This window comes from Oncorhynchus keta, chromosome 21, assembly GCF_023373465.1.
Source record: "Oncorhynchus keta strain PuntledgeMale-10-30-2019 chromosome 21, Oket_V2, whole genome shotgun sequence".
Lineage (NCBI taxonomy): Eukaryota > Metazoa > Chordata > Actinopteri > Salmoniformes > Salmonidae > Oncorhynchus > Oncorhynchus keta.
Window position 1 is genome coordinate 2,668,555 of NC_068441.1, and position 60,438 is coordinate 2,728,992.

A 60,438-nucleotide genomic window follows, 5' to 3' on the forward strand; every position below is an offset into this window, starting at 1 on the left:
AGATAGCATCATGAAGAACAAGGAACACACCAGGCAGGTCCGAGATACTGTTGTGAAGAAGTTTAAAGCCGGATTTGGATACAAAAAGATTTCCCAAGCTTTAAACATCCCAAGGAGCACTGTGCAAGCGATAATATTGAAATGGAAGGAGTATCAGACCACTGCAAATCTACCAAGACCTGGCCGTCCCTCTAAACTTTCAGCTCATACAAGGAGAAGACTGATCAGAGATGCAGCCAAGAGGCCCATGATCACTCTGGATGAACTGCAGAGATCTACAGCTGAGGTGGGAGACTCTGTCCATAGGACAACAATCAGTCGTATATTGCACAAATCTGGCCTTTATGGAAGAGTGGCAAGAAGAAAGCCATTTCTTAAAGATATCCATAAAAAGTGTTGTTTAAAGTTTGCCACAAGCCACCTGGGAGACACTCCAAACATGTGGAAAAAGGTGCTCTGGTCAGATGAAACCAAAATGGAACTTTTTGGCAACAATGCAAAACGTTATGTTTGGCGTAAAAGCAACACAGCTCATCACCCTGAACACACCATCCTCACTGTCAAACATGGTGGTGGCAGCATCATGGTTTGGGCCTGCTTTTCTTCAGCAGGGACAGGGGAGATGGTTACAATTGATGGGAAGATGGATGGAGCCAAATACAGGACCATTCTGGAAGAACCTGATGGAGTCTGCAAAAGACCTGAGACTGGGACGGAGATTTGTCTTCCAACAAGACAATGATCCAAAACATAAAGCCAAATCTACAATGGAATGGTTAAAAAATAAACATATCCAGGTGTTAGAATGTCAAAGTCCAGACCTGAATCCAATCGAGAATCTGTGGAAAGAACTGAAAACTGCTGTTCAAATGCTCTCCATCCAACCTCTCGAGCTGTTTTGCAAGGAGGAATGGGAAAAATTTTCAGTCTCTCGATGTGAAAAATTGATAGAGACATACCCCAAGCAACTTACAGCTGTAATCGCAGCAAAGGTGGCGCTACAAAGTATTAACTTAAGGGGGCTGAATAATTTTCACGCCCAATTTTTCAGTTTTTGATTTGTTAAAAAAGTTTGAAATATCCAATAAATGTCTTTCCACTTCATGATTGTGTCCCACTTGTTGTTGATGCTTCACAAAAAAAATACAGTTTTATATCTTTATGTTTGAAGCCTGAAATGTGACAAAAGGTCGCAAAGTTCAAGGGGGCCGAATACTTTCGCAAGGCACTGTATATCCTACTATACCCATCTAACATGTGATTTAGCTTTACAGACCAAATAGTCTTGTAGGCCAAAGTAAGTCATGACTCTTGCATTCAACATGTGACTCACAGGGACCTACACATAATAAACCATACAGCACCTTCAGAAAGTTCTCAGACCTCTGACTTTTTCCACATTTTGTTAAGTTTCAGACTTATTCTAAAATTGATTAAATTGTTGTTTTTTCTCATCAGTCTACACACAATATCCCAATGACAAAGCAAAAAAAATATATATATTAGCAAATGTATAAAAAAAACGAAATGTCACATTTACATAAGTAAAATCAAATCCAATCAAATGTTATTTGTCACATGCGGCGAATACAACCTTACAGTGAAATGCTTACTTACATGCCATTAACCAACCATGCAGTTTTAAGAAAATACCTAAAAAAGTAAGAAATAAAATCAACAAATAATTAAAGAGCAGCAGTAACATAACAAGAGCAAGGCAACAGTAAAAACAGGGGGTACCGGTAAAGAGTCAATGTGCCGGGGCACTGGTTAGTTGAGGTAAATGAGATAATATGTCTGGATTACCATTTGATTAGATGTTCAGGAGTCTTATGGCTTGGGGGTAGAAGCTGTTTGTAAGCCTAATGGACTTAACTTGGCATTCTAGTACCGCAGAGAGAACAGTCGGTAGTAGAGAGAACAGTCTATGACTAGGGTGGCTGGAGTCTTTAACAATTTTTAGGGCCTTCCTCTGACACCGCTTGGTATAGAGGTCCTGGATGGCAGGAAGCTTGGCCCCGGTGATGTACTGGGTCGTACGCACTACACTCTATAGTGCCTTGCAGTCAGAGGCTGAGCAGTTGCCATACCGGGGAGTGATGCAACCAGTCAGGATGCTGTTGATGGTGCAGCTGTAGAACCTTTTGAGGATCTGAGGACCCATGTCAAATCTTTTCTTTTCTCTCCTGAGGGGAATAGGTTTTGTCGTGCCCTCTTCTCAACTATCTTGGTGTGCTTGGACCATGTTAGTTTGTTGGTGATGTGCATGCCAAGGAACTTGAAACTCTCAATCTGCTCCACTACAGCCCCTTTGATGACAATGGGGGCCTGCTCAGTCCTCCTTTCCTGTAGTCCACAATTGTCTTGATAACATTAAGGGAGAGGTAGTTGACCTTGCACCACACTGTCAGGTCTCTGACCTCCTCCCTATAGGCTGTCTTGTTGTTGTCGGTGATCAGGCCTACCACTGTTGTGTCATCGGCAAACTTAATGATTGTGTTGAAGTCGTGCCTGGCTGTGCAGTCATGAGTGAACAGGGAATGCAGGAGGGGACTGAGCAATGACCCCTGAGGGGCCCCGTGTTGAGGATCAGCATGGCGGATGTGTTGTTACCTACCCTTACCACCTGGGGCGGCCTGTCAGGAAGTCCAGGATCTAGTTGCAGAGGGAGGTGTTTAGTCCCAGGGTCCTAAGCTTAGTGATGAGCTTTGAGGGCACTATAGTGTTGAATGCTGCACTGTTGTCAATGAATAGCATTCTCACGTAGGTGTTCATTTTGCCCAGGTGGGAAAGGGCAGTGTGGAATGCAATAGAGATTGCATAATCTGTGGATCTGTTGGGGCGGTATGCAAATTAGAGTGGGTCTAGGGTTTCTGCGATAATGGTGTTGATGTGAGCCATGACCAGCCTTTCAAAGCATTTCATGGCTGCAGACGTGAGTGCTACGGGTCGGTAGTAATTTAGGCAGGTTACCTTAGTGTTCTTGGGCACAGGGACTATGGTGGTCTGATTGAAACATGTTGGAATTACAGTCTGACAGGGAGAGGTTGAAAATGTCAGTGAAGACAATTGCCAGTTCATCACCGCATGCTCGGAGTACATGTCCTGGTAATCCATCTGGCCTTGCGGCCTTGTGAATGTTTACCTGTTTAACGGTTTTACTCACTTCGGCTGTCGGAGAGCGTGATCACACAGTTGTCTGGGACAGCTGATGCTCTCATACATGTTTCAAGGTTAATTGCCTCAAAGCGAGCATACAAGTTATTTAGCTCTTCTGGTATACTCGTGTCACTGGGCAGCTCTCGGCTGTGCTTCTCTTTGTAGTCTGTAATGGTTTGCAAGCCCTGCCACATCCGACAAGTGTTGGAGCGGGTATAGTACAATTTGATCTTAGTCCTGTACTGATGCTTTGCCTGTTTGATGGCTTGTCGGAGGGCATAGCAGGATTTCTTATAAGCTTCCGGGTTAGAGTCCCGCTCCTTGAAAGTGGCAGCTCTACCCTTTAACTCAGTGAGGATGTTGCCTGTAATCAATGGCTTCTGGTTGGGGTATGTACGTACAGTCACTGTGGGGAAGACATCATCAATGCACATTGATGAAGCCACTTTACTCAGTACTTTGTTGAAAACCTTTAGCTGCAATTACAGCCTCGAGTCTTCTTGAGTATGACGCTACAAGCCTGGCACAGCTGTATTTGGGGAGTTTCTCCAATTATTCTCTGCAGATCTTCTCAAGCTCTGTCAGGTTGTATGGGGAGCATTGCTGCATAGCTATTTTCAGGTATTTCCAGATTTGTTAGATCTGGTTCAAGTCTGGGCTCTGGCTGGGCCACTCAAGGACATTCAGAGACTTGTCCCGAAGCCACTCCTGCGTTGTCTTGGCTGTGTGCTTAGGGTTGTTGTCATGTCGGAAAGTGAACCGTCACCCCAGTCTGAGGTCCTGAGTGCCTGGAGCAGGTTTTCATCAAGGATCTTTCTGTACTTTGCTCAGTTCATCTTTCCCTCGATCCTGACTAGTCTCTCAGTCCCTGCCTCTGAAAAACAGGTTTCCTCCAGACGTGATGCTTGGCATTCAGGCCAAAGAGTTCAATATTTTTTTCATCAAACCAGAGAATCTTGTTTCTCACGGTCCGAGAGTCATTAGGTGACTTTTGGCAAACTCCAAGCGGGCTGTCATGTGCCTTTTACTGAGGGTTGGCTTCATTCGGCCACTCTACCATAAACGCCTGATTGCTGGAGTGCTGCAGAGATGGTTGTTCTTCTGGAAGGTTCTCCCATCTCCAAAAAGGATCTCTAGAGCTCCGTCAGAGTGACCAACAGATTCTTGCTCACCTCCCTGACCAAGGCCCTTTTCCCCCAATTGCTCAGTTTGGCCGGGCGGCCAGCTCCAGAAAGAGTCTTGGTGGTTTCAAACTTCTTCCATTTAAGAATGATGGAGGACACTGTGTTCTTGGGGACCTTCAATGCTGCAGAAATGTTTTGGTACCCAAGGACAATTCCTTCGACCTCATGGTTTGGTTTTTGCTCTGACATGCACTGTCAACTAGGACCTTTTATTGACAGGTGTGTGCCTTTCCAAATAATGTCCAATCAATTGAATTTGCCACATGTGGACTCCAATCAAGTTATAGAAACATCTCAAGGATGTCTTAATAGAAATTACGGATTGCCTCATATCCGCACGTTGTTCCCTTATGCCACAGTTTGTACATCTCAATTGTCTGTAGAAACCACATTTGTTTAAGTAAGTCAGCCATGTCAGCAATGTTTTTTATAAAAGCAGTACTTTTTTTTATTTAACTGCCGATAAAAAGGACCTAAGCCACTAAGTCTACTGCACCTGTCCTGAGTGGTTGGTTATGGTAGTTATTTACAACTTTGAGGCACAGATGAGGATTTTGTTCTTGTTAAGGTCTGTGGAACAAGGAACAAATTCTTATTTACAATGACTGTCTAGGAACAGTGGGTTAACTGCCTTGTTCAGGGGCAGAATGACATATTTTTACCTTGTCAGCTCGGGGATTCGATCTAGCAACCTTTCGGTTACTGCCCCAATGCTCGAACCACTAGGGTACTTGCCGCCCCAAATGAAGCTGAAGGAACTGTTTTAATGTGAGACAAGGCTCTGCTGATAGCCAGGTGTAGCAATGATAAGGTGTTGGGACTGCTGTTGGGACTCTACTGTTGGGACTGATTTATGTAGGTCCTAACAGTCTGTTGTCACTGTTATAGTGCAATTAATGTGTTGTGTTGTGTAGTGGCTTTTCTGGCATGCATCCTTCAATTATTATTTTTTTGTTTCCCCATCAAAATGTACAGTACATGCTAAAATCGCCACTGATTACCAGTGAGAATTTCCTACACTGGACAACTTGTTACAGATTTTCGTAATTCATTGATAATAATCTGTCAATTTGTTTCATGTTGTTATAATAAGATATAAGGGTGACCATAAGGGTGATCAAACTTTAAAAGTTTCTTCAAGTGCAGTCCCAAAAACCATCAAGCGCTATGATGAAACTGGCATGAGTGAGGCCAGCCACAGGAAAGGAAGACCCAGAGTTACCTCTGCTGTAGAGGACAAGTTCATTAGAGTTACCAGCCTGAGAAATTGCAGCCCAAATAAATGCTTTACAGAGTTCAAGAAATAGACACATTTCAACATCAACTGTTCAGAGGTGACTGCTTGAGTCAGGCCTTCATGGTCGAATTGCTTCAAAGAAACCACTACTAAAGGACGCCAATAAGAAGAAGAGACTTGCTTGGGCCAAGAAACACAAGCAATGGACATTAGACTGGTGGAAATCTGTCCTTTGGTCTGATGAGTCCAAATTTGAGATTTTTGGTTCCAACTGTCGTGTCTTTGTGAGACACAGAGTAGGTGAACGGATGATCTCTGCATGTGTGGTTCCCACCATGAAGCATGGAGGAGGAGGTGTGATGGTGTGGGGGTGCTTTGCTGGTGACACTGTCTGTGATTTATTTGGAATTCAATGTATACTTAACCAGCATGGCTACCACAGCATTTTGCAGAGATACGCCATCCCATTTGGTTTGCACTTAGTGGGACTATTTGTTTTTCGACCGGACAATGACTCAACACACCTCCAGGCTGTGTAAGGGCTTTTTGACCAAGAAGGAGAGTGATAGAGTGCTGCATCAGATGACGTGGCCTCCGCAATCACCCAACCTCAATCCAATCGAGATGGTTTGGGATGATTTGAACCGCAGAGTGAAGGAAAACAGCCAACAAGGTTTCAGCATATGTGGGAACTCCTTAAAGACTGTTGGAAAAGCATTCCATGTGAAGCTGGTTGAGAGAATGCCAATAGTTTGCTAAGCTGTCATCAAGGCAAAGGGTGGTTACTTTGAAGAAACTTTGAAGATTTGTTTAACACTTTTTTGGTTACTACATGATTCCATTTGTGTTATTTCATAGTTTTGATGTCTTCACTAAAATTATACAATGTAGAAAATAGTAAAAATAGAGAAAAACCCTTGAATGAGTGGGTGTCCAAACTCTTGACTGGTACTGTAGGTTTATCCTTTATCATCATTGGTGTCTTGACGGTGTGAGGGAAAATGTTGTTGCCTAAAGAGATTGCCTTGAATTGTACACAGCATCTCCTCTCACTCTATCTTGGTTCATGCAGGTGACTCTGACCTCCTCCTCAGACCAATTGGCAGTACCCCCAGAACATTGCTCTGGGATCCAAAAGGAGTATCTCCGTTTCAAGGTCCTAAGTTTGAGAGAAGAAGCCTCGTCAGTTAAATCTAATCAAATCAAATTTTATCTGCCACATGCGCTGAACACAACAGTGAAATTCTTACTTAGAAGCCCTTAAGCAACAATGCTGTTAAGAAAAATATCACCAAAAAAAAGTAACAAATAATTCAATACCATCAGTAAAATAACAATAGCAAGGCTATATCAAGGGGGTACTGGTACAGAGTCAATGTGCGGCGGGGGGGCACAGGTTAGTTGAGGTAATGGAGGTAATATGTACATGTAGGTAGAGTTATTAAAGTGACTGTGCAAAGATAACAGAGAGAGGCAGCAGAGTAAAGGGGGGGCAATGCAAATAGTCTGGGTAGCCATTTGATTAGATGTTCAGGAGTCTTATGGCTTGGGGATAGAAGCTATTTAGAAGCCTCTTGGACCTAGACTTGGCGCTCCAGTCCCGTTTGCCGTGCAGTAATTAATAATGTAAATCATGCTTGTATGACTTGTTTGTGTAGCGGTATACAAGGATTGAAAGGCCCTTTTGAGAGTTGTCATCAAGCTTGGATTGAGTTTGTGAACCTCTCTGGCCGTGTTAATAAAGATTGATCATATACATTGAGTTTGAGTCCTTAGCGGGAATTTGTACGACAACGGATTTGTCTAAAATCGTGTTCCATAAAAACATTATTTTTATGTTCCTACGTTTATGGGAGTGTAAGTCGTCATTATAACACTATTTTCTGTATGTTTGTTTATTCCATGTGTAACTCTGTGTTGTTGTTTGTGTCGCACTGCTTTGCTTTATCTTGGCCAGGTCGCAGTTGTAAATGAGAACTTGTTCTCAACTAGCCTACCTGGTTAAATAAAGGTAAAATAAAAAATACAATAAAAACTAAAACATACAGTATATTAAGCATTAATCAGTTAAATTTGAACTTGAACCCTGGATCGAGCTGTCAGGGAGTTTTTTGTATAGAGATCTAAGAAATGCAGTGCAACTATGTACATAACATTTTGTGTCTTGTGTTACTGGGTGAAGACAGTTTTCATGGGGACACAAATCCAAAACAATAAATGTGATTGCAAAATTGAATGCTTCTAAATGAAAGAGTCAACTTACCTTAATACTTAAACCCTAAATCGATAGTCATTAATGTGGTTTGTCTATAATTATGCATAATATTTGTTGGATTAGCATTTGGTGTCCAGCTGATTTAGCTATGCCTTGATATTTTCACATCATCTGGTCAAGGAATGTCATGTTCTGACCTTAGTTCTTGTGTGTTTTCCTTGTTTTAGTGTTAGTCAGGACGTGAGCCGGGTGGGCATTCTATGTTGTGTGTCGAATGTGTCTATTTCTATGTTTGGCCTGATATGGTTCTCAATCAGAGGCAGGTGTTAGTCATTGTCTCTGATTGGGAACCATATTTAGATAGCCTGTTTTGTGTTGGGTTTTGTGGGTGGTTGTTTCCTGTCTTTGTGTTTTCTGCACCAGTTAGGACTGTGTCTGGTTTGCCACGTTTATTGTTTTGTATTCTGTTCATGTTTAGTTTTCTTATTAAAAAACATGAACTCTAACCATGCTGCGTTTTGGTCCGCCTTCCCAGGAAGAAAGCAGTTACAAGGAAGGAATTTTCCAAATGACATTCAAGTGGTGAGCAGCTGTTGTGATAGAGAATGCGATGCAACAGCCCAAGTGCAGGGAAAAAAGGTGTTTGTGAGGAATGTTCAGAATATTTTAGTATCTCATTCCTTTAGTAGGATCTAATTGATGTTGATCCTCTGTCTGCTTGATACATTATTCTGGATATAATGATGACAAATGACAGCCTAGTGGCTTATTCACAATTTGACCCAGCCACGTTTCATCTTCAATGTACTTGCTGATGGTAGGCTTTTGTTACTTTGGTCCCAGCTCTCTGCAGGTCATTCACTAGGTCCCCCCTGTGTGGTTCTGGGATTTTTGCTCACTGTTCTTGTGATCATTTTGACCCCATGGGGTGAGATCTTGCATGGAGCCCCAGATTGAGGGAGATTATCAGTGGTCTTGTATGTCTTCCATTTCCTAATAATAGCTCCCACAGTTGATTTCTTCAAACCAAGCTGCTTACCTATTGCAGATTCAGTCTTCCCAGCCTGGTGCTGGTCTACAGTTTTGTTTCTGGTGTCCTTTGACAACTCTTTAGTCTTGGCCATAGTGGAGTTTGGAGTGACTGTTTGAGGTTGTGGACAGGTGTCTTTTATACTGATAACAAGTTCAAATGGGTGCCATTAATACAGGTAACGAGTGGAGGACAGAGGAGCCTCTTAAAGAAGTTACAGGTCTGTGAGCCAGAAATCTTGCTTGTTTGTAGGTGACCAAATACTTATTTTCCACCACAATTTGCAAATAAATTCATTAATAATCCTACAATGTGATTTTACTGGATTTTTTTCTTCTCATTTTGTCTGTCATAGTTGAAGTGTACCTATGATGAATATTACGGACCTAATCTTTTTAAGTGGGAGAACTTGCACAATTTTGTGGCTGACTAAACAACTTTTTTTACCCCATTGTATAAGCAGGTACATTTCACCACAAATGCACCTTTATAATAAAAGCATTACATGCATATTTGCACTCACTTTTGATAATTATGATTTCATCTAATGGAAAACATTAGCGCATTGCTGCTTATGTGATGAAATAGCCTCACAGTTCAACATTTTAAGCTAAATGTTCTGATCTGTTGTGCCAGCCACATTGCATAAAAAGTTTTTTTTTAAAATGCTAGTTGTTGTATTAATTTGGGATCTATCGCATCCCACAACTGTCCCGGGTTGTTTGGAATATTTATTTTTTGCACAGAACCTTCAACAGCTCTGGTAGACATTCCCCCTGGTGTAGTTACACGCGCCTCCCTACCACTGAGGAAGTACAGTTCCCGCTCAGCCCAGTCAAAACTGTTCGCTGCTCTGGCCCCCCAATGGAGGGACAAACTCCCTCACGACGCCAGGACAGAGGAGTCAATCACCACCTTCCGGAGACACCTGAAACCCCACCTCTTTAAGGAATACCTAGGATAGGATAAGTAATCCTTCTCACCCCCCTTTTAAGATTTAGATGCACTATTGTAAAGTGACTGTTCCACTGGATCTCATAAGGTGAATGCACCAATTTGTAAGTCGCTCTGGATAAGAGCGTCTGCTAAATGACTTAAATGTAATGTTAAACGTGTGTTTGAGGCCGGTTGAACGTACTGCCAGCATGCCAATTGCACGCTCCCTTTTATTGTCCCCAGCACAAGGTGCACCTGTGTAATGAGCATGCTGTTGAACCAGCTTCTTGATATGCCACTACTGTCAGGTGGAGGGATTATCTTGGCAAAGGAGAAATGCTCCCGAACAGGGATGTAAACAAAGGTGTGCGCAACATTTGACAGAAATAAGGAAAATCTGAAATTGCTGGGATCTTTTATCAGGAAACGTGGGATCAACACTTTACATGTTGCGCTTATATTTTTGTTTAATTATCCTTGATTAAATTGTATCAGTTTGTGAGAGATGTGTCCACTTTCGTTTGTTTCCCTCCATGTCAATTGAAGGGCGTAGCGCTACTGTTGCAGTAAAACCATGTGCAGTTATTATGAGGGTAACATCTAATGTTGGTCTATTGGGTATTGCCAGTCATATTTGTGACTCGAGTCTGATTCGAGTCCAAGTCACGTGACTCGAGTCCACACCTCTGCCAGAGGGCGGTGCGGTCTGCACAATGCATTACCGGGGGCAAACTACCTGCCCTCCAGGACACCTACAGCACCTGATGTGACAGGATGGCCAAAAATAACAATATCAAGGACAACAACCACCCGAGCCACTGCCTGTTCACCCCGCTACCATCCAGAAGGCGAGGTCAGTACAGGTGCATCAAAGCGGGGACCGAGAGACTGAAAAATAGTTTATCTCAAGGCCATCAGACTGTTATACAGCCATCACTAACATTGAGTGGCTGCTGCCAACATACAGATTTGAAATTATTGGCCACTTTAACAAATGGATCACTAGTCACTTTAATGTTTGCGTATCTTGCATTACTCATCTCATGTGTATATACTGTACTCTATACCATCTATTGCATCTTGCCTATGCCGCTCGGTCATCCATATATTTGTTCATATTTTTATTCCATCCCTTAGATTTGTGTGTATTAGGTAGTTGTTGGGAAATTGTTAGATTACTTGTTAGATATTACTGCACTGTCGGGACTAGAAGCACAAGCTAACCATGTGTATGTGACCAATAAAATTTGATTTGACATCGTGACTCTTTCCACTGTCTTATTGTAGCACACTGGGTGATGGAGAATGATGTAGTATTTACAGGCGCATCCATATATGATTTTGTTTCAACTTCGAACATAAATGTATGCCAACAAAAAGGAGGACCAAGGCACTCTTCAAATAATGAATTAAAATGCCTTTATCAGTATGGCATGTTCAATAGAAACTAGTTTTTTTTCTTTTTTACCGACGCGTTACGGCTGCATGACCTTTGTCAGGGAGTACGGTTTCTCGTTTAAAAATAAACTTTGTTTCTATTGAACATGCCATACTAATAAAGGCATTTTAATTATGTGAAGAGTGCCTTGGTCCTCCTTTCTTTTTGATGACCAATTTACTCCTTTTACCAAAGAGCACCTTCTGTCTACCAAAATGTACTGTTGTGTACCTTAGTAGCGCTTCCCTTCCTCCTCTTTATACTATAAATGTATGCCAAATTGATACATTTTTAGGTAAAACTAAAAATTCTACAGTGTAATTATATTAACACATGACAAAAAAAATCTAAAGTAAAATGAATATTGCATTTTGAAAAACTATACTTAGATTGAATATGTATCAATTTAAAGAGTGATTTGGTGCAGGGAAAAGTCAGTGCTTAGTTTTGAAACATGAACCATTTTGATCTGTTTTGATTTCTGTGCATAGAGTTGTGAAAATGTACCAGATACTTGAGAATTGCACAAGTGAGAAAAAAAGTGAAGAGTATGGCACTAGCAACACCAGAGTTGTGGATTTGATTCCCAATGTGTTCATATATGAAAATGTGTGGACTCACGGTTGTACTTTTGATAAAAGCGGGTTCTACATAATGGCATATTATGTTATGACAGTACTGTATTGACTAATGCAATTTGAGTAAGCAGTGTGAACCCCCCCACTATCAAAAAGACCCCAACAACTTCATTGTGGATACATTTTTAATGTATTGGGGATGCATTTGTTATATACAGTACATATCTGACGTTTTACTTACTGTGAAGTAAAGTCAAAATAGGCATAATAGTACATTACAATAGTTTGTATTTTTATACTTTGCAAACATACATTTTCATTGTGTAGTTCTCAATCTGTAGTAGACAACTCAGTCGGTAAATGGTTAAAGGGACAGTTTGGGATTTTTACAATGAAGCCCTTTATCTACTTCTCTAGTGTCAGAAACTTGTGGATACCATTTTTGTGTCTCTGTGTATAGTTTGAAGGAAGTTGCTAAATATCATTAGTGCAATGACTGGAAGTCTAAGGTAGTATGCTAGTTGCCTCTCAAAATGACCTCCAACTTCCTTCATAGTGGATGCTGAGACATAGAAACGGTGGCACTCCTGCTGGCCAAGGTTCTCTGATTTCTACAGACATAAGATGTAGAAGATCAAAGTGGGAATTGACTCAGAACCTAATGGGAAAGTGATGCATGTGGGACAGTATCTGTGCAGTTACACCCATCACACATTTCAGGTGATCTGGTGTCTCCATTGAACAGTTAATAAAATCACCTCCGGACCATTTACATTGACCTCCCCTCCATTTTGTTTACTGCTGCTACTCGCTGTTCATCATCTATGCAGTCACTTCACCCCCACCTACATGTACAAATTACTTCACTAAGCTGTACCCCGGCACACTGACTCGGTACCGGTATATAGCCTCGTTATTGTTATTCTTATTGTGTTACTTATTATTTTAGTCTACTCGGTAAATATTTTCTTAACTATTGAACTGCACTGTTGGGTTAAGGGCTTGTAATTAAGCATTTCACAGTAAAGTCTACACTTGTTGTATTTGGCGCATGTGACAAATAAAGTTTGATTTGAAGTCATGAAAAGAATATCCTCTTTACTGCTGCATGAACGCTGAGCATTGGAAACATTATCACACAGGAGTCCAGTAGCCTACATGTGGGCAAAAAACAATCACTCACTCTTTCTGTGGGAAATTATATTTTATTAGTGTATAATAGACCCAGAGAGTCAGAGTAGGGGGCAAAGGACTCAACAGAGAGAGAGGAGAGAGACAGACATACAGAGATAATAGTTTGATATTCTTTAGCACCCTCCTGTGTTAAGGCATTGAAACTGCAGCCATACCATGTTAGTAGAGTAGTGGGTTAATCAAGAGTTTGCCTATTGGTTTGAGTTGTAAACTTAAATTCCCTGTTCCTTATCTTTATTTTACTGCATGACACCACAAAGAGGTTTATGGGCCTACTTCTTTAGTCAGAAAAGAGAGGTGCGGATGCCTGCCAGAGCATAAATGCAATTATCTGAAATTATCTTAAATATACTTTTTCTTTTCTCAAAGCTTTCTCTACGGTCTAAACCTTTATACCTTCTCCTTCCTGTTGCCTGCAGGGCAGGCTTCCTCACTGCTACTCTTTTGTCTCTCACTCCCCTAAACTTAATTGCCTTGCTGAGGCGCTACTGAAGGAGACAAATTGGTTCCTACCGGGGTGTTTCTCGAACAATAAGGAGAGCTTAACTCTGGATGTTCTGGGAACACCCACAATCTGCAGCTGCTTGCAAACTAAATAATTGAATAATCTAAACTTTCAGAAATGTATTCTGTTGTTGGAGAAGATAAACATTCTTGCCAATATAGCTCAATAAACGTCGTACCCACAAATGTATTTGACAATGGTCTTATCTGTTTATAAAAACGAACAGGGTTTCCCAAACTCGGTGCACGTTTTGTTTACTTTTTTGCCCTAGCACTACACAGCTGATTCATATAATCAACTCATCATCAAGCTTGGATTATTCGAAGCAGCTGTGTAGGGTTAGGAGCGCTAGGGAAAAAAGCAAAACGTGCACACCTCTGGGACTCAAGGACCGAGTTTGGGAAACGCTGCCCTGGAAAATTTACATTTACATCATAGAATATATTAAATATATATATATAGAGAGAGGGAGAAAAGAGACAGTGGGAAGCTTAATTAAGGTAATTAAGGCCCCTATAAGGTCTGTGTTTATCATAAGGACTATTCCTCTTCTTTGTCCTTGAGATCTGCGAAGGCTTTTTTCACCATGAGGAACTGTGACTCTCTGTGAGAACGTTTCAGCTTGGCCCTGCGGTTCTGAAACCAGATCTGTGGAGAACGGAACAGTGTCAGAGATTTTAAGAACAGCCTTTAAAAGCTAATTTTTTGTTGATAAAATGTACACCATAGTTTTAGAGCAGATGCCTGTCTAGTAGGTTATTGCTGTAAGTACTCAGACATATTTTATTTTTTTACATTGTTACATTACATTGTTACATTGTAATTAACAGTCCATATTCTGCGTAATAACAAGAACTGCTGAAAGCTGTTACAATGCAATTATAATTCAATAATCAAAGTAGAATCCCAAAACAATTAAGTCAGGCCTTGCAAAGTTGATTTACTGTTAAACAAATTTATATAAATTAATATTTTGTAAAGTGAGGCGATCAAGCGAATAGTTTTTTAATATAAATATAATTGCATATATTATACACACTACCTTTCAAAAATGTTGTTAGCTAATCCAAGTTGATCATATTAAAAGGCTAATTGATCATTAGAAAACCCTTTTGCAACTATGTTAGCACAGCTGAAAACTTGTTCTGATTAAAGAAGCAATACAACTGGCCATCTTTAGACAAGTTGAGTATCTGGAGCATCAGCATTTGTGGGTTCGATTACAGGCTCAAAATCGCCAGAAACAAAGAACTTTCTTCTGAGACTCGTCAGTCTATTCTTGTTCTGAGAAATCAATGCTATTTCATGCAAGAAATTGCCAAGAAACTGAGGCTCTCGTACAATGCTGTGTACTACTCCCTTCACAGAACAGCGCAAACTGGCTCCAACCAGAATAGAAAGAGGAGTGGGAGGCCACGGTACACAACCGAGCAAGAGGAGGGTCTAGTTTGAGAAACAGACGCCTCACAAGTCCTCAACTGGCAGCTTCTTTAAATAGTACCCTCAAAACACCAGTCTCAACGGCAACAGTGAAGAGGCAAAGCCAGGATGCTGGCTTTCTATGAAAAGTTCCTCTGTCCAGTTAAAAAATAAAAAATGTGTTAACCTTTATTTAACAAGGCAAGTCAGTTAAGAACAAATTCTTATTTACAATGATGGCCTACTGGGTAACAGTGGGTTAACTGCCTTATTCAAGGGTGCTGTTTGCTGTTGTTCTGGGATTGATTTGCACTTTTCGCACCAAAATACATTAATCTCTAGGAGACAGAACGCGTCTCCTTCCTGAGCGGTATGACGGCTGTGTGGTCCCATGGTGTTTATACTTGCGTACTATTGTTTGTACAGATGAACGTGGTACCTTCTGGCGTTTGGAAATTGCTCCCAAGGATGAACCAGACTTGTGGAGGTCTACAATTATTTTTCTGAGGTCTTGGCTGATTTCTTTTGATTTTCCCATGATGCCAAGCAAAGAGGCACTGAGGTTGAATGTAGGTCTTGAAATACATCCAGAGGTACACCTCCAATTGACTCAAATGATGTCAATTAGCATTTTAGAAGCTTCTAAAGCCATGACATCACTTTCTGGAATTTTCCAAGCTGTTTAAAGGCACAGTCAACTTTGTTGTATGTAAAACTTTGTCTGACCCACTGGAATTGTGATACAGTGAATTATAAGTGAAATAATCTGTCTGTAAACAATTGTTGGAAAAATTACTTGTGTCATGCACAAAATAGATGTCCTAACCAACTTGCCAAAACTATAGTTTGTTAACAAGAAATTTGTGGAGTGGTTAAAAAACTAGTTTTAATGACTTCAACCTAAGTGTATGTAAACTTCCGACTTCAACTGTATATAAATTAACATGAATCAAATTAATTGTTCAAAAACGTGTATTTAATTTATTTTTCATATTGAACAGTAAATTAACTTTGTTAGGCCTCAGGGTAAAAACATGCCGATTTTAAATGTAATTTCGAAACAGCTAATTTTAGGCCTACCTGTATTCTATCTTCCTCCAGATGTAACCTTTGTGCCAGTTCATCTCTGATGTCAATACCCGGATATGAGTTGATGAGAAACACACTCTCCAAGACTTCAATCTGCTCCCCAAGAAGAAATCATATCAATCAAATTGTATTTCCATGAAAACATGTCACAAATTGATACACATTTAACACAAATGTATATACTGATAAATGTAAATACTGATAACTGTAACCCTGCAGCAAAATCCCACAGTTATGACATCATACAAACAAAATGTTGGTAAAATAAAACAGGTTAACTGCCCTTCAGCCGATAAATAGGCTATCTACAATAAACATGTTATTAAAATGTTTTGTTACTGATGCACCACGATGGAGGCATGTGAACACTGCGCATATCTGTGCATGAAACATATATATATATTTACCTGTGTGCTACTGAATGCCGTCCGCGGCCTGCGCCCAATGTACCAGTTTAATGTTCTCCTGTAGGACTCCGTAAAGTGTCGTTTACAGTTGAGCTTCTGTTCTTCTACTGTCCCCTTTATCTCTGCGGAAGGCTCCGATGGTCTATTGACTATGGTGTGACTTCTCTGTTGCGTTGGTTCCAATTCTGAAAAACACCAGACAAAACCTACTATAACTCCACAGACAATGACATACGTTATTATCAGAATTTACTTGAGAGAAATAAATAGTGTTTTACCTGTCCAAGGTCGATACAGCTTCACAGACACATTTTGTAGGCCTGGCCTGTCCAAATTCAACCCAAGGATGCTGTCTATGGTGAAAACTGGCTTTGCGTCAACCAGCCTGATCTGGCAACTAACGGTAGGTGCAACCATACTGTCAACCAACTCTCTTCTGAAAAGTTACTGGCCTCTGAATGCCGGCTGCTCAGGTGACGATTTAAACGAATCAGGGATTTTCATACGTCACTAATTAAAATCAGAGGTTCTAAAAAGTTTAGCATGTGAATCGAATACCCCCCACCACTCGGCGCGATGAGTCGCAGGTTACCCGATTCAGATTAGGGGGGTTGTAAATAGATTTAGGCATAAACGTGTTATCTCTTAAGGACAGTGGATTCGTCAAACGTAATATTAGAACTGAAACAAAAAAGCAATGCCATCCTTTTCTTCAAAACTACCAAGGTAGAAAATCAAACCCATTCCCACATGTCGCCAAACCTGGGCACTATTTTAGATAGGCCTACTGTCTGCAGGCGTTATTATGCGGGACCAGTCAAGTATCACATAATTCTAATCCTAATAATAATCCTCTAATACTATTAGGTTTAATCCTGATGAATATTCTCTCATCCTGCCGTTGTGATGCATATAGCACGGTGAATTATGTTGGGGACAAACAAAAGCCGTCAAAAGCGGCAGGTTGGCGTGTTGCTGGAAAATCGTGTGTAACATTTGTTCCTCCTCGAATCGACCTATTCAAAAGCAGATTAGTGCTCGCTCGCCTTAACGAACAGAACAACGGGAGCTTTAAACAAATAGCTCACTTGTTTACTTTTCGCTCTGAATGGAACGGAGAGGATTTGGACACAAGGGACGTCAATGTGCACCGGCGCGCCCAGTCTTTTTGTTTTGAAAGAAGAGCAATACTTAATAGGCTACTCTAAGAAAGAATATGGCTTATTTGCAGCCTATAGGCGACACACACACACACACACACACACACACACACACACACACACACACACACACACACACACACACCACTTTGAACCAGGAGCGATAAAACAACCCTAATCCTTGAATTAGTGTATATTTATTGTTGAAAAGCTATTTTAGGACACTGAAACAGTAATCACTGAAATATGTACATTAAATAGGTGCATATCCCCCACTGCATAAAGTACTAAAGTGCAGTCCCCCATATTAACATCTAGGTAACCCAGTTTTCCACTCCCAAAACCTTTCCCCAAAATGGAAATAATAAATATTCTCAACCCTTCTGGGATATCACTTCTATTTATATAAACAAAATCAATTTCACTTTGTTGATATGGTAGTTGTATTCTCTATGAGCTGATCAAATTTGCAGCCAGAGCTCAGAACAAATTTACATCTGAGCAATGGGTAAAGGTCGGCGAACACCTCTGGAAATATGTCCTATACATAGCATACATACGTAGTGTGCTTCTTTATACAGAAATTATCTGAGCAACATACAAACCATTCCAATACATTACAGATTAACGTACTTAACGGGTTAAAAAAACAACACCTTAAAGCCACAGCCCTAATTTAGCACTTTGTAATACAGTATTGTTCTTGCTTCAACCTGGCAGATGAATACATTGACACTTCAGGAAGAAGGTATAGCAATAAGTTGATTCATTTATGAGCATACCACTATTGGTGTTAGGGGTACAAGATCAACATCATCATGTTGAAACCAAAACACACTCCAAACAAAACATGGTTCATTCAAATGGTAGTAATAATGTTATGGAGAAGAAGAAAAAAACTGACAAGGATGTATGTGACAATTATTTATCTTCATGATAGGATCCAAAGCACATGCAAACCTGTTAGCTAACGACGAGGGGCTGAGTGTAGACAAGGTACCGAGGCAGCAAAGCATCCCCAAACCATCACACCACCGCCGAGAACCAGGGTTCTTACTGCGGAATGCAGTGTTAGGTTTCCACCAGGCATAACGGGACCAAAAAGTCATACTTTTGACTCATCTGTCCATAAATCATCCTTCAAAGAGTCTTGATGATCATCCAGGTGCTTCCAGGTGCTTTTTTGGCAAACTTGAGTCAACCTTTTGGATGAGATGGGTCCTATTATGCCTGGCGAAAACCAAACACTGCATTTCACAGTAAGAACCTCATACCAACGATCAGGCTTGGTGGTGGCAGTGTGATGGTTTGGGGATGCTTTGCTGCCTCAGGACCTAGACGACTTTCTTCAATAGTAGGAACCATTAATTCTGCAGGAGAATGTCAGACCATCCGTCTGTGAGCTGAAGCGCAGCTGTGTCATTCAGCAAGACAATGATCCAAAACAAGTCTACATGAACATGGATAAAAAACAATACATTTGAAGTTTTGGAATGGCCTAGTCAAAGTCCAGACCTAATCCCAATTGAGATGTTGTGGCAAGACTTGAAACGAGCAATTCATGCATGAAAACCCACAAATGTTGCTGAGTTAAAGCAGTTCTGCAGGCAAGAGTGGGCCAACATTCCTCCACAGCGATGTGAGAGACTGATCAACAACTACAGGAAGCATTTGGTTGCAGTCATTGCAGCTAAAAGGTGGCACAACCAGTTACTGAGTGTAAGGGGGAATCACTTTTTCACACAGGGGAATTGGGTGTTGCATAACTTTGTTAATTAAATCAATAAAATAAGTATGACTTTTTTTGTGTTATTTGTAAACTCAGGTTCCCTTTATCTAATATTAGGTTTTGGTTGAAGATCTGATAACATTCAGTATCAAAAATATGCAAAAACAGACAAAAATCATACAGGGGGTAAGTACTTTTTCACAGCTGTAGATTATAAACTGGGTGCTTTGAGCTCTGAATTCTGATTGGCTGACAGCCATGGTATATCAGACCGCATACCGCGGGTTTGACAAAACATGTTTTACTACTATAATTATATCGGTAAATAGTTTATAATAGCAATAAGGCACCTTGGGGGTATACGGCCAATACACCACGACTAAGGGCTGTATCCAGGCACTTGGTGTTGCTTCGTGCATAAGAACAGCCCTTAGCCATGGTATATTGGCCATATACCACACCCCTTCGGGCCTTATTGCTTAATTAGACAATACGTATACTGTTTACGCAAACAATACAGAAATCTATTATGACAGTATTAACATGTGCAATGTCTTCCCTCCATATTAGTACAGTCTATAATCTCTAACTTTTAGGAAGCCATAGTATTCAGTCAGAACTGCACCTGAATTTCCAAATAAACAAAACCAGAAAAGAATTATTTTTCTTCTTCCATATTATCTGACAGTATACTTCTATATAATTGCGAGTATAAAATACATGATCATTTACACAAGGTGGAGAATGATCCGGAAGGATTCTTTTGATTGTTCAGTCACACAGGTCTTTTTCTACTCTTCTTTTCTTAGCTTGTGGGGTCTTTTTTTTCTAGTTTTTTATGTTAAGTATTTTTTTTGCCCTTCATTGATCAAGTTTATCTGCACTCTGAATCCTGTTCCTTCATTGACCAACAGTAGGAGCCAGAGGTGAAACCAGAGAGGCTGTATTTGTGCAGGCCCAGGGTTGAGGAGCCAAGGTGGGCGTCTGGAGAGGAACCAAGTCCACCTCTAACTGCCTGTTTTCATGGGATACTACTTTGTGGTAACACATAGTCAAGCCTGTCCCTTGTAGCCTGGGTGCGAGTCTGTTTCTGCTCTCTTGCCAACTCCTTCTGGAATTGTCATGCAATTGTTTGGTTCGACAATGACAATGGAGTAGGCAAAATCACAAACAGATCTGGGACAAGGCTATGTCTCTCGTGGGTGTTTCCTCTGAACAGCACATTGGGGGGGGGGGGGGGTAGCCTATCCAGCAGAGGATCAAAGCCAGCAGTTGCATCGCTGATGATTTGCGTAAAAGTTTAACTTTGGCTCAACTTGGTGAAATTGTCCCCAATGGTTGCATCTCTCATGGACTCCTCAAGTCACCTCTTCAAGTTGCCTCCCTCCATTGAAAATGACTGACTTCCAGTGGTTTGGTCATCCAAAGTAGTATTCAGTGAAAGCCAACAGTAACATCTCTCGGTTCCATTCTGTTAGGCCTCTGACTCACCCTTCTCCCGCCCCTCCACTCCTGCATCGCTGTCCTCTGACTGGCTGTTGCTTAGCACCAGGAACTGTCCGTCAGTGCCAGCGGCAAGGGGGGTGGGGCGACTGAAGGCGGCAATCAAACGGCTCTGTTCCTCTAGGTCCTGTGGGTTCATGAAAATTCATTGATTAATCAAATCAATTAATCAAATCATTCCGTTTACTGTAACATCATTGAACACAGAATGTAATACAGCTGTGATTACAGACAAGAAACCGGCCAAGATAGGCGTTGATTTATGAGTCAACGAGAATAGGATACTATATTGTGATTTTGATAGAATTTCTGGGACACCTTTTCAATCTGTTTCTGTTTACTCAGCTCCTCCTGCTGTTTCTCCTTGGCCCTGTCCTGCTCCTTCTTCTTCTCCGTGGCTTTGCGATCCTGAGTCAGCAAAAAAATAAAAAATGAAAACAGTAAAGGTGAGCAACGACGGGTCATCTTAACAAATGAAGTCCACTAGAACAGAGAGTTCGACTTCTCACATTTCTTACCATCTCGGAGTGGAACGCTATCTGTTTGGCCAGCCCCACACTGTCACAGATCTGAAAGGAGGACAACACAACATACACTCGGAGATAACGACAAATGACCATGGGTAACAGTAGACACACATGCAAATGTCTTCATTTTGCCACAACACGGAAACTATAAGCTGTTTTAACTGATAGTGCCATTACTAAATAGACACAATATGCTTATTCCTAGCCAGGACTTGTTCCTGATCATAAAAAGACATTGGCATGTGTGGTTGACCAGGAAAATGTGGTGTAACTATGCCCTAGTTATACAGCCCTAAACTACTGGCTCTACCTACATATCATGGAATAAGAAAGGCTACACAGCAGAGCAGAATCTACCTTTTCCCCATCATTGTTGGACTCAAAGATGTAGCAGACAATGATTGGTCGTCCGTCCACCCTGCCTTCTGCAGTCTGCAGAACTAATCCAAACAGACGCTTGTTCTCCTGGTGGGCAGCACACAACACCACGCTGGAGAGAGGGAACTGGGGGAGGGAGAGAGAAGGGGGGCAGCAGGGAGAGGGGCAGAGAGAGAAGGAAATCAAGAAGTCACGTGAAACATCAAGTCTCGACAACCTCATGTATCTTGACAGTGATATTACATACAGTTGAAGTTGGACGTTTACATACACCTGAGCCAAATACATTTAAACTCAGTTCCTGACATTTCATCCTAGTAACAAATCCCTGTCTTAGGTCAGTTAAGATCACCACTTTATTTTCAAATGTGTAATGTCAGAATAATAGCGGAGAGAATTATTTATTTCAGCTTTTATTTCCTTCATCACATTCCAATTGGGTCAGAAGTTTACATACACTCAATTAGTATTTGGTAGCATTGCCTTTAAATTGTTTAACTTGGGTCAAACGTTTCGGGTAGCCTTCCACAAGCTTCCCACAATAAGTTGGGTGAATTTTGGCCCATTCTTCCTGACAGAGCTGGTGTAACTGAGTCCGGTTTGTAGGCCTCCTTGCTCACACACGCGTGTTCATTTCTGCCCACAAATTTTCTATAGGATTGAGGTCAGGGCTTTGTGATGGCCACTCCAATACCTTGACTTCGTTCGCCTTTGGAAGTATGCTTGGAGTCATTGTCCATTTGGAAGACCCATTTGCGACCAAGCTTCGACTTCCTGACTGATGTCTTGAGATGTTGCTTCAATATATCCACATAATTTTCTTTCCTCATGTTGCCATCTATTTTGTGAAGTGCACCAGTCCCTCCTGCAACAAAGCACCCCCACAATATGATGCTGCCACACCCGTGCGTCACGGTTGGGATGGGGTTCTTCGGCTTGCAAGCCTCCCTATTTTTCCTCCAAACATAACAATGGATATTATAGCCAAACTGTTTTATTTTTGTTTCATCAGACCAGAGGACATTTCGCCAAAAAGTATGATCTTTGACCCCATGTGCAGTTGTAAACTGTAGCCTGGCGTCTTTATGGCGGTTTTAGAGCAGTGGCTTATTCCTTTCTGAGCGGCCTTTCAGGTTATGTCGATATAGGACTCATTTTACTGTAGATATAGATACTTTTGTGCCTGTTTCCTCCAGCATCTTCACAAAGTCCTTTGCTGTTGTTCTGGGATTGATTTGCACTTTTCGTACCAAAGTACTTCATCTCTAGGAGACAGAACGCGTCTCCTTCCTGAGTGGTATGACGGCTGTGTGGTCCCATGGTGTTTATACTTGCGTAATATTGTTTGTACAGATGAACGTGGTACCTTCAGGCCTTTGGAACTTGCTCCCAAGGATAAACCAGATTTGTGGAGGTCTTGGCTGATTTCTTTAGATTTCCCCATGGTGTCAAGCAAAGAGGCACTGAGTTTGAAGGTAGGCCTTGAAATACATCCACAGATACACCACCAATTGACTCAAATGATGTCAATTAGCCTATCAGAAGCTTCTAAAGCTATGACATAATTTCCTTGAATTTTCCAAGCTGTTTAAAGGCACAGTCAACTTAGTGTATGTAAACTTCTGACCCACTGGAATTGGGATACAGTGAATTATAAGTGAAATAATCGGTCTGTAAACAATTGTTGGAAATATTCCTAACCGACTTGCCAAAACTATAGTTTGTTAAGAAGAAATTTGTGGAGTGGTTGAAAAACGAGTTTTAATGACTCCAACCTAAGTGTTTGTAAACTTCAACGGTACAATCAATCAGTCACATGCCTACCCTCAGCCGTGTGACTTGTGTCTGAGGATCGATGAGCCTGAAAACAAAAACAACACACAGGATAAGTCTGTGAATTGAATTAATTTCCATGCCTGTATAATAAGGGCAAAGAGCTTGTGTCTCACTTGAGGCATTCGCAGGTGACCAGCAGGTGAGACTCTGTCATCCTGAAGATGTTGTGTATGGCTCTGGCTGCTAGGATCTGTCTCATGGTCTCATAGATGACGTCAGAGCTGTCCGCATTCTGCACCTCCATACAGCCCAGGAAACGCGCAAAGAACAGCTGGTGCAGGATAGAGCCTGGATGGACACATATTGTCAATTTTCTTTTTCACAGAAATTCATCTTTCGCTTTTAACCTGAGAGACACACACACACACACACACACACACACACACACACACACACACACACACACACACACACACACACACACACACACACACACACACACACACACACACACACACACACACACACACACACACACACACACCTACCTTCACTCTCCTCAGCTGGTGTGCCTCCGGATTCACCAAAAGGATTGGTCCTTCTTTCAAAAAAGGGGGAGCAAAGAAACACACCCACATCTTAAGAACGTGACTGGCACAGCGTAGTAGACTCGGAACTCTTTTCCATTCAACACGTACCATGGGCTAGTCCTGCCCCTATACACCGTTAAGGAAACCCTGGGTAGTACCGACCTTCCCAGTCCGGCAGCCTTCGCCTGTCCTGCGTCCTCCTCGCTGACTGGAGAGATGATGTCAAACTGGATGGGCGTGTTTGGAGCCACCAGTGCGTCCAAGGAGAGGACGGAGAGGGCCGGGGAGGCCGTCTCAGAGCCTGCCGAGCTCACACTGCTGGCCCGCGCTGCCGGTGGCCGCCCTTGTCTACACGGGACGGATAGATGTAGAGACGGATGGACGAGACCCAGGGAACAGAAAAGAGATGGAGGTTAGAGAGATGGAAACGAGGGATGCTAGCCTCATTGAACATAAGAAAAAAGGTGTACTCAAGAAACCTTTCACTACAGTAGGGTCAGGAGTTTTTCCAGACCATGTGACTAAACCAGGAAAAACACTTGTCTCCAAGTTACAGGGTGAGCTAGGCTAGGCTAGCTATAGGCTGTAATGTGTATAACCAAGCCTAGAGATTTTCGTCGTCAGATCAGGAAAAACTCCAGGCCCAAATAATGAAGTCTATGATTGTGTGAGGAGAGACGGTTCAGAAACCCACGTGCTCGGCCGCAAACTCTCATGCCTCTGCTGGAAGGAGGGAGATGGTGTCACAGCCTCAAGAGCTGATTGGTTCACTCTGGCTGCGATTTCCTGCCAATAGAAAGAGGGCATTTCAGCAAAGAGGAAATGCGCTTGGCAACAGAGAGAAAGAGGGCAGATGAGATTCACACTAACCACATCCCATCCCAGACATCCAGCACTGGCTAGGTGAATGTCACACCATGGACACACACAGGGGTGTTGGAGCATTGCTCTATCTATGATAATATCAACTAAATATAAAGATGATGCAAGCACAGGCTTTTCCAGAGCATAGCAAGATACTCACCTCGGGGTTCTCACTGAGATATATCCTCTTTGAGATGTTGTTAATCGTTGCAATCCACTGAGGGAGGAAAGAGGAGCACAGGACAGTGTTATTAAGAGATACCACAGCTACATTATACATTTATACAATACATAAACACATCCACAATACATTTAATTAAAACTACTGTCGCACCTCTTCACAATCCTTCCTGCTCCCTGCCTGCAAGATGGCCACTCTGAAACAAAGACCGAGCGCATCAGTAACGTCTGTGGAAATTCACATTTTCTTTTGTGACTAAGTTAGAAATCTTCAGGTAACAACAACACTTCATAAAGCGGTTATCGCTAGTTTTAAAAAAACAAACAAGCTTTAATATGCAGTCAATTACTTCTTGCCGTCGAAGGATGTGATCTGGAAGCAGAAGCGTCGGTCCTCACAGTCCACGGCCATGACGGAGCAGTTGTCTATATCCATGACAAGACCCCCCGCCACGTCCCCCCGCGCCTGGCTCATCAGGTTCCCTCCCTGGGTGAAGAAGTACTGCCGCTCCCAGGATGACGACACTAAGCCCGTTTTACTTAGGAAACACATTTAGGAGTAAAAACATGGTAGAAACATATTGTCGTTCCGATTAAGGCACTTTGGACAGTATTCACTTTCACTAGAAATGAATAAAAGCATCAGTTTAAAAACAAGCAGGAGCTGCCCTACTGTTGCTTCAAATAGAAACGAGCAGACTTTTTATTTGATTTACTAACCCAGGGGTTTATTTAAAATATATGTTGGTCTTGAACTACAGTGTTGCAGGACTGACGAAGGTCAGTTTGTTTGGCTAGGTAGTCATTTCTTACTTGCGAGTGTTGAGGTAGCCGGCCTTGCGTGTGAGGTTGCGGTTGACAGGAACCAGGCTGGGGTCAGGGTCAGGCATATAGAGGAGGTCATTGGCCTGCTCCATATCCTGGATGGTCTGTTGCATCACATCTACCTCCCCGGCCATCTCCCTGCGGACACTGGACATAACCAAACACATTACACGCCCGGCCTTCAAGCATTATGACAATTCCACTTGGCCTCATAGAGGGCAAGATGGAGCTACCACCATTGCTGAAGACTATCAAATCTTTTCAGATCTCTACAAATCTCAAGGGGTTGGTTGGGGGATAGGAGATGAAGCTTACTTCTGAACACTGGTTCCTATGTCGGTGAGGAAGTCTTCCCACTGCTGGGTCAGGTTCTCTGATCCCAGCTTGAAGAAGCTGATCTGAGATATACAGAGAGACAGACATGCTGGTCAGAATATATGCTCCAGCAGGGAGAGAGAGAGAGAAAGAAATACAGAGAGCGAGCGAGAGAGAGAAAGACCGACAGAGAGCGAGCGAGAGAGAGAAAGACCGACAGAGAGTGAGCGAGAGAGAGAAAGAAATACAGAGAGCGAGAGAGAGAAAGAAATACAGAGAGCGAGCGAGAGAGAGAAAGACCGACAGAGAGCGAGCGAGAGAAAGAAATACAGAGAGTGAGCGAGAGAGAGAAAGACCGACAGAGAGCGAGCGAGCGAGAGAAAGACCGACAAGAGAGCGAGCGAGAGAGAGAAAGACCGACAGAGAGCGAGCGAGAGAGAGAAAGACCGACAGAGAGCGAGCGAGAGAGAGAAAGAACTACAGAGAGCGAGCGAGAGAGAGAAAGACCGACAGAGAGCGAGCGAGAGAGAGAAAGAACTACAGAGAGCGAGCGAGAGAGAGAAAGAAATACAGAGAACGAGCGAGAGAGAAAGAAATACAGAGAGCGAGCGAGAGAGAGAAAGAACTACAGAGAGCGAGCGAGAGAGAGAAAGAACTACAGAGAGTGAGCGAGAACTACAGAGAGTGAGCGAGAGAGAGAAAGAAATACAGAGAGCGAGAGAGAGAAAGAAATACAGAGCGAGAGAGAGAGAGAAAGAAATACAGAGAGCGAGAGAGAGAGAGAAAGAAATACAGAGAGCGAGAGAGAGAGAGAAAGAAATACAGAGAGCGAGAGAGAGAGAGAAAGAAATACAGAGAGCGAGCGAGAGAGAGAAATACAGAGAGCGAGAGAGAGAAAGAAATACAGAGAGCGAGCGAGAGAGAGAAATACAGAGCGAGCAAGAGAGAGAAAGAAATACAGAGCGAGCTGTGACGGCCCTGAATTTTTCTGAACCGTCTCAGTGCAGCTCCTTCCAATAGGGCGCTTTCCCTTTAATTCCCAATTAAATAGCCAGCATCAGCTGCGCAAAAGTGGGGTTGTGATGGAGACGTGAATGAGGATGTGTTCAACCCTCAGTTCCCGAAGCTTCTCTATTCCGTTTGTTTTGTTGCCGTTAAACGTGTGTTTTGTAGCCTAAGAGAGTTTACCCAGGATCGGATCCACTCTTTGCGTCCGTGGACTTACACCTCTCCGTTCTTCGTGGCCTTTCTCCGCTGGAGATCTATTGGCGGATTGGATTGTCTGACTGACCGTCTGACTACAACCTTTTTGTATACGGTATTTCATTTGTTTTGATGTGAGGTATACTGTGATGATTTATGTAGTTAGTTGTAGTTGAGGACTTAGTAAGAGTTGATACGCTTTAAGTTCTGTGGTAAAATAATTGTTATATTGATGGTATGTTTAATACTGGGTTTACGCTACACTGAATGAACGGACAAACATTGCGTGACCAAAGTCACTTGAGTTCACTGAACTCCTTTACCGGGCTGGACTCTTTTTAGGCCCGAGGTACAGGACATTTCTGGAGGAACCAGAACTCATTGTGATATTATTATATGTGTGTGTGTAATCATTTTTGTTGCTAATACAACCCACGCAAAATAATATAGTTGTTTTTGAAGTTCTTTCCAATGTTTTAAGGGTTTATGAAAAGTTTATTTCCATCCTGACTTTTACATAAGTCCTTTGTATTGGTGTAGACTTGACGGACCAGATGGGACTCATTCCCACCCAAACTAAAAGGAGAAACCAATGTTTTCTCTGGTAGGCACAACCTACCTGGCACCCCTATAAATAACAACCTCAAGTCAAAACCGTTACAGAGCGAGAGAGAGAGAGAGAGGAGAGAGAGAAAGTAAGGCTGATGTACCTGTGCTTGCATGTATCCCAGCAGTGGCTCCAGGAGGGACATCTTCTTCTTGTACTGCAGCGTGTTGAGGGCTGTAAAGTAGTGCATCATGGTCTGGTGCTGCTTCTTCCTGGAGGTGTACACATCCTCCATCACCTCGCCCTTCACCTGGAGAGAAGACGCGCACACACACACACACACATACACAACAAACGCACGCAGACATACACACGGAAGCACGCACACAAATGTCAGGTTTTATTTGGCGAGGAAGTTATTGATACAACAACGTCACGTTATATTAAGAAACCTTACCTTCTCATTGTCCCTCCTTTTAGAGAGACGGCTGTATCTGTTGATGGCCATGTCGTGATCTGTCGACAGAAAATGTGTTATTACATTTACAACATGGGCTTTGTAACAAGACATCACGCCAACATCACAACATTAAGTTTTCATGTTTTACTGAATAGTTCTCACTCACCATCGCTGGCAATCTGGAACACTTCCTTCAGGGTCAGGATCTCTGTAGGGGAGAGAGAGAGAGAAGGTTAACGTCCATTTCAAACGGCTCACATTCTGCCACTACCAAGCGCAGCCACCCTTGAACGACATGCCCTTGGGGACCAGGGCTCCGATCCCCAGTCCCACCTCTTCACCAGTCATCCCTCTAATCTGTCTCCAAGTCTCGTTAATGTACATGATCTCTGTATAAACAATACAACATGAGAATGGAACTCTTTCAGAGTCCTACCTTTTAAGTCCCTCTCCTTAAACTGAGTGATGGGAAACATCATGGCATCAGCCAGCTGAGTGGACAGCACTGCATGACAGGAACTCAGCTGTGGGAGAGAAGACAGGTTAGTTACGTTACTGAATCTCCTCAGGGAAATGTGTCTTGTGTTCCTCATCAGACAGGTGGAGAGGAGAGATGGGGAGGTTTTTTTTTTTTTTTTTTTTTTTTTTTTTTTTTTTTTTTTTTTCTTTATTTAACCAGGCAAGTCAGTTAAGAACACATTCTTATTTTCAATGACGGCCTGGGAACAGTGGGTTAACTGCCTGTTCAGGGGCAGAACGACAGATTTGTACCTTGTCAGCTCGGGGTTTGAACTCACAACCTTCCGGTTACTTCAATGCTCTAACCACTAGGCTACGCTGCCTAGTGGTTAGAGAGATGGAAGAGAGAGAAGGAAGGAAGGAAGGAAGAAAGATGGAAGGGATATGGAAAAAACAGAGTGAAGGAAGGGATGGCTTGAAGTGAAGAGTGAGGGAGTAGCCTGTGTGGAGTGAATGATGGGAGAGGTTACGACAGAGAGAAGGAAGGGATGGCTTGAAGTGAAGAGTGAGGGAGTAGCCTGTGTGGAGTGAATGATGGGAGAGGTTACGACAGAGAGAAGCAAGGGATGGCTTGAAGTGAAGAGTGAGGGAGTAGCCTGTGTGGAGTGAATGATGGGAGAGGTTACGACAGAGAGAAGGAAGGGATGGCTTGAAGTGAAGAGTGAGGGAGTAGCCTGTGTGGAGTGAATGATGGGAGAGGTTACGACAGAGTGAAGGAAGGGATGGCTTGAAGTGAAGAGTGAGGGAGTAGCCTGTGTGGAGTGAATGATGGGAGAGGTTACGACAGAGTGAAGGAAGGGATGGCTTGAAGTGAAGAGTGAGGGAGTAGCCTGTGTGGAGTGAATGATGGGAGAGGTTACGACAGAGTGAAGGAAGGGATGGCTTGAAGTGAAGAGTGAGGGAGTAGCCTGTGTGGAGTGAATGATGGGAGAGGTTACGACAGAGTGAAGGAAGGGATGGCTTGAAGTGAAGAGTGAGGGAGTAGCCTGTGTGGAGTGAATGATGGGAGAGGTTACGACAGAGTGAAGGAAGGGATGGCTTGAAGTGAAGAGTGAGGGAGTAGCCTGTGTGGAGTGAATGATGGGAGAGGTTACGACAGAGAGAAGGAAGGGATGGCTTGAAGTGAAGAGTGAGGGAGTAGCCTGTGTGGAGTGAATGATGGGAGAGGTTACGACAGAGTAGAGGAGAGGTGAACGTGCAAAGTGGGAGAGTGTGTATAGTGGGTTGTAATTAAGAAAAGGTAGAGATGAAAAAGGTTAAGATGGTGTAATCCTATCTGACCAGCAGCGTGCCACAGCAAGGAGGATGAGTTAATGAGGGCAGAGCAGCAGACCCGCTGTGTGTGTTCTCACCTCGTCTATGACTTTGGCAAACTGCTGCAGAGTGGAGCTCATGACCTCGTCATCGCAGCAAAGAGGGAAACGCTGCAAAGACAGCCCAGTCAGCCCTAAACCATTTTACATTCGCGAATTCAGCCATTTATCAGACGCTCTTATCTGGAGGGACATAGTCAGCGCATTCAACTAATGTTCAAATCGTAAGGGTTTCTTGGAAGATGCATGAAAAAGAAATACATACAATACTGTACATCATTCCAGCATGTTGACACTGAGAACATAGGCCTACCTGTTTCTCATACCCCTTCAGAAGTTTGGAGGTGAGATGGGTGGCAGCACTCAACTCATTCTGGGGAAAAAAAGAGTAATGTCCGTTTCAACTAACTAGCTGTAGGAGCAAATATAAAGAAAAGGTGTGTGTGTGTGTGTGTGTGAGAGTTTTGAGTGCTTGCATTTTTGCTTGTTTTTAAAAGCCCGGACACTAACTGGCATGAGCATATCCCAGAGGTCATTGCTCACCTGTGCATCGTAGATTCTGTGCATGGCCTGGAAGAGCTGCTGGGAGTATTTCGATATGGCAGCTGCATCCTCCTCAAACACGCCGAGCAGGGAGCGAGTCTGGCAACAACAGAGAAACACACTGGATGAGGGAAGCACTCAACTCAGGAAACATTCAGGTTAGGTTTACCTGAAGTAGGTAGCTTAGATGGCACACTTATGTCACCCTTGTGCAAGGCTAATCTGGTCCCAGATCTCTGTAGCTTTAGCCAACCCCTCTGACTATTGTAGTCACGCCACCGATGGAGGCTCCTCAGTGGAATTGGAGGTCCATCCCACTCAGTGAATTTCATAAAAATAATGAACATAATTTTTTTTAATCCTTTTTAAATTCAATTATACTAAATACTACATAACTGATTAAAGACACTGTTTCGCAATGAAGTTCTACAGTAGTCTCAACAGCACCTTCCTCTGGGTACATTGACTTCAATACAAAACCTAGGAGGCTCATGGTTCACACCTTCTTCCACGGACTTATAGAGTAAATATGACGACGTGTTCCAACCTGTCAGATCTCTTGCAGTATGAACTAACATCTCGCCCATCCAATCAAAGGATCAGAGAATGAACGTAGTACCGAAAGCATAAGCTACAGCTAGCTAGCACTGCAGTGCATAAAATGTGGTGAGTAAAAGAGAGGAAGGCAATAGTTGAACAGTTTTGAACAAATTATTTTCTTAAAAAATTGAGAAGCAGCAGAGAGAGAGAGAGCGAGAGAGATATTTAATTGTATTTTTTCCTTCTTCTTAGTTTACCTTTCACTTACTTCGCTAAAGCAGCTAATTTAGCCTACTCAACCTGGCTCAAACAGAGAGGAATGTTATTTAAGTTGGCTAGCTGGCTAAGGCTATCCAACAACGCAACTCTTCCAAGTCAAGGTAAGCTTTCGGTTTTATTAATTTATTGACACCGGGGACCACCAGTGTAACTGTTAAACTGCTTGCTGTACATTGTACTGCGTGATTGTACACATGGATTAGATTGTGGGTTTACTACTGCGTTAGTTCTAGTTTGTTGACTATAAAGTTAATATGGTAACAACGATGTAGGCTGGTTAGCGGTTATGGTATGAAGGTTTGGCTTGGAGAGGTTTTTGCACCTGGTCACAGACAGCTGTTGTGTTATGAAGTCCACAAGTGAAGGGAAAAGAAGAGAGGAGAGTGTGTAGATGCAAGAAGGAATTATATAACGAGAAAAGTGATGCTTTATGTGACTGCTATGAAAGTGAACTGTGCGCGGGTGTGATCAGGGGGATGTATTCATTCTGCCGATTCTGTTGCAAAACGTTTCTTAAAAAGATGCAAACGGAATGAAACAAGTACAAAAATGTCCAAACAGGTCCATAATAGATGAAGACTAAATATGTTACAACTTCCCCCGGTCTCCCCTAATAATAGTAAATGCGCAACTTTCAAACAATTTCCCCCATTCTTCCCTACCAGCGAATGAAGGAAAGTTTGAGAATATGATTCAATGAAAGTAAAAGGACAGTAATGTCACAAGTAAAGTAGGATGCCCAGGTTTCAATAGATAAGGTATTACCGTTTTTCTCAATCGTGTACAAGCATTTTTCAGAACAATGTTGTAGATTTTCAAAACAGAGTCCACAAGACACAGAAGTCTGTGGCCTTTTATAAAACAGTAAATGCGTGTTTTAAAATGTAGTCGTCTTCTCAAAACACAAATTTCGCAAAATACATACAGTACCAGTCAAACGTTTGGACACACCTACTCAAACAAATGATAGTCCCACTAAGCGCAAACCAGATGGGATGGTTTAATTGCTGGGGAATGCTGTGGTAGCCATGCTGGTTTGCGCTTATAGGGACTATCATTTGTTTTTCAACAGGACAATGACCCAACACACCTCCAGACTGTGTAAGGCCTATTTGACCAGGAAGGAGAGTGATGAAGAGGGCACGATAAAACCTATTCCCCCTCAGGAGACTGAAAAGATTTGGCATGGGTCCTCAGATCCTCAAAAGGTTCTACAGCTGCACCATCGAGAGCATTCAGACTTTTTGCATCACTGTCTGGTATGGCAACCACTTGACCTCCAACCGCAAGGCACTACAGGGGGTGGTGCGTACGGCCCAGTACATCACTGGCGCAAAACTTCCTGCCATCCAGGACCTCTATACCAGGCGGTGTCAGAAAAAGGCCCTAAAAATTGTCAGACTCCAGCCACCCTAGTCATAGACTGTTCTCTCTGCTACCGCATGGCTAGGGGTACCGGAGCGCCATGTCTAGGTCCAAGAGGCTTTTAAACAGTTTTTTACTTCCAAGCCATAAGACTAATGAAAATGTAATGAAATGGCTACGCAGACTGTTTGCATTGCCCCCTCTTCCCCTTTTACACCGCTTCTACTCTGTTGTTATCATATATGCATAGTCACCTTAATAACTCTACCTACATGTATATACAGTTGAAGTCGGAAGTTTACATACACATTAGCGAAATACATTTCAACTCAGTTTCACAATTCCTGACATTTAATCCTAGTAGAAATGCCCTGTTTTAAGGCAGTTGGGATCACCACTTAATTTTAAGAATGTGAAATGTCAGAATAATAGCAGAGAGAATGATTTATTTCAGCTTTTATTTCTTTCATCACATTTCCAGTGGGTCAGAAGTCTACATACACTCAATTGGTATTTGGTATCATTGCCTTTAAATTGTTGAACTTGAGTCAAACGTTTCAGGTAGCCTTCCACAAGCTTCCCACAATTGTGGGGTGAATTTTGGCCCATTCCTCCTGACAGCTCGTGTAACTGAGTCAGAATTGTAGGCCTCCTTGCTCACACACGCCTTTTCAGTTCTGCCCACACATTTTCAATAGAATTGAGGTCAGGGCTTTGTGATGGCTACTCCAATACCTTGACTTTGTTGTCCTTAAGTCATTTTGCCACTACTTTGGAAGTATGCTTGGGGTCATTGTCCATTTGGAAGACCCATTTGCGACCAAGCTTTAACTTCCTGACTGATGTCTTGAGATGTTGCTTCAATATATCCACATAATTTTCTTTCCTCATGTTGCCATCTATTTTGTGAAGTGCACCAGTCCTTCGTGCAGCAAAGCACCCCCACAACATGATGCTGCCACCACCTGTGGTTCACGGTTGGGATGGTGTTCTTTGGCTTGCAAGCCTCCCTCTTTTTGACCAAACACTTCCTTTTTGTTTCATCAGACCAAAGGACATTTCTTCAAAAAGTACCATCTTTGTCCCCATGTGCAGATGCATACCGTAGTCTGGCTTTTTTTATGGCGGTTTTGGAGCAGTGGCTTCTTTCTTGCTGAGCGGCCTTTCAGGTTATGTCGATATAGGACTCGTTTTACTGTGGATATAGATACTGTTTCCTCCAGCATCTTCACAAGGTCCTTTGCTGTTGTTCTGGGATTGATTTGTACTTTTTGCACCAAAATACATTAATCTCGAGGAGACAGAACGTGTTTCCTTCCTGAGTGGTATGACAGCTGTGTGGTCAAAGTAGATGTCCTAACCGAATTGCCAAAACTATAGTTTGTTAAGAAGAAATTTGTGGAGTGGTTGAAAAACTAGTTTTAAAGACTACAGCCTAAGTGTATGTAAACTCCAACTTCAACTGTACCGGTACCCCCCTATATATGGTCTCACTATTGTTATTTTACTGCTGCTCTTTAATTACTTGTTGCTTTCATTTTTTATTCTGATTGTTTTTTTTAACTGCACTGTTGGTTAGGGGCTCGTAAGTAAGCATTTCACTCTAAGGTCTACATTGGTTGTATTTGATGAAGTACAACATCAGATGACCTAGCCTCCACAATCCCCCGACCTCAAACCAATTAAGATGGTTTGGGATGAGTTGAACTGCAGAGTGAAGGAAAACAGCCAACAAGTACTCAGCATATGTGGGAACTTTCCAGGTGAAGCTAGTTGAGAGAATGCCAAGTGTGTGCAAAGCTGTCATCAAGGCAAAGGGTGGCTACTTTGAAGAAACTCAAATCTAAAATATATGTTGATTTGTTTAACACTTTTTTTGGTTACTACATGACTCCATATGTGTTATTTCATAGTTTTGAAGTCTTCACTATTATTCTACAATGTAGAAAAACCCTTGAATGGGTAGGTTTGTCCAAACTTTTGACTGGCACTGTACAATCATTAAAAATGACAGTGACTTCGGAAAGTATTCACAGCCCTAGAATTTTGTTGTGTTACAACCTTTAAAATGTATTAATTTGCAATTGTGTGTCACTGGCCTACACAAAATACCCCCTAATGTCAAATTGGAAAGAAGTACTCAACCCCTTTGTTATGGCAAGCCTAAATAAGTTCAGAAGTAAAAATGTGCTTAACAAGTTGCATGGACTCACTCTGTGTGCAATAATAGTGTTTAACATTATTTTTTAATAACTACCTCATCACTGTATCCCACATATACGGTGAATTTCGGGAAGTATTCAGACCCTTTGACTTTTTCCACATTTCAAATCAAATCAAATGTATTTGTCACATACACATGGTTAGCAGATGTTAATGCGAGTGTAGCAAAATGCTTGTGCTTCTAGTTCCGACAATGCAGTAATAACCAACGAGTAATCGAACCTAACAATTCCAAAACTACTAACTTATACACACAAGTGTAAAGGGATAAAGAATATGTACATAAAGATATGAATGAGTGATGGTACAGAACGTCATAGGCAAGATGCAGTAGATGGTTTCGAGTACAGTATATACACTCACTTACGTTACAGGGGCGGCAGGTAGCCTAGTGGTTAGAGCGTTGGACCAGTGGCCGAAAGACTGCTAGATCGAATCCTCTAGCCGACAAGGTAAAAATCTGTTGTTCAGGGGCAGAACAAGGCAGTTAACCCACTGTTCCTAAGCCGCCGTTGTAAATAAGAATTTGTTCTTAACTGACAACCCGCTTGGAGTTTGCCAAAAGGCACCTAAAGGACCCTCACACCATGAGAAACAAGACTCTCTGGTCTGATAAAACCAAGATTGAACTCTTTGGCTGAAATGCCAAGCGTCACGTCTGGAGGAAACCTGGCACCATCCCTACGGTGAAGCATGGTGGTGGCAGCATCATGCTGTGGGGATATCTTTCAGCGGCAGGGACTGGGAGACTAGTCAGGATCGAGGGAAAGATAAACAGAGCGAAGTACAGAGAGATACTTGATGAAAACCTGCTCCAAAGCACTCAGGATCTCAGGCTGGGGCAAAGGTTCACCTTCCAACAGGACAACGACCCTAAGCAGACAGCCAACAGCACAGGAGTGTCTTCGGCACAAGTCTCTGAATGTCCTTGAGTGGCCCAGCCAGAGCCTAGACTTGAACCCAATCGAACATCTGTGCAGCAACGCTCCCCATCCATCCTGACAGAGAGAAAAATGGGAGAAACTCCCCAAATAAATGTGTGCCAAGCTTGTAGCGTCATATCCAAGAAGACTTGAGGCTGTAATCACTGCCAAAGGTTCTTCAACAAAGTACTGAGTGAAGGGTCTGAATACTTATGTAAAATGTGATATTTCCAAACCTGTTTTTGCTTTGTCATTATGGGGTACTGTGTGTATATTGATGAGAGAAAAAAAACTTTGAATCAATTTTAGAGTAAGGCTGTAACGTAACAAAATGTGGAATAAGTCAAGAGGTCTGAATACTTTCCAAATGTACTGTACAGGCCTCAATCCACACCAAAGTAATATTATAATTGGAAAGTCACAATGTTGGTTAAGACGACTTAGGACTAACCCAAAGTCACTTAGAAGTAACCCAACGGGGGGGATTTAGACTTTTGTGCACTAGTATTTACTGATTGCTGGAAACAGTGAAGACAATTGCACACATTTCTCTTCTGATCAAAACAATGTCTTAAGATTCTGTGAACAAAACAGTTAACAGTAAATTTTGTATTCACGGATGATATTGGTTTTTAAAGGTTATCTAAGATATTCAACAGGCACAAAGGCTAAAAAAAATATCATAAGTTATATAAATGTATTTGAGCACTTGCTCATTGCTGTTTCAACAGATCAGAAAATGCTTGTACGTGATTGAGAAAAATGTATGTGTCATGAAAGGAGTGTGGATGTTTGACCCGACCAAGGAGTTTCATATACCGACTGAAAGGGAGCTGGTAATTATATACACTGCTCAAAAAAATAAAGGGAACTTTTAAACAACACAATGTAACTCCAAGTCAATCACACTTCTGTGAAATCAAACTGTCCACTTAGGAAGCAACACTGATTGACAATAAATTGCACATGCTGTTGTGCAAATGGAATAGACAACAGGTGGAAATTAGAGGCAATTAGCAAGACACCCCGAATAAAGGAGTGGTTCTGCAGGTGGTGACCACAGACCACTTCTCAGTTCGTATGCTTCCTGGCTGATGTTTTGGTCACTTTTGAATGCTGGCGGTGCTTTCACTCTAGTGGTAGCATGAGACGGAGTCTACAACCCACACAAGTGGCTCAGGTAGTGCAGCTCATCCAGGATGGCACATCAATGCGAGCTGTGGCAAGAAGGTTTGCTGTGTCTGTCAGCGTAGTGTCCAGAGCATGGAGGCGCTACCAGGAGACAGGCCAGTACATCAGGAGACGTGGAGGAGGCCGTAGGAGGGCAACAACCCAGCAGCAGGACCGCTACCTCCGCCTGTGCGGAGAAGGAGCAGAAGGAGAACTGCCAGAGCCCAGCAAAATGACCTCCAGCAGGCCACAAATGTGCATGTGTCTGCTCAAACGGTCAGAAACAGACTCCATGAGGGTGGTATGAGGGCCCGGCGTCCACAGGTGGGGTTTGTGCTTACAGCCCAACACCGTGCAGGACGTTTGGCATTTGCCAGAGAACACCAAGATTGGCAAATTCGCCACTGGCGCCCTGTGCTCTTCACAGATGAAAGCAGGTTCACACTGAGCACATGTGACAGGCGTGACAGAGTCTGGAGACGCCGTGGAGAACGTTCTGCTACCTGCAACATCCTCCAGCATGACCGGTTTGGCGGTGGTGTGGGGTGGCATTTCTTTCCTCCATGTGCTCGACAGAGGTAGCCTGACTGCCATTAGGTACCGAGATGAGATCCTCAGACCCCTTGTGAGACCATATGCTGATGCGGTTGGCCCTGGGTTCCTCCTAATGCAAGACAATGCTAGACCTCATGTGGCTGGAGTGTGTCAGCAGTTCCTGCAAGAGGATGGCATTGATGCTATGGACTGGCCCGCCCGTTCCCCAGACCTGAATCTAATTGAGCACATCTGGGACATCATGTCTCGCTCCATCCACCAACGCCACGTTGCACCACAGACTGTCCAGGAGTTGGCGGATGCTTTAGTCCAGGTCTGGGAGGAAATCCCTCAGGAGACCATCCGCCACCTCATTAGGAGCATGCCCAGGCGTTGTAGGGAGGTCATACAGGCACGTGGAGGCCACACACACTACTGAGCCTCATTTTGACTTGTTTTAAGGACATTACATCAAAGTTGGATCAGCCTGTAGTGTGGTTTTCCACTTTAATTTTGAGTGTGACTCCAAATCCAGACCTCCATGGGTTGATAAATTTGATTTCCATTGATCATTTTTGTGTGATTTTGTTGTCAGCACATTCAACTATGTAAAGAAAAAAGTATTCAATAAGAATATTTCATTCATTCAGATCTAGGATGTGTTATTTTAGTGTTCCCTTTATTTTTTTGAGCAGTGTATTTTTTACTCCTCTCGTCTTGCCTGAGTCCTCTTTGTCCGGGACCGAGTAAAAATGTATCCGACACTGAGACAAGAGCGAGACACTCAATATGTGGTCTTGAGTCCAGACTTGAGAACGGTCTCGAGCACGACAACACTGAGTAGTAGTTTAAAGGATAATAAATATTTATAATTGTGGTGCACTTTATTGTTATCGCATTAATTCAGGCAATTTATCGCAATATGGACCAACTCCAGTATAGTATAGCGCCTCAACCATAGAAATAGAATGACAAGAATGGAATATAATTCTATTTCTATGGCCTATTTCCATTGACACTGCTGTTCAGAGCCAGACTGTTCTGCAACAGACAGGAAAGACTGACGAATAGCCTACAACTGTATTGTACATGTTTTGTTGGATACTCTAGGTAGCTAGCTACATACAGTACAGTAGCTGATAGGGATTGGATGACATATCAAATGCTTAGAAAATTAAAATGTGATGGTTCTCTCTGTGCACGTGCAGCGCTTAGTCAAGCCAAAAACAATTTATAAAAGGCATTACAATACTCTACTCTACTCACAGTACTGTACTCGGTACTGTTTTGTACTTTACTCTACCCACTGTACTGTACGATCCAATGATGGTTACAGTAAATGGAAAGAGAGGGGGCTCATGGCTCGGTGTCCGTAAGAGCTGGGAGAGGTAACGAGTTTGAATCAATTCATAATTCATAAACAAAATTGACATCAGTAAAATCACTATAGGTCTACCATTGGTAGGTCGACCATTACTTGTTAATTCTGTAAGGGAGAGACATTAGAAAATATATTAAAGATGTGGGTTTTTGGTAACAGAATTACAAGGCAACATATCTTACAGAAGGTAAACAATTTCTTCTACACTATAGATAAGTGTTGATGTTAGTTGGTTGGGGTCTTTACGTCAACATGATTGTGTTTCGATTCATTTGATTCCCTTTAAAACTTGTTCTGGTAGATGTTGTCTAAGAACCCCTTTCCATCTGTTCATCGAGAAAATGAAACCATGAACTTATGCTATATTTTTAAGATGGAAAATTGTCAAAAAAATATATCATTGACTTCATTTACCAAAAACATAGTCTTCGCTTTCATTTAACCCCCAATTTGATATGCTCCTAAGAACTTTACGTGTTGGTGCTCACGCGTCCTTTTCGATGGAAATGCCCTTAGGCTAAACATTTTGTTTCATGTAATAAAGTTTATTTTAAAATTGAGTACACTGTGGCAAGAATGTGGCAAGAAGTTAATACTGTTAATAACATGTATTAAATCATGGTAAACAATGTCGTTAAAATAAATTGACTCACCCACACAATTATACCTGGATGCACGTGTCAGCTTTGAAACATGGTTTTCTTTGTTTGGACTAGGCTCATGTGGCTTCTACCTGAGTACATGGCACCTGGTAATATACTGCAATTCACACCTATGTAGATGTTGATCATTAGCTCAAATCTCAGTGGGGTCGGACCCTCTTTTTAGCCCAAACATTCCTTTGTTCTTAGAGCTGCGTGAGCTAGGCGGTGGAGACCAAATACAGCGCTGCACATTAGTTCCTCACGGAGTGAACTTTCACTGCGCTCACACGGATCATACTGGGGTTACAGATGAGGGAAAAAAGACCTAAATCTGCCGTTGGCACCCAGTCAAGTTCGGCCGAAGGTTGCCTTGATAAATCTGGTTCATTATACAATGACTGTTATTGCATTAGCTGGGGGTGTTGTTTGAAATGTCTGATACAACATACGTTGGTGACATAGCTTTCAACCCACTGCATACCCCTTACAAAATAACATTTTCATGTGCACGATGTGCTATTAGCATGCTAACACCCACTAAGGCAGACTGGTAGAATAACTAGCATAGCAAGCCATCGCTAGAATTCACTGGTTGAAGTTAAAGTAACTTGAGTATAATGGAGTTGACTGGTGACATGAATATACAGTACAAGTCAAAAGTTTGGACACACCTACTCATTCAAGGGTATTTCTTTATTTTTACTATTTTCTACATTGAATAATAATTTGTGAACACATCAAAACTATGAAATAACAATATGAAATCATGTAGTAACCAAAAAAGTGTAAAACAAATCTAAATATATTTTAGATTCTCATCTCAAACCATCTCAATTGGGTTGAGGTTGGGTGAGTGTGGAGGCCAGGTCATCTGATGCAGCACTCAATCACCCTGCTTTTTGGTCAAATAGCCCTTACACAGCCTGGAGGTGTGTTGGGTCATTGTCCTGTTGAAAAACAAATTATAGTCCCACTAAGCGCAAACCAGAAGGGATGGCGTATTCTTGCAGAATACTGTGGTAGCCATGCTGGTTAATCACAATCAGTGTCACCGGCAAAGCATCCCCACACCATCACACCTCCTCCATGCTTCACGATGGGAACCACACACGAAGAGATCATCCGTTCACCTGATCTGCGTCTCACAAAAACAGGGAGGTTGGAACCAAAAATCTCAAAATTGGACTCATCAGACCAAAGGACAGATTTCCACCGGTCTAATGTCTATTGCTTGTGTTTCTTGGCCCAAGCAAGTCTCTTGTTATTATTGGTGTCCTTTGGTAGTGGTTTCTTTGAAAAACTTTGACCACGAAAGGCCTGATTCACAGTCTCCTCTGAAAAGTTGATGTTGGGATGTGTCTGTTACTTGAACTCTGTGAAGAATTTATTTGGGCTGCCATTTCTGAGGCTGGTAACTCTAATGAACTTATCCTCTGCAGCAGAGGTAACTCTGGTTACCTTTCCTGTGGCAGTCTTCATGAGAGACAGTTTCATCATAGCGCTTGATGGTTTTTGGGACTGCACTAGAAGAAACTTTTAAATTCTTGACATATTCCAGATTGACTGACCTTCATGTCTTAAAGTAATGATGGAATGTCATTTCTCTTTGCTTTTTTGAGCTGTTCTTGCCATAATATGTACTTGTTTTTTTTTACCAAATAGGGCTATCTTCTGTGTGGTCCTTCTGTAGCTCAGTTGGTAGAGCATGGCGCTTGTAACGCCAGGGTAGTGGGTTCGATTCCCGGGACCACCCATACGTAGAATGTATGCACACATGACTGTAAGTCGCTTTGGATAAAAGCGTCTGCTAAATGGCATATATATTTATTATATATATTGTATACCACCCCTACTTTGTCACATCACAACTGATTGGATCAAATGCATTAAGAAGGAAAGAAATTCCACAAATGAACAAGGCACACCTGTTAATTGAAATGCATTCCAGGTGACTACCTCATGAAGCTGGTTGAGAGAATGCCAAGAGTTTGCAAAGTTGTCATAGAGGCAAAGGGTGGCTACTTTGAAGGATCTCAAATATATTTTTTATTTGTTTAACACTGTTTTGGTTAATACATGATTCCATGTGTTATTTCATAGTTTTGTCTTCACTATTATTTTACAATGTAGAAAATAGAAAAATAAAGAAAAACCCTTGAATAGGTAGGTATGTCCAAACTTTTGACTGGTACTGTATATCAATGGAACGAAGGTATACCCAAACTCGCTTCAGCCCATCTTAAATTAAAAAGGGGAAATCAGGTACTAGACTGAGGGACTTGAAAATCCCCAAAACATTCCTTACCCCAGGATACTTCAACTGGTGTCTTTCCAGGTTAATAAAAAAAGGAGCGCTCTGTTGCAGCATAAATCTGATCGTTTACTTGTCCCGTCAATAAATCTACCAGATTTACTCAGCAACAGAGTGTGCTCCTTTTCTTTATTCTCCCGGGTTATCACCAGTTGAAGTATCCTGGGGTAAGGAATGTTTGCGCATGTGCCAGGTGAAATGTCAACCTCAGTACATGCGCTCCAAAAAGTCGGGTAAATAATAGTGTCTTGTTGATATTTTTTAAAAAACATGTCGACCAGCTGAAGGACCAACCACACAGACAACAACATGTGGTAGAGTATGTTCAAACGTAATTTCATTAAACATTCTGTGCTTTGTTATTTGGCAACCTCGTCCCTAGGCAGGAGAAAGTGGTGCACCCTGCCAGATACAGTAGCCAGCCAGATAGAGTAAGGATGGTCACGTAACCTGGCAGTAGCTCATTTATGTGTTCATCAACACAAGGGTGTGATGTGTTTCACTAGAAAACCATTAGCGTGCATACTTTTAGCAGGTGGTGCAAAGGCCGATATTAATAATGTTGCATAAATAGATAATACTATTGACAGCTGGCAATATGACGAGGCCAGTTATCACTTTTTGAGCCATTTGACAACTCTTGATGCTTGCTCGAGCGAGTTAGCAGGGCTAGCTTTTGCTGCGCTTTTGCACGGCACAAATACGATAGATATAAAGCTAGCAGGCTACAGAGCATAGCGTGAAATATATTACCTGCGGACTGTCCTCGAATGTCTCCTCTATCGGTAATTTATCTATTCCAGGCATGGCTATAGCTAGCTATTTCAATTCGTATCAATATGAACTGTAATATGTCAATAAGAAACAAAAGAGCTGACAATCACTCCCACTGAATTTTTTTCCCTTTACAGATAGATCCACAACACCCCAAACAGCTCCTCCCACATGCGGATATGGGACACACTTGGAGCGGATATGGGACACACTTGGAGCGGTAGTCACTCGTTACCTCAGTCACCAAGTCATAATTATGGCTAAACCACAGAGTTTCTAAACCCAGAGGCGCAACATCGCGATACTTCCTGGAACTTGCGAAACAGACCATGCCGGGGTTTGAGAAGTCAATATGAGAAGTGAAAAAAGATTCCGTAGTTGTTCATTTTCTGGAAATCTAAAGCAACCTACATTCGAGCCAATGTCGTATGTAGTTGAACATGATATTACTTCAACCTCGTGAAAGTGACAAACTGACACTTTTAGATTTTCGTCAAAAAACAACTTTAAATCGAAGGAGTGCCCTTGATTTGACGGCCTGCATATGAACAATTTGGCGAGAAACTACCATTAAATCCATGCCTGCATTCCAGACTCTTAAAAAATACACCCTATCCCATCAGCCCTCAAATTAAGTGGACACTTCTGATGACGTATCATGACTTCGGACGAGTATACACTTGCAGGGCAAGGGAGGAAGGAATGATTTTTAAATGGATCGCCCTTGCCTGGAAATTCGTAACTCATTCATCCCGGATTGATTGTGTTTTCAGCCACCGGTAGGTTGTGGTTGCTTTATATGCGCTACAGTCAATTTTGATTGCATGTCTACTTATATAAACTATATAATTATTAATATACACCTACTGTATGATAGCTAGCAAATTAACTAAATAATGTTAGCCTTCTTAGCTGGAACTTCTGAAGAAGGAAAATGTTTTCATTTTAAAAAAATCCAAAAGCTAACCATACAAAAATAATTTATTTTATGAGATGTGTTTGTGCCATCATGTGCATTAGCAGCACAATTTGTAACCTTTTTACATTTGTTTTGACTTACTCTTGACTTCTCCATATCGCCGTTGAGGTTTTAAGTTTTGGCTGACTTTTCTTACTGGATGTACAATCATCGCGAATGGAATTATGGGGTGTTTCAGGCCCCGAAGGGAACATAATTGTACACTTGCAAACTCAATCAAGAATGAGGGCTGAGGGGCTTACGTTGCGAACTTCCCTTGTTTGGCTAATAGTTTGGACCAACGTCCAAGATGGTGACAGAGATTCCGCCAAGGGTATCAGCGAGATTAAGTGGACGAGGCTGTCTTTTATGAGTTTGAAACGCAGCCCATGTCAAACAATATGCGGTTTGTAAAGAGCATGAATGAGCGTGTACATGCTAGAATTCTTCTTCGATGAGGTTTAACGGAGGTTGGCATACAATAAATTCCCTTCTGCACACTTCTCACACCTAGGAACCTCCCTCCTACACACTGCTGCCATATGCCCATAAGCTTGACACTTGTAACAACGTAATGTATTCGGTACAAAATCTTGTACAGGATAACTTACAGTTGAAGTCAGAAGTTTACATACACCTTATCCAAATACATTTAAACTCAGTCTTTTACAGTTCCTGACATGTAATCCTTGTAAACATTCCCTGTCTTAGATCAGTTAGGATTACTGCTTTATTTTCAGAGTGTGAAATGTCAGAATAATAGTAGAGTGATTTTATTTCAGCTTTTATTTCTTTCATCACATTCCCAGTGTGTCAGAAATTTACCAGGTCAGGTCTTCATAGCAGATTTTGAAAAGGCATTTGATAAAGTACAACTAGAATGTATATATAAATGCATGGACTACTTTAATTTTGGTGAATCTCTTATACAAAGGGTTAAAGTTATGTACACCAACCCCAGATGTAAAATAGTAAATAATGGTTACTTCTCAAAAAGTATTGAGCTTTTAAGAAGAGTAAAACAAGGCTGTCCATTGTCTCCATATCTATTTATTATGGCCATTGAAATGCTAGCTATTAAAATTGGATTCATCAATAAATCCAGGGGGATAAAAACAAAAGTGTCAATGTATGCCGATGATAATTTTTTTCTTAAATCCACAATCTGGATCCCTGCACAGTCTCATTGAAGATCTTGATCACTTTTCTAGACTCTCTGGATTAAAACCTAATTATTACAAGTGTACCATATTACATATTGTATCGTTTAAAAAAGTGTTTACACTTCCTTGTAATTTACCAACAAAATGGGCGGATGGTGAAGTAGACATACTTGGTATTCACATCTTCAAAAATATAAATCAATTTACCATAATTCATTTCAATAGAAAGTTAGCAAAAATATATACGATTCTGCAACCATGGAGAGGTAAATACTTGTCTATTTATGGAAAAATCAAATTGATGAACTCTGGTCCTATCACAGTTTACTTATTTACTAATGGCAATGCCTACTCCGGATGACTCGTTTTTTTAAATCATATGAGCAAAAAATATTTCATTTTATTTGGAATGCTAAACCAGACAAAATTAAACGTGTTTATTTATACAATGAATATGAGTTTGGGGGGGATACAATTATTAAATATTACATCTTTAAACCTCTCACATACAAGAGTTATACTTAAACCCCAAATGGTTCTCTAGCAGATTATTAAGAAAGGCTCATCCTTTGTTCAAAAATTGCCTTTTTGCCTTCATACAGATTACAACTTCTCATTTCCGACAAAAATAAATGGGTTGCAAAATAAATGGGAGGAGATTTTCGATGTACCAATTCCATTGCACATGGTTTATGAACTGGCACAAAAAAACTACACTTGATTCATCACTTCGAGTTTTTCAATTTAAATTATTATATACAATTCTTGCCACCAACAGAGTGCTTATATATGGGGCATGCAACAATCTCATCTCTGTAGATTTTGTTGCGAAAAGACAGAATCAATAGATTTATTCTGGTATTGCCCCTCGTCAGAAGTTTACATACACCTTAACCAAATACATTTAAACTCAGTTTTTCACAATTCCTGACATTTAATCCTAGTATAAATTCCCTGTCTTAGGTCAGTTAGGATCACCACTTTATTTTAAGAATGTGAAATGTCAGATTAATAGTTGAGAATTATTTATTTCAGGTTTTATTTCTTTCATCACATGGGGTGGCAGCGTAGCCTAGTGGTTAGAGCGTTGGACTAGTAACCGGAAGGTTGCGAGTTACAAGGTCTGTCGTTCTGCCCCTGAACAGGCAGTTAACCCACTGTTCCCAGGCCGTCATTGAAAATAAGAATTTGTTCTTAACTGACTTGCCTAGTTAAATAAAGGTAAAATAAATAAAAATTGTGTTTTACACCTCCAGCAGAGGAATTACATTTTTGAGTGCTTGATATTTATTCAGTTTCATAGGTACGTTCTATGAATGGTATAAAACTACAGTCATTTATGGCTGAGATTATATGAACATGGCTAAGCATTCAAACACATCTGTATCCATTCATCATCATCAGTAGTGTCTCCCAGTTCTTCCTCACATTTTTGTTTGACATGTTTTGTGTCATCGGGAAAAGCCTCTATCAACCCTTTGTACAATTTGGAAATCAACTTCAGGTTTGTCAGTCTGCCTTAAAATAGTTTCAAAGCTTCTGGCTTGTCCAGTGTTTGCTGCACAGAGAGAGATATGGCCATGGGAATCGTGTCCAATATGTTCCCATACAGTGGTTGTCACTAGTTACCATAGCCACAATGTCATAAACCCTGCCTATTTCTAAAATGTATCTATTTAAAATGTCATTTTAAACCTAACATGCTGAGTACACCGACCACACGAGTGCACCATCGAGCTCATGTTGATTTTGTCCATCCACACCAGACGGGTCGAAACACATAAAATGTTCATGGACATTTAGCCTACAAGCTTACAGTTGCTAGCTAATTTGTCTTGCAAAATATAAACATTGGGTTGTTATTTTACCTGAAATATACAAGGTCCTTGTTTTTGCTGGATCTTTGTAGAATATCGATCCATTTTGTCACACAAAATGTGGTCTCTACTTCAACAATTAATCTACAAGTAAAAGGGAAAGCAGTCAGTTTCTAGCAATCTCTCCTGGTTCAGTCTTCTTCTTCTGTGGATTTCTATGGCTGTTTGCAATCAACTTTAAGGTGCATTACTGCAACCAACTGGACTGGGGTGTGGACCTCATTCATCTTTCAATCAGCCACGTCGGTATATGCTCCTAAAAACCAATGAGGAGATGGGAGATACGGGACTTGCAGCGCTTGTTGACGCGCATGAGCAGTTTGGATGAAACGATTGAATAACATGTATGTGTACATTTATTTTCAATGCTCGCGCACGCAACAGAGCCGGTGTGGTCAGCATGTAACTCTAACCTTAACCACACTGCTAACCTTACGCCTAACCTTAAATTAAGACCAAAAAGCTGATATTTGTTTTCATAAATTTTAACTTTTTGGCTGTGCTATTTAGTGGAAACCCCAAATGGCCGCCAGGGTGGTAATGGACAAAATCTGCAATGACACTATAGCCAAATATACATCTTTCGACATGCCCTAGCTGTGTGTGAAATGTGATGCTCTATCACAAAGTTCCCCCAACAATTGTGTAGCCTCTGGATTATGGTCAAAAAGACCTTAATATGACCCCCATGAAGATCTTAAAAGTACTTTATGATCAGGATTATTGTCTACAATATCTGTGGGTTTTATTTGGTGGGTAGATAACATTACAAAGTCATTTTGATATTGTTTGATTTTACCGTATTTCCTTCGAACAGGAAAGGCTGCTATTTTACAGTAAACAAATTGACAAACAAACAGACTTTCAGCATGCTTATAGGGAAGGACATTCAACAAGCACAGCACTTACACAAATTATTGATGATTGGCTGGGAGAAATTGATGATTAAAAAAATTGGGGGCTTTTTTTTTTTTTTTTCAGTGCGGCTTTTGATATTATCGATCATACTCTGCTGCTGGAAAAACAAATGTGTTATGGCTTTACACCCACTGCTTTATTGTGGATAAAGAGTTACTTGTCTAACAGAACACAGAGGGTTTTCTTTAACCATTTGACACATGCAATCACATATTTGTGATCATTGTTGAGTGGTCCCTGCAGCTTACGATCTCAAATATGTGATTGAAACAGTAGCAACAGAACGTATGACACAACAAAGGAGTCTAAACACCATTGTTGTCTGAACAGCATCTAAATATTGTATTGTACTGATGGAAAATAAAGGTCTTTAAATCTTTATTCCTCAAATTTGACCTTTTATTGTGAAAAATAAACACAAACTTCATCATCTAAGCATCACACGGAACACATCCACAGTCAAACTCATTCCATAAACCAGTCTAAATAACAAGTTGCGCTGACAAAAAAACAAAACATAAGTTTGCAACCTAATAGCGAGACAAGTTTACAATATACCACATATCTGGTGAGCACAAGGGACGAAATGTAAAGGGACTAATGTAATGCCGCATTCAGAATAACTGGAAGCTCGGAAATCTCCGACTTCAGTGATTTCAAAACGACTGTGATCACTGAAAAAAAAATGAGCTCAGACTGGAAAACATAGATTTGAACTCTGGGCTCTTTCTAGAGCTCCAACATTCCGACCTGAAGATCACTGATGTCATGAATTTACCTTGTATTTTTCAGAGTGCCCGGTTGTTTTGAACCAACATAAGAGGCAAATAAACAAAGTCAAAGATGGCTCCATTGCCCAGAAAATAGCAATTTAGTTTGCCCACTTTTCAGCATATTACAAATCATTTGGCCAAATGGTTGTTGGCTAGGGAAAATATGATTTAGATTATTTCAGTCAAATACATTTTTTCCCTAGACAACAATTTAGCCTAATCTGTAGACTACTGTAGACCGAAGAGTACGATTTGGTTTGTTAATTTACATAGATTTTTCCTAGGAATGTACTGTATAGTTAGTAATACTTGAAGTTTATATATGTAACCACGTTTTGGAAGGAGAGCGATAACTGGTCCGCCCATGTAACATTCAGCCTGTAGATGGCGCCAAAATATACATTTAGATAATCCTGTCTTGCGCCATAGTTTATGATAACCAATTATATCTACAACCTCTCTTTACTCATGCCACAGTCTCTGCACACATTATAGCTGATTACACGCGCACACCATTCAATCTGATTGCACGCACAAACTACCTCACTTTGTTGCTTACAGGACTTTGTCCAACCCCCCTGTTCTCATTATCCTCTGCCTCGACCAGGCTAAAACCTATCCAAGCCATAATACTCATGGCATTTGATGAGAAATCTTCCTTGCTTGGTGATGAGTCAGGCATCTGTAGGCTACACGTCCAGTGGTGATAAATTGAAATATATTTTTCAAAATGAAGAAAAAGTATTTAGGATGCCAGCCTTTCCCGGCCTTAGCCATGGTTGGCATATGTAATATATGCTCATTCCCTGCTCGCACTTTTTGTTTGCCACCAGTGTACCGCCCTATCTCACACGTGCAGCCCCTCAGACAGGTTAATACCAAAGCCTCTTTCAGATGTTAATACATGTAATATAGATGATAATAATAATTATAAAATTATCAATACTACTGTAGATAGTCACTGCTACTACTATAGGAAGAATGTTCTATGAAGCCTCAGGAAGCAGACATTGCGGTATTGATACAATGAGGGGTGTAGAGAATAGCAGCAAAATGCAGCAATCAAATTCTAGAACAGCAGCATATAATTCTGGTACCGCATGCAAAAAGAACTCATGCCATTATTAATATTTAGAATTTACGCGTCAAATGGTTAATGGAAGCCTCTTCAACATAATCCAGGTAGAATCAGGAATTCCCCATAGCAACTGTTTGGGCCCCTTACTTTTTTCAATCTTTATTATCGACAAGCCCCTGGCTTTGAGTAAAGCCTATATATACACAATACATGTTGTATTGTATATATGTAGGGGTGTAATACTGCTATATGATGTACTGTTTTATCTTTTTGTCACACCCTGATCTGTTTCACCTGTCTTCGTGCTTGTCTCTACCCCCACCAGGTGTCTCCCATCTCCTCTCATTATCCCCTGTGTACTTGTACTTATACCTGTGTTCTCTGTTTGTCTGTTTCCAGTTCGTTTTATTCATCAAGCCTACCAGTGTTTTCCCCCTTGCTCCTGTCTTTTCTATAGTTCCTGTTTTCTATTTTTTCCATTTTGTCCATTCTGTCAGCCCTGACCCTGAGACTGCCCGTTGTTCAGTACCTTTTGAACTCTAATCTGGATTACTGACCTGTCGTTTTGCCTGCCCCCTGTTCTTGTAATACACTTTGATTACTTTGACACTGTCTGCATCTGGGTCTTCCCTAAAATGTGATACTTTTGTTTTATATGTAATGTAAGTGCCTTAATGTGTTCGGCTCCCATGAAGAGTAGCTGCTGCCTTGGCTAATGGGGATCCCTAATAAATGAAAATACAAATGGCAGCCATTTTATTAAAATGGCCACCCTGGTTGACTTAAAGGCTTCCCAGACTGCCTCAAATCCTAAAAATATATGAGTGTACCAAGTTTGACAATTTTATCATAAAATGCATGATCTTAGGTTTATTTGGTTCTTATCTGCTGGACTAATAGGCCTATTTAATACTCACCTTTTCTTATGGCAGAGAAGGTCTTGACATACTTTGACTGTGGAAGAAAAAGTCACAATCCTAATCTGCACAGATTACCACATGTGGAGAAGTACTGTATTATAACATCCCAGGAAGCACATCAACATGATTTATTCAGGTCATATATGCACACAAAAAAAGGTTTCTGTCTAGGTCTAAAATGCATCTGAAGGTTCAAAAGGGTAATGCTTGCCAGACGATTCCTGTAATGCTTAATACTGAATCGCACTGACAGCATGACTGTGTAGCTCAAGACATCACGGGGCCAGCACTAGATATGGCTTGGAAAATGTACCTTAATCTCGAGATGATAAATGCATTGTACTCCGAATTGTCCCACTATCCCAACTGTTACCCTGGGAAGATTGAACAACTGCTAGTTTTTCTGCAAAGCTGCCCTTTTTGTCCTCATAGCAAAAGCCACATCAGCCATTTTGAACAACTAAGGATAGTCAGCCAATCAGGCTCTGTGCGGTCTACGCTGTCGCAACTGTGGAAATAAATAAAAAATAATAAATGGAAGTCCTGTGTGGGGAATGGCAAGGTATACGTCAAACTATCCAAAAAGGATGGATGCTCGTCTAAAGTACAATAATGAATTGGTAAAGCAGGTCATTGTTGTCAAGGGTGCATTAAGAAAGGCAAAAAAGACACACTAGAACATTGTTGTTGTTTCTTTTACTATTTTCTTTTTTTGTTGGAGCTCTAAAACCAACTGCTGGACCCTGTCTTTTTTATTTATTTTATTTTATTTCACCTTTATTTAACCAGGTAGGCAAGTTGAGAACAAGTTCTCATTTACAACTGTGACCTGGCCAAGATAAAGCAAAGCAGTTCGACACATACAACAACACAGAGTTACACATGGAGTAAAACAAACATACAGTCAATAATACAGTAGAACAATAAGTCTATATACAATGTGTGCAAATGAGGTGAGATAAGGGATAAGATAAGTCTTAGCAAACATGTTGAATTACAATCAATATCACATCGTCATTCGTGTTTAAAATGTATTTCAAGGGACAAAAACAGTACATACAATAGAAAATTAATTCACAGTGACAAGTTCATAGCATTGCTATACAGTACAGTATGAAGACCAGCCCGAGTCCTGTTTTTGCAGTATAATGTCAACAATTGTAATACTGTTTACAACTCAGTTCGAGAAAACCGAGATTAAACTGCATTAAATTATATACAGTAGGCTACAGGCCTATTTCAATCATATTGAAATACAGTTCATGTTCAATCTATTGAGTTCTATTTTGCTACTTGTAAGCTACTGTCTGTAATTTGTCTCAATATATTTAATGATGTGTAGCCTAACGTGCGCACCCGTAAGTGGTAACATCTCTCTAGGAGCTGGTCTGTTGTCAGTACACACAAATGTGGGGTTCAACAAGGGTTCTTCTAAGATCCGCCAAGTTCCTCAAAGAACCTTATGGTTCTTGGCACTGAAAAATGCCCCCAAAAGTTTATTTCAAGAGCCACAGGTGGCAGGTAGCCTAGTGGTTAGAGCGTTGGACTAGTAACTGAAAGGTTGCAAGATCAAATCCCTGAGCTGACAAGGTAAAAATCTGTCTCTCTGCCCCTGAACAAGGCAGTTAACCTAGGCCTTCATTGAAAATAAAAATGTGTTCTTAACTGACTTGCCTAGTAAAAAATATGAGGTGAGATTCATTGAGGAACCTCCTTAGATTATGCAGGTTCTTGTAGGAACCTTATTGCCTAACTGAAAAATGTGAATTTGAGACAACGGCAGGTGCTGTTAAACTGAGGAGATTGTTCAATTTTATCATGATACCATCTACCTTTTCATATTTCTGCAAATGGCTGAGTTGTTTGACACTTTCTCTTTTTTAAATTCAATGAATATCAATCAACAAAGAGGTAAGAATACGGTAAAGGCTTTGGCAGTCTGTTCTTTCAAGCTTTGATTCAGAGTCTTTACCTGACAAAGTAATGTTAGGATACATGAGTTATGCTGTTAGAGCTTTTGTGCCGAATACACTGCAGTGTTATAGGTGTCACGTTTATGGGCAGCAGTGTGTAGGAGGGAGATTTCAAGATGTGGGTGGAGTGCAGGAGAATATGGGACAGAGGAATGTGTAGTTTTGTTGGAAAAAGTTGTGTGTGTTAACTGTAAGGGTGCCCATGTTGTTGGGGATTGGAGGTGTCCGGTGTGAGGGGGGCAGGTTGAGGTGGCCAGGGTCAGAGTAGTGCAGAAGATGTCATATGCTGAGGCAGTGAAGAAAGTAGAGGAGGGTGGTTCAAAGGTAAGGGATTCTGAGAGGATCCTTCTGAATAGTAGATATGTGCCAGAACAAAGGGTTAGGCCAATGAGTTATGTTTCAGTAAGGTTGGCTTCTTAGCATTCATAGCAAGGGTTATCAACTGTACCGAAGAGACGGAACGTGAGTCACAGAAAATAGATGTTGTGGTGGCAGCTTCAGAAAAGTACATGGGGGAAGAGATTTGACTTCAGAAGAGTAACAGGATGTGTTGAGGGGTAGTGTCCCGTCCTCTCAGGTCACTGGCCTGGGGTAGATTCAGATAGGATTAGTGGAAAGTAGTGGAACGGGTTTGTAGGTTTTAATGAGTGTAGGGTTAGTTGGTAGGCTGATTTAAATATTTTTATTTACTTTTTCCCTTTTCCCATTTTGTATCACAAAGAGTAATGGATTAATTCTATAGTTCAGTTGGGGGTGCTAATGCAACATATTGGATGCCAACCGCCAGTTAAACTCCACCGAAGAAGTGCATGTCAGAGCAGAAACTATACCATGAAGTCCAAGGAACTGTCCGTAGATTTCCGAGATTGTAATGAGCCATATATCTGCCCAAGCGAGGGAAAAAATGTATATTTTAATATATTACAACTAAATTAACGTATACTTAAATATACAAAAAAATCTAATAATATACATTGCTTTCGAAAAGTATTCAGACCCCTTTACTTTTTCCACATTTTGTTACGTTAGTCTTATTCTAAAATGTGTTATAAATGAAAGAAAATCCTCAGAAATCTACAAACAATACCCCATAATGACAAAGCATAAACAGTTTATTATACATTTTTGGATAAAAAAAAACAGAAATACCTTATTTACATAAGTATTCAAACCCTTTGCTATGAGACTCGAAATTGAGCTCAGGTGCATCCTGTTTCCATTGATCAACCTTGAGATGTTTCTACAACTTGATTGGAGTCCACCTGTGGTACATTTAATTGTTTGGACATGATTTTGGAAAGGCTCACACCTGTCGATACAAGGTCCCACAGTTGACAGTGCATGTCAGAGCAAAAACCAAGCCATGAGGTCGAAGGAATAGTGTGTAGAGCCCCGAGACAGGATTGTTTCGAGGCACAGATCTGAGGAAGGGTACCAAAGAATGTCTGCACCATTGAAGATCCCCAAGAACACAGTGGTCTCCATCATCCTTACATGGAAGAAGTTTGGAACCACCAAGGCTCTTCCTAGACTCTTCCGGAAGCCACTCCTCAGTAAAAGGCACATGACAGCCCACTTGGAGTTTGCCAAAAGGGACCTTAAGACTCTCAGACCATGAGAAACAACATCTGATTCAACCAAGATTGGCCTGAATGCCAAGCGTCACGTCTGGAGGAAACCTGCCAATATCCCTATGGTGAAGCATGCTAGTGGAAGCATCATGCTGTGGGGATGTTTTTCAGCGGCAGGGACTAGTCAGGATCAAGGCAAAGATGAACGGAGCAAAGTACAGGGAGATCCTTGAAGAAAACCTACTCCAGAGCGCTCAGGACCTCAGACTGGGGCGAAGGTTCACCTTCCAACAGGACAACCCTAAGCACAACAGCCAAGACGACGCAGAAGTGGCTTCGGGACAAGTCTCTGAATGCCCTTGAGCGGCCCAGCCAGAGCCCGGACTTAAACCTGATCGAACATCTCTGGAGAGACCTGAAAATAGCTGTGAAGCAATGCTCTCCATCTAACCTGACAGAGCTTGAGAGGATCTGCAAAGAAGTATGAAAGAAACTCCAAAAATACAGGTCTGCCAAGCTTGTAGCGAAAGAGGCCCAAAATCTAAATTATTATTCAAAATTATTTTCCTTCTCTGTTGTCTTGAACTCACTGAAGTCTGAGATTTCCCATATCCAAGTTTGCAGTTTTTTTGAACGTGGCAGAAGTCATCCTGGATTGACAGCATTGCCAATGTTTTCTCTGAGATGGCATTCCCCCAAGTTTGCAGTTTATCCAACGTGGCAGAAGTCATCCTGGATTGACAGCATTTTACGGACTCCAAGGTGTTTTCTGATACACTGCTTAACCCGAAGCCAGCCCCCTTCGGAGAAACACTTCGAACTTGGATGGGCAGTCGCTGAGCACGATGAGACGACGATGCTGGGCCAATTGTGCTGGGCCATGGGTTTCCCGGTCACGGCCGGCTGTGACACAGCCTTGGATCGAACCCAAGGCTGCAGTCGCGCCTCAGCACTCATTGTTGAATTTGCAATTTCAAACTTGTTATGTGATGTTTATGTCCAATGACCGATGAGCACCGATATGTTTTATCTCTTTATTTATCTTCATGTGACAAGGATTTGCCAGTAGATTGTCGACTTGATGCAGTTATGATGACTTGTCTAGCTTGCTAGCTAAGATTTTGAAAGATTCATGTTGGCATGATCAGTTCAATCAAAGCTAAGTTATATATAATGTGATTTGATGTCATTTTATCTGTGGCAAATTACCTTGAGCCTTCTTGGATGGGCACTTCCAAGTTCCCAGTTGTCTTGAACTCACTGAAGTCTGATATTTCCCATATCCGAGTTTCCTCCTTTTTTTTACGCAGCAGAAGTCAATCCTGGATTGACAGCATTGCCAATGTATTCAAACTTTTCTGGCCCCCTTGAGCCTTCTTGGATGGGCACTTCTAATGTAAGTCTATGGCAGCACCCAAGGGGCTTGAATTTTTTTAGCTCTACCCGTAGATTTTGCGGTTACGTAGTGTCCCCATGAGTGACAGAACACTGAGCCAATCACAGAGCAACTAGAGAACATTACCAATCCCTGCGCTCCGTATTAACCGCTGGCTACCTCACCACCACAGAAAGCACTGAGCTAGGCTGAAACATCTGCATTTTGCAGCTGCCTTACTCAAGAAAGCAAAAAAAGAGACCATGTTTGTATGCGGCTTTATGAACTTAATGAGTTGTAAAAAGTGTACATTGTTGGGAAAACTGATATGTGACACTTATTAATGCCAAAATAACATGCAGAACAGAATTACTCATTACTTTGAGATCACGATCGCAACATTAAAAGTTTTATTGAGATCACGAGAATAACAAAAGTACCATGCATCATTAATTTATACAATAATTTTAAAACATTTTTTATTTAACCTTTATTTCAAATCAAATTTATTTATATAGCCCTTCGTACATCAGCTGATATCTCAAAGTGCTGTACAGAAACCCAGCCTAAAACCCCAAACGGCAAGCAATGCAGGTGTAGAAGTACGGTGGCTAGGAAAAACTCCCTAGAAAGGTCAAAACATAGGAAGAAACCTAGAGAGGAACCAGGCTATGTGGAGTGGCCAGTCCTCTTCTGGCTGTGCCGGGTGGAGATTATAACAGAACATGGCCAAGATGTTCAAATGTTCATAAATTACCAGCATGGTCCAATAATAATAAGGCAGAACAGTTGAAACTGGAGCAGCAGCACGGCCAGGTGGACTGGGGACAGCAAGGAGTCATCATGTCAGGTAGTCCTGAGGCATGGTCCTAGGGCTCAGGTCCTCCGAGAGAGAGAAAGAAAGAGAGAAAGAGAGAATTAGAGAGAGCACACAAGTACTCCAGATATAACAAACTGACCCTAGCCCCCCGAAACATAAACTACTGCAGCATAAATACTGGAGGCTGAGACAGGAGGGGTCAGGAGACACTGTGGCCCCATCCGAGGACACCCCCGGACAGGGCCAAACAGGAAGGATATAACCCCACCCACTTTGCCAAAGCACAGCCCCCACACCACTAGAATGATATCTTCAACCACCAACTTACCATCCTGAGACAAGGCTGAGTATAGCCCACAAAGATCTCCGCCACGGCACAACCCAAGGGGGGGGCACCAACCCAGACAGGATGATCACATCAGTGACTCAACCCACTCAGGTGACGCACCCCTCCCAGGGACGGTATGAGAGAGCCCCAGTAAGCCAGTGACTCAGCCCCTGTAATAGGGTTAGAGGCAGAGAATCCCAGTGGAAAGAGGGGAACCGGCCAGGCAGAGACAGCAAGGGCGGTTCGTTGCTCCAGAGCCTTTCCGTTCACCTTCCCACTCCTGGGCCAGACTACACTCAATCATATGACCCACTGAAGAGATGAGTCTTCAGTAAAGACTTAAAGGTTGAGACCGAGTTTGCCTCTCTGACATGGGTAGGCAGACCGTTCCATAAAAATGGAGCTCTATAGGAGAAAGCCCTGCCTCCAGCTGTTTGCTTAGAAATTCTAGGGACAATTAGGAGGCCTGCGTCTTGTGACCGTAGCGTACGTGTAGGTATGCACGGCAGGACCAAATCAGAGAGATTAGGTAGGAGCAAGCCCATATAATGCTTTGTAGGTTAGCAGTAAAACCTTGAAATCAGCGCTTGCTTTGACAGGAAGCCAGTGTAGGGAGGCTAGCACTGGAGTAATATGATCACATTTTTTTGGTTCTAGTCAGGATTCTGGCAGCCGTATTTAGCACTAACTGAAGTTTATTTCGTGCTTTATCCGGGTAGCCGGAAAGGAGAGCATTGCAGTAGTCTAACCTAGAAGTGACAAAAGCATAGATTAATTTTTCTGCATCATTTTTGAACAGTAAGTTTCTGATTTTTGCAATGTTACGTAGATGGAAAAAAGCTGTCCTTGAAATGGTCTTGACATGTTCTTCAAAAGAGAGATCAGGGTCCAGAGTAACGCCGAGGGCCTTCACAGTTTCCTTTGAGACGACTGTACAACCATTAAGATTAATTGTCAGATTCAACAGACAAGTCAGTTAATTATTTACAATGATGGCCTACCCCGGTCAAACCCGGACGACGTATTCTGCCCTATGGGACTCCCAATCACAGCCAGTTGTGATACAGCCTGGAATCAAACCAGGGTCTGCAGTGACGCCTCTAGCACTGAGATACATTACATTTACATTTAAGTCATTTAGCAGACGCTCTTATCCAGAGCGACTTACAAATTGGTGCATTCACCTTATGACATCCAGTGGAAGATACAGTGCCTTAGACCGCTGCGCCACTCGGGAGCCCTAAAATAACCACCGACCTCATCAAGGAGCCATTCGTTAATCGCTATGCTCTCATGGGCCATTTAAGCCCTGAACATGCACTGTCTCCCAGGCTGCCTGCCGTACCCAAGACCACAGCCAATCACATGCAAGGAACAACACAGTAAGTTGGCAAGTCTTATGAGCTAGCTAGTTAGCTACTTTGTCTTGCTAGATTATTATCTATGATGGTTGTCAGCTTGCATAACTGATGTGTATAATTATAAGGGACACTTCATGTTTTGTCGATAATATTCACATTTACAATGGGTGACAGACTGATCAGTTTCAATTTCAGCCTCAGAAGCTGATAAGTCAGGAAGTTGCCTTGTAGGCTCTTTCATGTGTAAGGCTCCTTGCAGACAGCCTACAATACAGCACCCTGACAAATCAGCCTCTGAAGCTGCTATTGAATGTGATCAGCCTGGCATGAATAGAGCACACCCACTCTTGATCATATACATAATGCACTGACTGCTAATCTGCCTGCAAGGTTCTTTACCTATAAAAACAGCCTACAAGGCATCATCCTGATTTATCAACCTCTTAGGCTGCTATTGAATCAGATCAAGCTCTGAGGCAAAATGTTTAATCTGATCAGCTTGTCAGGAATGAAGCTCACCCACTTTGTAAATATTATCCATAAAACATGACGTGTCCCTTACAATTATACAAATATCAGTTATGCAAGCTAACAACCAGACGGCTAGCTCACAAGACTAGCCGATTGGCTGTGGTCTTGGGGGTGGCATACAGCCTGGGTGGAAGTTGCCTGTCAGGCATTGTTTAGGGCTTAAATGTCCCACCAGCTCTTAGCTCAAAGTATTTAGCTGGCTAACTTTCTAACGTATAAACTGATAATGAACTCCAAGCACGATGCTAGCATGAAGTCCATTCAATATTTCCTTGATTTAAGAATTCTTTTACAACTGCTGGAGATATTACTACCTATGGCTGCAAATATTGAGGCAGCTTATTATAACGCTTACCCAATGAAAATGCACGAAATCACCGATTTGGCACATCATTGCGCACATTAGTCTACATATGTTTAACCACATTTTTATACTTCGCTTGCAAAGACATTGGAAACTTTGTATTTGTAGAATTTTGTTCTGAAGTTATCAGCGGCCACATAAAGACAGATAAACCATGTGATTTTATGTTTAGCGGAATCCTTCTGTGAGTGGCGGAATCCGCTATCTCAGTCCACTGGCTTCCAGTTGATATTGAATTTCGCATCCGCTAACAAGACCATGGTGCTTGCCTACGGAGCTGTGATTGGGGAACGGCACCTCAGTACCTCCAGGCTCTGATCAGGCCCTACACCCAAACAAGGGCACTGCGTTCATCCACCTCTGGCCTGCTCGCCTCCCTACCACTGAGGAAGTACAGTTCTAATGCCGCTCAGCCCAGTCAAAACTGTTGGGGCTGCTCTGGCTCCCCAATGGTGGAACACACTCCCTCACGACGCCAGGACAGCGGAGTCAATCACCACCTTCCGGAGACACCTGAAACCCCACCTCTTTAAGGAATACCTAGGATAGGATAAAGTAATCCTTCTCACCCCCCTTAAAAGATTTAGATGCACTATTGTAAAGTGGCTGTTCCACTGGATGTCATAAGGTGAATGCACCAATTTGTAGGAGTCGCTCTGGATAAGAGCGTCTGCTAAATGACTTAAATGTAAATGTAATCCTTGCTGCCTCCTCAGAAGGAAGGCTGTGAAGGAGAGAACCGTAAGATCACTCTTGGCAGCAACCATGGCCTGTCTCATTGATCCTGATAACATTACAATAAGTATACAGCAGCCAAGTTGTACTTGAAATTATTTATACAATATGACAATCACATATTGAAATGTGTTAGTGTCAGTTTTTGTCCGTAATTCAATGTTACTCGGTTTGACCACTGAGAGCAGAGATTCATGCCAAAACACAGGTTTGAGTTAAAGGAATCCATGTATCTGGCAGCAACTCCACTAGGTGGCAATGTCAAATAGTCATCAGTCTAAAAAGTACAGTACCGATTGTCATGACAGATCAAAATCATCTGACAGCACGTTAGTTGTCTGTGGCCAAGTACTAAAATAACTTCACTTGTCATTCTAGCAGCAGACCACTAGTCTGGGTGATCCATTTGATTCAAACTGTACATATCCTGTCTATTTTCCCAACCATGTCACTTCCCTAATCTGCAGCAAATCCTCTTCCACCCCAATACCAATTAATTTGTCATTCAGGATAACACTGCATGTCTCCTTAATGTATAATGTCCAGACAAGTCATGGCATTACGCATCAAAATGTAATCTTGTGAATTATTTGGATGAAAGGAGAGAGGTTGTTACATGCAGGAACAGATGGGATTTGTATGATTGTGTAAAATGTCCTGGTCCTATGCGCTTAACAAACCTCAAAGTGAAAGGTTCCACCCAACGCAATATGCTCCTAACTTTAA

At 41.8% G+C, this 60,438-nt stretch overlaps 2 protein-coding genes across 3 annotated transcripts; both read right to left on the minus strand.

The window, feature by feature from the left end:
- Positions 1 to 12,962: 12,962 nt before the first annotated feature.
- Positions 12,963 to 17,552, minus strand: LOC118399936 (homeobox protein ANF-1-like). Its single transcript, XM_035796170.2, has 4 exons — positions 16,670 to 17,552; positions 16,392 to 16,576; positions 15,976 to 16,077; positions 12,963 to 14,124 (listed from the first exon to the last, which is right to left on the minus strand). The coding sequence occupies exons 1-4, from the start codon at positions 16,806 to 16,808 to the stop codon at positions 14,017 to 14,019; spliced, it is 534 nt and encodes a 177-aa protein (XP_035652063.1). The 5' UTR covers positions 16,809 to 17,552; the 3' UTR covers positions 12,963 to 14,016.
- Positions 17,553 to 17,732: 180 nt separating this feature from the next.
- On the minus strand, positions 17,733 to 43,153 carry LOC118399935 (DCC-interacting protein 13-alpha-like). 2 transcript variants are annotated; one of them, XM_035796169.2, is made up of 22 exons: positions 42,947 to 43,153; positions 30,824 to 30,922; positions 30,594 to 30,653; positions 30,320 to 30,391; positions 28,885 to 28,972; positions 28,615 to 28,656; positions 28,446 to 28,504; positions 28,152 to 28,298; positions 26,239 to 26,321; positions 25,912 to 26,070; positions 25,449 to 25,637; positions 25,253 to 25,295; positions 25,079 to 25,135; positions 24,749 to 24,840; positions 24,217 to 24,402; positions 24,013 to 24,062; positions 23,638 to 23,812; positions 23,513 to 23,549; positions 21,668 to 21,814; positions 21,302 to 21,352; positions 21,102 to 21,191; positions 17,733 to 20,910 (listed from the first exon to the last, which is right to left on the minus strand). In XM_035796169.2, exons 1-22 carry the CDS (start codon positions 42,998 to 43,000, stop codon positions 20,755 to 20,757), a joined length of 2,136 nt encoding a protein of 711 aa, XP_035652062.1. In that variant the 5' UTR covers positions 43,001 to 43,153; the 3' UTR covers positions 17,733 to 20,754. The 2 variants fall into 2 exon arrangements, with proteins under 2 accessions (XP_035652062.1, XP_035652061.1); XM_035796168.2 differs by having other exon boundaries at positions 24,013 to 24,065.
- Positions 43,154 to 60,438: the final 17,285 nt, after the last annotated feature.

What these genes read in the sequence shown, in the direction of transcription:
- LOC118399936 (XM_035796170.2), bottom strand. Translation starts at nt 16,808, where the DNA reads ATGGTTGCACCTACCGTTAGTTGCCAGATCAGGCTGGTTGACGCAAAG. An exon ending in CGGCATTCAGTAGCACACAG is followed by an intron (nt 16,078 to 16,391) that starts GTAAATATATAT and finishes CTTGGGGAGCAG; the next exon opens with ATTGAAGTCTTGGAGAGTGT. An exon ending in TGGAGGAAGATAGAATACAG is followed by an intron (nt 14,125 to 15,975) that starts GTAGGCCTAAAA and finishes CGTTCTCCACAG; the next exon opens with ATCTGGTTTCAGAACCGCAG.
- LOC118399935 (XM_035796168.2), bottom strand. Translation starts at nt 43,000, where the DNA reads ATGCCTGGAATAGATAAATTACCGATAGAGGAGACATTCGAGGACAGT. An exon ending in GGCTACCTCAACACTCGCAA is followed by an intron (nt 25,638 to 25,911) that starts GTAAGAAATGAC and finishes GTGTTTCCTAAG; the next exon opens with TAAAACGGGCTTAGTGTCGT. An exon ending in ACATCCTTCGACGGCAAGAA is followed by an intron (nt 25,296 to 25,448) that starts GTAATTGACTGC and finishes TCTTTGTTTCAG; the next exon opens with AGTGGCCATCTTGCAGGCAG.